General features: G+C 44.4%; 1 protein-coding gene across 1 annotated transcript; it reads left to right on the plus strand.

Annotated features, from left to right (window-relative positions):
- The first annotated feature begins 9,841 nt into the window (after positions 1-9,841).
- Positions 9,842-30,495, plus strand: THOC3 (THO complex subunit 3). The gene is made up of 6 exons (XM_080804461.1): positions 9,842-10,188; positions 11,418-11,574; positions 13,047-13,251; positions 16,907-17,068; positions 17,188-17,288; positions 29,081-30,495. The coding sequence occupies exons 1-6, from the start codon at positions 9,922-9,924 to the stop codon at positions 29,242-29,244; spliced, it is 1,056 nt and encodes a 351-aa protein (XP_080660587.1). The 5' UTR covers positions 9,842-9,921; the 3' UTR covers positions 29,245-30,495.
- Positions 30,496-71,930: the final 41,435 nt, after the last annotated feature.

Here is a 71,930-nt window from a genome sequence, read left to right on the forward strand (position 1 = left end):
TACGGAAAGCGCTCAGGGAACAAAAGCTCCCGAAAGCAAACCCGAGCGGATTCCTTAGCCCGGCCCCTGGCAAGGGCGGTGCAATTCCGCCTGCGGCAAGGACACTTGAGAATCACAACAGGCCCCTCCCCCAGAAGATCAACAAGAAACCGATCCAAAACCAACTTCAGTCACCAAGAACAGCGGAATTCCACAGCAGGAGAAAGCAAATCCTACCTGGACAAAATGACAAGGCGGAAAAACTCACCTCAAAAAAAAGAACAAGAGGCCGTACCGAAGGCTGGAGACCTAATCAATACAGACATAGGTAGCATGACAGATCTAGAGTTCAGAATGACAATTCTCAAGGTTCTAGCCGGGCTCGAAAAAGGCATAGAAGATATTAGAGAAACCCTCTCCGGAGAGATAAAAGCCCTTTCTGGAGAAATAAAAGAACTAAAATCTAACCAAGTTGAAATCAAAAAAGCTATTCATGAGGTGCAATCAAAAATGGAAGCTCTCACTGCCAGGATAAATGAGGCAGAAGAAAGAATTAGTGACATAGAAGACCAAATGACAGAGAATAAAGAAGCTGAGCAAAAGAGAGACAAACAACTACTGGAACATGAGGAGAGGATTCGAGAGATAAGTGACACCATAAGACGACACAACATTAGAATAATTGGGATTCCAGAAGAAGAAGAAAGAGAGAGGGGAGCAGAAGGTATATTGGAGACAATTATTGGAGAGAATTTCCCTAATATGGCAAAGGGAACAAACATCAAAATCCAGGAGATGCTAAGAACGCCCCTCAAAATCAATAAAAATAGGTCCACACCTCGGCACCTGATAGTAAAATTTACAAGTCTTAGCGACAAAGAGAAAATCCTGAAAGCAGCCCGGGAAAAGAAGTCTGTAACATACAAGGGTAAAAACATTAGATTGGCAGCGGACCTCACAGAGACCTGGCAGGCCAGAAAGAACTGGCATGATATATTCAGAGCACTAAACGAGAAAAACATGCAGCCAAGAATACTATATCCGGCTAGGCTATCATTGAAAATAGAAGGAGAGATAAAGAGCTTCCAGGACAAACAAAAGCTGAAAGAATTTGCAAACACCAAACCAGCTCTACAGGAAATATTGAAAGGGGTCCTCTAAGCAAAGAGAGACCCTAAAAGTAGTAGATCAGAAAGAAACAGAAACAATATACAGTAACAATCACCTTACAGGCAATACAATGGCACTAAATTCATATCTCTCAATAGTTACCCTGAATGTTAACGGGCTAAATGCCCCAATCAAAAGACACAGGGTATCAGAATGGATAAAAAAACAAAACCCATCAATATGCTGCCTACAAGAAACTCATTTTAGACCCGAAGACACCTCCAGATTTAAAGTGAGGGGGTGGAAAACAATGTACCATGCTAATGGACATCAGAAGAAAGCTGGGGTGGCAATCCTTCTATCAGATCAATTAGATTTTAAGCCAAAGACTATAATAAGAGATGAGGAAGGACACTATATCATACTCAAAGGGTCTGTCCAACAAGAAGATCTAACAATCTTAAATATCTATGCCCCTAACATGGGAGCAGCCAACTATATAAACCAATTAGTAACAAAATCAAAGAAATACATCGACAGTAATACAATAATAGCAGGGGACTTTAACACTCCCCTCACTGAAATGGACAGATCATCTAAGCAAAAGATCAACAAGGAAATAAAGGCCTTAAATGACACACTGGACCAGATGGACATCACAGATCTATTCAGAACATTCCATCCCAAAGCAACAGAATATACATTCTTCTCTAGTGCACATGGAACATTCTCCAGAATAGACCACATCCTGGGTCATAAATCAGGTCTCAATCGGTACCAAAAGATCGAGATCATTCCCTGCATATTTTCAGACCACAATGCTCTGAAGCTCGAACTCAATCACAAGAGGAAATTTGGAAAGAACGCAAATACATGGAGACTAAACAGCATCCTTCTAAAAAATGAATGGGTCAACCAGGAAATTAAAGAAGAATTGAAAAAATTCATGGAAACAAATGATAATGAAAACACAACAGTTCAAAATCTGTGGGACACAACAAAGGCAGTCCTGAGAGGAAAATATATAGCAGTGCAAGCCTTTCTCAAGAAACAAGAAAGGTCTCAAATACACAACCTAACCCTACACCTAAAGGAGCTGGAGAGAGAACAACAAAGAAAGCCTAAACCCAGCAGGAGAAGAGAAATCATAAAGATCAGAGCAGAAATCAATGAAATAGAAACTAAAAAAACAATAGAACAAATCAACAAAACTAGGAGCTGGTTCTTTGAAAGAATTAATAAGATTGATAAGCCCCTGGCCAGACTTATCAAAAAGAAAAGAGAAAGGACGCAAATAAATAAAATCATGAATGAAAGAGGAGAGATCACAACCAACACCAAAGAAATACAAACAATTATAAGAACATACTACGAGCAACTCTATGGCAACAAATTTGACAACCTGGAAGAAATGGATACATTTCTAGAGATGTATAAACTACCACAACTGAACCAGGAAGAAATAGATAACCTGAACAGACCCATAACCAGTAAGGAGATTGAAACAGTCATCAAAAATCTCCAAACAAACAAAAGTCCAGGACCAGACGGCTTCCCAGGGGAATTCTACCAAACATTTAAAGAAGAATTAATTCCTATTCTCCTGAAACTGTTCCAAAAAATAGAAATGGAAGGAAAACTTCCAAACTCATTCTATGAGGCCAGCATCACCTTGATCCCAAAACCAGACAAGGATCCCACCAAAAAAGAGAATTACAGACCAATATCCTTGATGAACACAGATGCGAAAATTCTCACCAAAATACTGGCCAATAGGATCCAACAGTACGTTAAAAGGATTATTCACCACGACCAAGTGGGATTTATTCCAGGGCTGCAAGGTTGGTTCAACATCCGCAAATCCATCAATGTGATACAATACATTAATAAAAGAAAGAGTAAGAACCATATGATACTCTCAATAGATGCTGAAAAAGCGTTTGACAAAGTGCAGCATCCCTTCCTGATTAAAACTCTTCAAAGTGTAGGGATAGAAGGCACATACCTCAATATTATCAAAGCCATCTATGAAAAACCCACCGCAAATATCATTCTCAATGGAGAAAAACTGAAAGCTTTTCCGCTAAGGTCAGGAACACGGCAGGGATGTCCGTTATCACCACTGCTGTTCAATATAGTACTAGAAGTCCTAGCCTCAGCAATCAGACAACAAAAAGAAATTAAAGGCATCCAAATCGACAAAGAAGAAGTCAAACTATCACTCTTTGCAGATGATATGATACTATATGTGGAAAACCCAAAAGGCTCCACTCCAAAACTGCTAGAACTTATACAGGAATTCAGTAAAGTGTCAGGATATAAAGTCAATGCACAGAAATCAGTCGCATTTCTTTACACTAACAACAAGACAGAAGAAAGAGAAATTGAGGAGTCGGTCCCATTTACAATCGTACCCAAAACCATAAGATACCTAGGAATAAATCTAACCAAAGAGGCAAAGAATCTATACTCAGAAAACTATAAAGTACTCATGAAAGAAATTGAGGAAGACACAAAGAAATGGAAAAATATTCCATGCTCATGGATTGGAAGAACAAATATTGTGAAAATGTCTATTCTACCTAAAGCAATCTACACATTTAATGCAATCCCTATCAAAATCCCATCCATTTTTTTTAAAGAAATAGAACAAATAATCCTAAAATTTATATGGAACCAGAAAAGACCTCGAATAGCCAAAGGAATATTGAAAAAGAAAGCCAAAGTCGGTGGTATCACAATTCCAGACTTCAAGCTCTATTACAAAGCTGTCATCATCAAGACAGTATGGTACTGGCACAAAAACAGACATATAGATCAATGGAACAGAATAGAGAGCCCAGAAATAGACCCTCAACTCTATGGTCAACTAATCTTTGACAAAGCAGGAAAGAATATCCAATGGAAAAAAGACAGCCTCTTCAACAAATGGTGCTGGGAAAATTGGACAGCCACATGCAGAAAAATGAAATTGGACTATTTCCTTACACCACACACGAAAATAGACTCAAAGTGGATGAAGGACCTCAATGTGCGAAAGGAATCTATCAAAATCCTTGAGGACAATGCAGGCAGCAACCTCTTTGACCTCCACCGCAGCAACTTCTTCCTAGGAACATCGCCAAAGGCAACAGAAGCAAGGGCAAAAATGAACTATTGGGATTTCATCAAGATCAAAAGCTTTTGCACAGCAAAAGAAACAGTGAACAAAACCAAAAGACAACTGACAGAATGGGAGAAGATATTTGCAAACGACATATCAGATAAAGGGCTCGTATCCAAAATCTATAAAGAGCTTATCAAACTCAATACCCAAAGAACAAATAATCCAGTCAAGAAATGGGCAGAGGACATGAAAAGACATTTCTGCAAGGAAGACATCCAGATGGCCAACAGACACATGAAAAAATGCTCCACATCACTTGGCATCAGGGAAATACAAATCAAAACCACAATGAGATACCACCTCACACCAGTCAGAATGGCTAAAATTAACAAGTCAAGAAATGACAGATGCTGGCGAGGATGCGGAGAGAGGGGAACCCTCCTACACTGTTGGTGGGAATGCAAGCTGGTGCAACCACTCTGGAAAACAGTGTGGAGGTTCCTCAAAAAACTGAAAATAGAGCTACCCTACGACCCAGCAATTGCACTCCTGGGTATATATCCTAAAGATACAAACGTGGTGCTCCGAAGGGGCACATGCACCCGAATGTTTATAGCAGCAATGTCCACAATAGCCAAACTGTGGAAAGCGCCTAGATGTCCATCAACAGATGAATGGATAAAGAAGATGTGGTATATATACACAATGGAATACTATGCAGCCATCAAAAGACATGAAATCTTGCCATTTGCGACGACGTGGATGGAACTAGAGGGTATCATGCTTAGCGAAATAAGTCAATCGGAGAAATATAACTATCATATGATCTCTTTGATATGAGGAAGTGGAGATGCAAGGTGGGGGGGTTTGGGGGGAGGTAGGAAAAGAAAAAATGAAAAGATGGGATTGGGAGGAAGACAAACCATAAAAGACTCAATCTCAAGAAACAGACTGAGGGTTGCGGGGGGGAAGGGGGACGGGAGAGGGTGGTGGGGAAATGGACATTGGGGAGGGTATGGGCTATGATGAGTGCTGTGAAATGTGTAAACCAGACGATTCACAAACCTGTACCCCTGGGGATAAAAATACATTATATGTTTATTAAAATAAAAAAATTAAAAAAAAATAAACAAATATATAAAAGTGCAAAAAAAAAAAAGTCCATTTTGTTTGATATTAATAAAGCCAACTTCCTCTCTTTTGGTTATTATTTTCACGGAATATCTTTCTCCATCCTTTCAATGTATTTATGTTTTTATATCTAAAGTAAGTTCTTACAGACAGCATATAGTTGATTCATATATATATATATATATATATATTTAAAGATTTTATTTATTTATTTGACAGAGATCACAAGTAGACAGAGAGGCAGGCAGAGAGAGAGGGGAAGCAGACCTCTGCTGAGCAGAGAGCCCGATTCGGGGCTCGATCCCAGGTCCTGGGATCTTGACCCAAGCCAAAGGCAGAGGCTTTAACCCACTGAGCCACCCAGGCACCCTGATTCATATATTTTTATCCATTCTGCCAATCTCTGTCTTTTGATTGGAGAGTTTAATCTACTTTCACTTAAAGTAATTACTTATAAGGAGGAAGGAACATCTGGGTGGCTCAGTTGGTTAAGTGTCCTGACTCTTGATCTCAGCTCAGGTCTTGAACTCAGAGTTGTGAGTTCAAGCCCGGTGTTGGGCTCCATACCCAGTGTGGAGCCTACTTTAAAAAAAAAATTAATTACTTACAAGGAAAGATTGCTTCTGCTATTTTTCTGTTTGTTTTCTACCCACAGTCTTGTTAGCCAATTCCTTGCAGTAAGTCTCTTAATATATATCTTCCACTAGTTTGCTTCTGTGGTTGAACCCTGACTGATACACACCTACACGCTGAGGCTTTGCTTGGAATGACAGGATCCTTCCTTTTCTAACAACAGCTTTCCAAGATCTCCTACTATCAAAGGACTTCTACTTCCAGCCTCCCTCTTTCTTTTCTACTCTTCCTGCACTGCAGGATGTCTCCCTCACCCCCTGAATAGTTCCTCTAAATATCCTGTCATCTCTAGCTTTATTGTTTATGTCCTGATTCTGCCCTGAGTGACCACAAAAATCTAAAGACTCCCATATGTAAAAATATTCTTTGGAGTTTGAGCAAAGATCAGCTCCTGAAAGAGAATTTTGGTGACAAAGGGACTATAATGATAGTCCATCAGCTATATTCTTCAAAAAAATGTGAACATCATAATAATTACAGAAATCCTGGGGGATTTTTATAGATTCAAGGAGACTAAGGAGACAGGTTAACTTAATACAATATCAGATCCTAGACTAGATCCTGAACTGGAGAAATGCTCTAAAGGATATTACTGGCCAAACTGACATCATTGAGATACAGACAGTAGATTAAGGTCTATGTTGCTGTTCAAGTTACCAAGGTTGATAACCATACTAGGGATAGGAAACAGAATATCCTTGTTCTTAGGTAATATTCACTGGAAAATTTCAGGGTAGACTATAATAATATATGCAATTTACTTCCAAACATTTAGGCCAAAGATATGATATGTATATGCTCTCTCTATAGAGAGCGAGTGGAACAAAATGCTAAAATTAGGTGAATCTGGGCTGTAGGACTAGCAGCATTCTTATTATCTTTGCATCTTTTCTGTAAATTTGATTTTTTTTCTGAATACAAGTTTAAAAAAATGGCCCATGCCCCTGTTCCCCTGAATTTTATCTCTCCTTTGAGATTCTCTGGCTTCAATCAAAGAGCCCCCACACATATGCTATTCTAACTTCAAAACAGTTAGGCTCTGTCTCAGTGAAGAGAAGCAGGTTATATTTATCACAAATGAGGTTCCAACATTTGTGTTTACAGAACACAGAAAAAGAACACAAGGGAAAGTGAAATAGAGAACACACATAATGTACAAAAATAAAAATATAGAAATACTAAGAATTATGTTTATAACATGGAGATTTCAAGTACTGAGAATCGGAGTGTAGATTTGGTCATTAACAGCTGAGTTCTAATCTTTGCTCTGTCCAATAGCAGCCATGTGATCTGGAGCAGGACATTTTGCCTCTTTGTTCTTTAGTTTCCTTATCTGGAACCCAGAGATGGAAATCCTCTGTCTTTGTAGGAAAAAAAAATGCTAGCATATGAAGACAATACTTGAAAATAAAAGTTTGAGGGAAAACTAGATACCAAATAGTCTCCTACCCTAAGGTTTTAGTGAGCTTCATTGATATTCCTTGGAGTCTAAAAAGCTTTGAAGTCTGTAACAATTCGTGGTTGCAGTGGGGTAGAGAAGGGAAATGGGGAAAGAGAAGGGCCTCATTTACTAAAGCACATATGCTTTACATGTGGCCTCATTTAGTATTTAGGATATTAAGACACTCTCCTATGTTGCTGATGGAAATGGAGATTGTTAGAATGCTTTCATAGATATTTTGGCAATATCTGTTCGAATAAAAAAGTGCATATGTGCACAATGAAGTTTGTATAGGCATATTTACTGCAGTATTGTTCTAAAAGCAAATTCATAGACACTAAATATCCATTAAGGGGATCAGTTGAATAAATTATTATACATGCATATCATAAAAGACTACATTCATTAAGAAGAATGAGACATTTGCATATACTGATAAATTATTCATGTGCGTTTACCATAGAAAACAAGTTACATAAGGAAGGCTACCATTTTTTTCTGGTGGTGTAGGAAGGATATACACAGAACTATAAGGATATACACCTCCCCAGGGGTGCTGATTTACCCTTAAACTATCTCTGGAAGACCACACAAAAAAGTTAATATTTTTCAGAAGGTAAATTTGGGGGCACAGAAGGTAAACTTACTTCCACTCTATTCCTTTTTTTTTTTTTTTTTGGTAAGAATCTGGCTGCTTTCAGCTCAGAAACTTTTTTTTAAAGATTTTATTTATTTATTTGACAGAGAGAGAGACAGAGAAAGAGTGAGCACAAGTAGGCAGAAAGACAGGCAGAGGAGAGGCAGAAGCAGGCTCTCTGCTGAGCAGGAAGCCTGATGTGCGGCTCGATCCCAGGACCCTGGGATCATGACCTGAGCTGAACGCAGTTGATTAACTGACTGAGCCACCCAGCCGCCCCTTCCTTTTGTATTTTTTACATTTGTTACCCAAGTGCTCATATTACCTTTAATTTTTTTTTTTTTAAAGTAGGCTTCACACCCAGTGTGGAGCCCAGTGAGGGGCTTGAACTCAAGACCCTAAGATCAAGACCTGAGCTGAGATCAAGATCTGGATGCTTAACTGACTGAGTCACCCAGGCCATCCCCCCAAAATTTGTTTCTCTAGCTACCTGCTTACCACCAAAACCCTTTCCCAGCCCACAGTCCTTCTGCAGGGCCTTGGATGGTGCAGACAGCTCATCAGTGGTTTCTTCAGCAAGACTTGTGGTTTAAGGTAGGCATGAGAAGGTTGGGAATAATCTGGGGGGGGGGGGTGGTTTGCGACACAAATGGACATTTACTTTTTATTCTGTATCTTTTACGTTTTTGCATATCAATCATGTGCATGTAGTGTTGTGGGATCATAGAACATGACGGTCAAGAAAGAATTCCTGAGGTGTTTTGCGGTGCAACTTAGTAAGTTTACTTAAGTGGCATGGGTGATAGGGCCTGTGAGCAGAAAGATCTGCTCTTTTGCTGTATGAAGCTGGTGGTTGTATGCTTACTGCTCAAGGGGGTCAGCATGTGCTGGCAGTATTAGATCATAAATATTTTCTTCAAATTTCTACTCATGAAACTATTTTTGAAAGATTTCTCTGGTGCTAATCATTCAACTTGATATTAACTATTGGTGAGATACACAGGCAGTCATGAGACCTTTCAAGAATGTAGTAAGCAGGGGTGTCCAAGTGGCTCAGTCAATTAAGCGTTTGCCTTCTGGTCAGGTCACAATCCCAGAGTCCTGAGATCGTGCCGCACCTCAGGCTCCCTGCTCAGCGAAGAATCTGCTTCTCCCTCTCCCTCTGCCTGCTGCCCAGCCTACTACGCTCTATCTCTCTGTCAAATAAATAAAAACCTTTAAAAAGAGAGAGAAAGAGAGAGAGAATGGAGAGAATGTAGCAGCCACTACGCATTCCATCCATACTGGAACTATGCAGGCTATACATCAGGCTTCCAGACTAAAGGTGAACATTTTTTTCTGCTTCTGTCCCTCATCAATAATACCTTTCAAAGACTGGAGAATTTGTTTATTTAAAGACATCCCAAGAGTCCTTCTCAATCCCTCTCCTCCCCACTCTGGACCCCCGCAAACCTCTGGTTCACCAGCCGGTCCTTCTCCAGCCGGAGAGTCGAGGGCCTTCTGTTCTAAGGAAGGAGGCTGAGTGGTGGGGATCAACCCTTGATAAAAGGTCTTTCGTTGATGGGGATTGGAGGTTTGGAAGGATATTGTTGGTTTTCCTTTTTTAAATTAAACAAGATACAAATATATCTACCAGGCAGTAGGTAAGTGGGAAATAGGCCCTTAAAGCCTCCAGAATCACTAACTGAAGGAAGCCTAATTGCAATCACTCTTAGTTGAAAGGGGAGCGCGCGCGCTGCATGCCGGGATTTGTAGTCCCTGCTCGGATGGCCCGCATTGCGGCTGTGCAGGGAAGCCTCTCTTCCGGGCGCATGCGTGCGGCGGCGGCGGCAGGACTGACTGAGCTAAGGTGGCGGTAGGAACGCGGCCTCCTGGGAGCTCGCCATGGCGGTAGCTGCGGCGGCTATGGGGCCCTCGGCGCTTGGTCAGAGCGGTCCTGGTTCAATGGCTCCCTGGTGTTCAGTGACTAGCGGCCCAACACGCTACGTGCTGGGAATGCAGGAGCTCTTCCGCGGCCACAGCAAGACTCGCGAGTTCCCTGCACATAGCGCCAAGGTGCACTCGGTGGCCTGGAGCTGCGATGGGCGTCGCTTGGCCTCGGGGTCTTTCGACAAGACGGCCAGCGTATTCCTGCTGGAGAAGGACCGGTTGGTAAGCTGTCAGGGACCGGCCCAGGCCAGAGAGAGGGTCTGTGGTAAAGCCAGGTGTGGTGTTGGAGAGAATGCGGGATGGAGGCGAGGAGAAGGAGGGGTGTGGGGAGAAGGGGGTTGTGTAGTGCACGCTGGAGGAGTGCGGGAGTGACAAGGGTAATGATTAGGGATCTGGAGGGAATGTGGTGGAGAGGAAGATGGTGGTTGTTGGGTCAGTGGCTCCGGGAATGCAGGAGGAACAATAGAAATGACCGCCGGGTCCCGCCGTCTTCCAGCCTCCTCCCCCCACCTTTCCTTAACCCTTGACTCTCCCGCCAAAAGGATGTATGCCCAGGTCACGTCTCCATAGGTAACCTGATACCTATGCAGGAAACAGAGGTATCAGGACCCCCCACCACATACCCTCCGATCACCAAATACCCTACCATATATGGATGTGAGCCCACGCCCTGCCTTGGCGGGATAAAAGACCACCGCCACCTCCCTCCCAGTGCGACTTCCCCCACTCCCCTTTCTGGAGTCGAGGAACCTCGCTCGAGGGTGCCCACCTCCTCCCGGTGCAACTTTCCTGGCTCCCCTTCTTCTCCCGAGCCCTGAAACTTCGCCAGAGAGTGCCTTTAATAAATCTTGCCTTGCGCCCACCTTGCCTGGTCTTGTGTTTACCTCGCCTGCGAAACTTTACAGTGGTGGTAAGAGGGAGGTGGGGGTGTGAGGGAGTGTATCAGTAAGGAGGTGTAAAGATGAGCTGGCAGTGGAGGCGAGGAGAGGATGACTGGTGGTGAGGAGGGTAGATGGGATTCGAGTGAGGTGGGGGTGTATGAGAGTGGTAGGAAGGAGTTGTGTAGTGGTGAGGACTGGCTAGGGGCTGTAGTGGTGGTGGCGTCCCTATGGTGGTAAGGAGGCTTCCTGTGGGAGTGAGCAAGAAGATTGGGAACCTTGGTAGAGTAAATGTGGAGAACCAGAAAGAAGGAGGAAGGCCGGGGTGGGGGGGGCAAAAGAGTTAGGGCATTGCTGTGGAATCCAAATCTCAGAACAATTCAGAGTGATTGGAGAGGAAGGGAGGAGGGTATTGGGAAGAGTTTTGGGGAAGGGGTTTAAAAATTTAAAAATTCTTTTAAATTGTCTGGCTTTTTCTTTGCCACAAGGTACCTTGGTTTGAATAAGGTTTAGAAGTTACATGTGGAGGCTGGTACTTATGTGTGAAGTGGCATTTGGATTCTGTTCTTTCAGGTCAAAGAAAACAATTATCGGGGACATGGGGATAGTGTGGACCAGCTTTGTTGGCATCCAAGTAATCCTGACCTCTTTGTCACAGCATCTGGAGACAAAACCATTCGCATCTGGGATGTGAGGACTACAAAATGCATTGCCACTGTGAACACTAAAGGTGACTCTTGAGAGAGAGGGCAGTAGGAAGATGAGCTGCTTATAGTTATTCAACAAGCATTTCCCAAGTATCTTCTTTGTGTGTGGCTTTGTGTTAGGTGTGGGACATCCTGGGCTGAATAAGACAATCTCCAGCTCCCAGGACCTGTACTAGGTTTAGTGCAGGGAGAGAGACATATGTATTAAAGAAAAAACCCAACATGATATGATATGGTTCATCTTACACTGAAGAGTCTACAAGATGGATACCTAGAATGGAAATGCTTAAGTCTGACCCTTGCCTGTGGGGACAGGCAACTCTTAGAATAGTTAATAGGGATTTAGTGGTCAGGGTACAGTGCATGGGTGAGGGGTGGGGGGCAGCTCTAGGAGGGAGCTTCATGTGTAGATAGATGGAGAATTTAGGAAATTGCTGATAGGCCAGAATGACTGATCTTGGGAATGAATGGTCTTGGTGGTCTGGCAGAAGATGACCTGGAAGTTGTACAGTACATTTGTAGAATCACCAGGTATTGTCCTATAAACCTTGAGGTCACTTACTATGTTTTATTGACTAACATGTCATTGATTATAACATGCACCAATATTTTATCCGTTGTTAGGAAGGAAAATAAAGTTTCTTGATAACCATCATACACCAAAAATTTCGAGATGCCTCCTAATGCATTTTAAGATATGTTGTAGAAAATAAAATGTGAAAATATATGCATTATAGAATTGATAAAGTTGGTGAAATTTTTAATTGACATGTTCACTGTGGGCCACTGGACTTTGTTGACAAGACTTGTCCCTGGAGGTGGAATCTTGTAGTACTTTCTCCACGTAGACAATTGATGATGCTTGAGTGAGTTAGGTAGCACGTGGATGAACATTAAAAACAGCTGTGTATGTATTTTAATGCCTACCAGAAAAAAAGAACTAGCCCATAGAATTTATTGCTAAATAGAAACTGAATTTATTTAACTGAAAATTTTTGAGTCAATTTTAAGAAAAGTCTTGAATAAAGAAATATAGCTGTTATTTTTATATATAGCTATATATATTTATATATATACTTATAAATATAGCTAACATGGATAGGACAAAAATTGGAAAAGTGGCATGTGAATGACTGGAGTTTGGGAAATGCTGGTATAAGACTAGGGGGCTTTGTAGTCAAATCTGGTTTAGATCTTGGGTCTGTTACTTCATGGCTTTGACGCTTTGGCTCATCTCTCATATCTTTCATATCTTCATATGTAATATGGGGATAATAAAGTGTTCCTTAGAGAATTATCATGAGCGTGCACAGGGGGAAATTTGTAGACGAAAGTGCTGGACTCATAATTGGTGAGTAAGTAGTCATTCCCTTCTCTTGACTAGGACCTTGGTGAATGAGGTTTAGAGATAGCTCTGGTCTTCGTAGGATTAAAAAAAAGTTAACTGCAGGATTATAGGCAAACAGTATCTTGCTGATTATATCTGGGTTTCCAGGGGAGAACATTAATATCTGCTGGAGTCCTGATGGGCAGACCATTGCTGTAGGCAACAAGGATGATGTGGTGACCTTTATTGATGCCAAGACACACCGTTCAAAAGCGGAGGAGCAGTTCAAGTTTGAAGTCAATGAAATCTCCTGGAATAATGACAACAATATGTTCTTCCTGACAAATGGCAATGGTTGTATCAACATCCTCAGGTGAGAGGGTTCTAGCTTAGGGACTGTCATATCTTTGTGCTGGGTGCTGTATGGATACAGAATGAATTAGATGCAAGCCTGGCCTGAAGGAGTTAAAAAGACAAATGGTAATAAAGAATCCTAACCTCTGTTGAGCACCTTTGAGCCAGGCACCTTATATTTACTGAGTCCTCACAAATTCTCTGGGGTTGTTATTTGAGTCTTATTTGACAGATGAGGATCTGGGATTCAGAGAGTTTAAATTACTAGTCAGCAGGTGAGCACTAGAACTAGATACACCTTGAATTATGGTTAATTTGTACCCGTAAAGTCTCTGCTTAAATATCACTTTCTCTCCAGGGCAGCCATCTTTTCTACTTTCCTACCTCCCCTTTAAAAGCTTATTTTATGTACTTCCTGTTGGCAGCATTTCTCATTCTGTATTATAATTAAATGTTTGTTTGTTTTAAAGATTTTATTTGTTTAGTTGACAGAGAGAGTATACAAGCAGAGGGAGCAGCAGAGGGAGAGGGAAAAGCAGGCTCCCCACTAAGCAGGGAGCATAGTGCGGGGCTTGATCTTAGGACCCAGGATCATGACCTGAGCCGTAGGCAGATGCTTAACTGACTGAGCCACCCAGGCGCCCCTATAATAAATGTTTACTTAATCTATATCTGCCATTAGACTATAAATTCCATGAAGGTAGGGACCATGTGTAACTTGCTTACTGTTGAATCCCTAGTTCCTACCTTAATACTTGCTACACAGAGTTAGGATCTCCATAAATATTTATTCTGTAAATGAATGAAGTGTTGGAATTGAAATTCAGGTCTGTCGACTCTGTTCTTTCTGCTGTTCTGGGTGGGCAATGCAAGGCAATGTGAAATAGGTTCTTTTAGAGAGGCTTGGAGTTTGCTTTGGAATCCCAGGGAAAGAAACTTATATTGACTATGGGAGTTGGGGATTGAAAGAGGCAGCTTCTGAGCTTGACCTTGAAAACTGAGTAGAATTTTAAGAATCAGCAGAAGGGAACCATACAGTGGGCAAAGGTGTGAATGAACATGGCCTATATGGAGAGTAGTTGGTAGATCAGAGTTGCTGGGAATGGTGTCAGATAAGGTATCTGAGGAGAGGGCCTGAAAATGGGAAGATAAAGTTGAAATATAATCTGGGACCAGATTATATTAAAGGCTGGAAACCTGTGTTTAGCAACTTGAATTTTATTCAAGTTGGTGTTCTATAGCCTTTTTTTTTTTTTAAGACTTTCAATTAGGAAATAAAACACATACACGAAAACCACTTAAAACACATATAGCTTAATGAACTATTATCTGTGTAACCCCACCCAGGTCAAGAAATATATGCTGCGTCCCAGAAGTCCCTCTATGTCCTTTGTTCTCGTCCTCAAAAGGGAACACTATTTTGATTCTTACAGTATTTCTTTATAATTTTAGCTACCAAATGTGCATTTCTAGACATTCTAGTTTTGTCTATTTAAAAAAATTTGATGTTTTTTAAATGTGTTAAACTATTAGGTTGCTCTTCATCCTCTTTTACTTATAATATAGCTGTTGGAAAACTAGACTGTTAACCTGCAGAGATTCTCCTAGTCTGGATTTTGCTGATTCTGTATGCTTATTTATTTGTTGGTATATAAGATACTTCCTCTCATTTACTGTTTTGTTATTTAATAATGTAGTTCACTTAGAAAAGGCAGGATAAATGGTTCTTTCCCTTTGTCATCAGATAATGAATTAGTTCTCCATCACCTCCAAAGATGATCAGCTGGGTTTTATTTTTAAGACTTACTGTAGGGGCGCCTGGGCGGCTCAGTGGGTTAAGCCTCTGCCTTCAGGCCAGGTCATGATCTCGGGTCCTGGGATTGAGCCCCGCATTGGGCTCTCTGCTGGGCAGGGAGCCTGCTTCCCCCCCCCCCCCCCCCGCCTCTGCCTGCCTCTCTGCCTACTTGTGATCTCTCTCGCTCTCAAATAAATAAATAAAATTTTTTTAAAAAAAAGACTTACTGTAAACTCTTGTACTTAAGCATGGTAGATGTGTTTCAGTCTATTGGAGTAATTATCTGTATGGAAACTCAAATTATCCCTTCTTCAGCTAATGGGAGCCTCTTCAAGTTGTTCCTGAGTCTTTTTTTTGTTTGTTTTTTGTTAACATAATCTGGGTAGTCTTCAGTTTGTTGCTCTCTGGTAGGACAGGATATCCCAGGGTCATCTTGTATGTTTCCTGGCTCAGACCTTTAATCAGAAAGTTCTCTAAGAATCCCTGGATTCTTTTTCTGAGAAACGGTACTGGAACTACAGATGTCCATATTGCTGGTTTGGTCATTATTTCTAGACCTTTCCTGTGGACAGAGCAAGGACATATAAGTGTTTATTTTTAAAGATTAAAATATGTGAATTGTGAATTTATGTTGATAACATTGAACTAAAATTCAGGACTAGTAGAATCCTACTGGGGGCACCTGGGTGGCTCAGTGGGTTAAAGCCTCTGCCTTCGGCTCAGGTCATGGTCTCAGGGTCCTGGGATCGAGCTCCATGTTGGGCTCCCTGCTCAGCAGGGAGCCTGCTTCCCCCCCTTCTCTCTATCTACCTCTCTGCCTACTTTTGGTCTTTCTCTCTCTCTGTCAAATGAATAAATAAAATCTTAAAAAAAAAAAAAGAATCCTACTAAACATCTTCTATATTATAAATAACTCTTTCCTTCCAAACTGAGTATTTGGGTATTCTGATTCTCAAGGACACTGGGATTATAGAATTAGAATATCCCATGGTTACTTATTACCTTTCTCCATGTTACACATAGAGGTATCTCAGAATAACAGTATTACCACTGCTACCACCAATGTGATTATTTAAAATAGTAAATTTTGCTTTTTGCATTGTTTTCCTCATTTTTCTTCCATTAAAAAAAAAAACAGTTTGTACTATATTATCAGAGTGTAGAGCTACTATGTACTATGCCTTTCTTTTGCATGTATAGTTTCTAGAAGAAGCTCTATATGTAATGCTCATCACCAGTCCCATGCTGATAAGTCTCTAGTCATTTTGATTGTCAAAGTTCATTCTTTAGATTCCTCAGGAAGGGTTCATGGGACAATATTCTTTAAGTTCATACTTATAACTTATATACTTATAAAACTTACAGATATTTAATTGTGTTTAGTATTTGAGCTCTTTGTAATTGATAGTTTTGCTAGATACAAAAATCCTTGATTCCTATTTTCTTGCTTATATATCTTAAATATATTATCCCATTTTCTTTTGGCATAAAGTCTTAACAGTCAGAAAGGTCTGATGATAATCTAATTTTTTTTTAAAGATTTTGTTTATTTATTTGGCAGACAGAGAGATCACAAGTAGGCAGAGAGGCAGGCAGAGAGAGAGGGGGAAGCAGGCTCCCTGCCAAGCAGAGAGCCTGATGTGGGGCTCGATCCCAGGACCCTGAGACCATAACCTGAGCCGAAGGCAGAGGCTTAACACCCTGAGCCACCCAGGCGCCCCATAACTTTTTTTTTTTTTTAAGTCTAGGAAAGTTTGTTTGAATTACAGTCTGATACTTGGTTTGTTGTCTTTGATTTTCTTCTTTAGTATCTCCTGTTGTTGTCTTAGTACCATAGTCCTCTTCCCATAGTTTAATTGCTGTCTGTCTTGTTTCTCAGCTACCCAGAGCTGAAGCCTGTGCAATCTATCAATGCCCATCCTTCCAACTGCATCTGTATCAAGTTTGACCCCATGGGGAAGTACTTTGCCACGGGAAGTGCAGATGCTTTGGTCAGCCTCTGGGATGTGGATGAGTTGGTTTGTGTTCGGTGCTTTTCTAGGTAAGCAGCTCTGCCGGCACTTTCCTTGTTGGATAAATTAATTTGACTTTATTTTGGATGAAATTGTGCCCTACACTTATTGGGTTATTCTAACATGTCCTGTCTCCACTCTGTTATAGGCTGGATTGGCCTGTGAGGACCCTCAGTTTTAGTCACGATGGAAAAATGCTGGCATCAGCCTCGGAAGATCATTTTATTGACATTGCTGAAGTAGAGACAGGTAACTGATACCCTCACTACCATAGTGAGTCTTCTGTCTGTCATCTGTTGGCTATCAAGACTTTTCCTGTCATGTGTTTTCATCTTCACATTACTACTTCACTTGCATTAGCATAAATGAATTTTCTTCTTAAGACAGCTTTGTTTATTAGGACTATTATAGTCAGGTCATAAGGGAGCAAAGAGTTCAGAAAGGAGCAGATCTGAAAAAAAGTGATTTAGGAAAATATTTTGCATTTTATTAACTTTTAATTCTTCTGTTAACAAAATTTTTAAAATATGGAAAATAGGAGGAAGAAAAAAGTGGTACTTGTGGTCTCACCTCTAAATACAATCTCTTTTAGTGTTGTGGTCTACTTTTTTTCCTATATTTTGCCTGTATGTGAACTTAAAATAATCTTAGGAATTAACAAAATACATGTGATTTGCTTTAAAAACAACCGGTAGAATCTGAAAATAGAAAAATGAGAGGAGAGTATTCATTTTACGAAGGAATTTCCTTAGCTCTACTTATTTTTAATTAATAATTTTTTTATTATCAAAGTATGATTGACATATGATATTAGTTTCATGTATGACAGTGATTTGACAGACATACACATTAGTCATTGATCACAATAAATGTAGTCATCATCTGTCACCATATAACATTATTATAATATTATTGACTATATTCCTGTTGCTATACTTTATATCTTCAGGATGTACTTATTTTATAATTGGAAGTTTGTACCTCTTAATATTTCACTCATCACCCCAGCTTTCTCTTCTCTGGCATCCAACAGTTTTCTTTAATTATGAATCTGTTTCTGTTGTCTATTTATTTACTTGTTTCATTTTTTAGATTTCATGTACAAGTAAAATCATATGGTATTTGTCTTTCCTGATTTATTTAACTTAGCTTAATAACCCTTAGGTCCACCCTATGTTCTCATAAATGGCAAGATCTCATTCTTTTTTTATGACTGATTAATATTCCATTTTGTGTGTGTGTATATATATATATATATCAGATCTTCTTTATTCATTTGTCTATCCATGGACACTTAGGTTGCTCCCATATTGTGGCTATTGTAAATAATGCTGCAATAAACATAGGGGTGCACATACCTTTTTGAATTAGTATTTTGTTTTCTTTGGATAATTACCCAGTAGTGGAATTATTGGATCATATATTTCTATTTTAATTTCTCGAGAAAGCTCCATACTGTTTTCTACAGTGGCTGCACCAATTTATATACCCACCAGCAGTGTATGAGGATTCCTTCTTCTTTACATCCTCACCGTTTGTTTTTTATTATCTTTTTGATACTAGCTATTTTGGTAGGTGTGAGGTAGTATTTCATTGTATGTGCATTTCCCTGATGATCATTGATGTGAGCACCTTTTCATGTTTATTGGTCATCTGTGTGTCTCCTTTGGAAAAATGTCTGTCTAGGTTTTTTGTCCCCCTCCCCCCCGCACCTTTTTTTTTTTTTTTTTTAAAGATTCACCCATTTGGGAGACAGAGAACATGAGTGGGCCTGGGGGAAGGGGCAGAGAGAAAGAATCTCAAGCAGACTCCCTGCTGAGTATGGATTCTGACATGGGGCTCAGTCTCAGAACCCTGTGATCATGACCTGAGCCGAAATCTAAGAGTTGGATGCTCAACTGACTAAGCCACCCAGGCACCCCATTTTTTAATCAGCCTACTTTTTTTTTTTTTTTTTTTAGTGTTGAGCATAGAATTATCTTATATATTTTGGATATTAACCTCTTATTGGATTTATTATTTGGAGGTATCTTCTTCCATTCAGTAGGTTGTCTTTTTGTTTTGTTGATGGTTTCCTTTGCTATGCAGAAGCTTTTTATTTTGGTGTAGTCCCAGTATTTTATTTTTGCTTTTGTTTCTCTTTGCTTCAGGAGACATAGCCATAAATACATTGCTAAAGCTGATGTTCAAGAGATTGCTGCCTGTGTTTTCTTTTAGGAGTTTTATCGTTTCATATCTCACATTTAAGTCATTAGTCCATTTTGAGCTTATTTTTGTGTATGGTGTAAGAAAAGTGGTCCAATTTCATTTGTTTGAATGTAGTTGTCTTGTTTTCCCAGCACCATTTGTTGAAGAGACTGTTTTTTCCATTGCATATTCTTGCCTCCTTTGTTGTAGATTAATGATCATATTAAGTGTGGGTTTATTTCTGGGCTCTCTGTCCTGTTCCACTGATCTAGCATATCTCTTTTTGTGCCAGTGCCACACTGTTTTTATTACCATAGCTTTGTAGTATATCTTGAAATCTGGGATTGTGATACCTCCAGCTTTGTTCTTAAGATTACTTTGGTTGCTCAGAGTCTTTTGTGGTTCCATACAAATTTTGGGATTATTTGTTCTAGTTTTGTTAAAAATACTGGTATTTTGGGGACGCCTGGGTGGCTCAGTTGGTTGGGCGGCTGCCTTCGGCTCGGCTCATGATCCCAGCGTCCTGGGATCGAGTCCCACATGGGGCTCCTTGCTCGGCGGGGAGCCTGCTTCTCCCTCTGCCTGCCACTCTGTCTGCTTGTGCTCACTCTCGCTCCTCTCTCTCTCTCTCTGACAAATAAATAAATAAATAAATCTTTAAAAAAAAAAATACTGGTATTTTGATAGGGACTGCATTGAATCTGTGGATTGCTTTGGGTGGTGTGGACATTATAACAATATTAATTCTTCCAGTCCTGGGCATGGTTTATTTTTCTATTTGTGTCACCTTCAATTTCTTTCTTCAGTGTCTGATAGTTTATTTAGAGTATAGGTCTTTCCCCTCTGTGGTTAAATGTATTCCCAGGTGATTTATTCTTTTAGGTGCAGTTGTAAATGGGATTGTTTTCTTAATTTTTCTTCCTACTACATCATTATTAGTGTATAGAAATGCAACAGATTTCTGTATATTAATTTTGTTGCCTGCAACTTTATTGAATTCATTTTTTCTAATACCTTTTGTGAAGTCTTTACAGTTTTCTATATATAGTATCATGTCATGTGCAAATACTACAGGTTTACTTCTTTCTTACCAATTTGGGTTCCTTTTTTTTTTTTTTTCTTGTCTGGTTGCTGTGGCCAGAACTTCCAAGACTGTGTTGAATAAAATGGTGAGAGTAGACATCTTTGTTTTGTTCCTGATCTTAGGGGAAAAGCTTTCAGTTTTTCACCATTGAGTGTGATGTTATCTGTGGGTTTTTCATATTTGGTCTTTATATGTTGAAGTGTGTTTCCTCTAAATCCATTTTGTTGAGAGCTTTTTTTTTTTTTTTTAAGATTTTATTTATTTATTTGACAGACAAAGATCACAAGTAGGCAGAGAGGCAGGCAGGGAGAGAGGGGGAAGCAGGCTCCCCGCCAAGCAGAGAGCCCGATGTGGGGCTCAATCCCAGGACCCTGGGACCATGACCTGAGCTGAAGGCAGAGGCTCCAACCCACTGAGCCACCCAGGCATCCCTTGTTGAGAGCTTTTATCAACAATGGGTGTTTATTTTTGTCAAATGGTTTTTCTGTGTCTTTTGAAATGATCATATGGTTTTTATCCTTCCTCTTATTGATGTGATGTATCACATTGGTTTATTTGCAAATATGGAGCCATCCTGGAATAAATATCACTTGATCATGGTGTATGATCTTTTTAATGTATTGTTGAATTTGGTTTGCTAATATATTTTGTTGAGGATTCTTGCATCTATATTCATCAGGCATGTTGGCCTGCAGTTTTTTGCTTTTTTGTTTTGTTTTGTTTTGGTAGTGTCTTTACCTGGTTGTGGTATCAGGGTAATGCTGGCCTCATAGAATGAATTTGGAAGTTTTTCTTCCTCGCCTATTTTTTGGAATAGTTTGAGAAGAATAGGTATTAACTGTTCTTTAAGTGTTTGATAGAATGCACCTGTGAATCCTTATGATCCTGGAGTTTTGTTTTTTGGGAGTTTTTTGATTACCAGTTAAATTTCATTACTAGTAATTGGTCTGTTCAAATTTTCTCTTTCTTCTTGATTCAGTTTTGGAATATTGTATGTTTATAGGAATTTATCCAGTCTTTTGGGTTGTCCAATTTGTTGGCATGTAATTTTTCATAGTATTCTCATATAACCCTTTGTATTTTTGTGGTGTCAGTTATTTTTTCTTTCATTTCTGAATTCATTTATTTGAGTTCTCTGTCTTCTTGATGCGTCTGGTAAAGGTTTATCAAACTTGTTTATGATTTCAAAGAACCAGCTCTTAGTTTCATGGATCTTTTCCAATGTTTTTTTAGTATCTATTTCATTTATTTCTGCTCTAATCTTTTTTGTTTCCTTCCTTCTACTAACTTTGGGCTTTGTTCTTTTTGTAGCTCCTTTAGATTAAGGTTAATTTGTTTATTTGGGATTTTTCTTGTTTCGTAAGGTAGGCCTGTATTGGCATAAACTTTCCTGTGGAACTGCTTCTGCTGGATCCCAGAGATTTTGGATTGTTGTGTTTCCATTTTTATTTGTCTTCATTAAAAAAAAAAATTTTCCTCTTTGATTTATTCATTGACACTTTGGTTGTTTATGTTGTTTAGCTTCTGTATGTTTGTGTTTTTTTCGAGTTTTTTTTTCTTGTAATTGATTCCTAGTTTCATACCATTGTGGGTCAGAAAAGATGCTTGATAGGGGTACCTGGGTTGCTCAGTCTTTGGGCATCTGCCGTTGGCCTAGTTTGTGGTCCCAGGGTCCCAGAGTCCTGGGATCTAGCCCCACATTGGGCTCCCTGCTCAGCGGGAAGCCTGCTTCTCCCTTTCCCACTCCCCCTGCTTGTATTTTGACTCTTGCTGTCTCTCTCTCTGTGTCAAATAAATAAATAAAATCTTAAAAAAAAAAAGATGCTCGATAAAATTTCAGTCTTCTTAAATTCATTGCAACTTGTTCTGTGGTCTACCGTATATGATCCATACTGGAGCATATTCCATGTGCGCTTGAAAATAATGTATATTCTGTTGTTTTTGAATGGAATGTTCTGTATATACCTGTAAAGTCCATCTGGTCTAACGTGCTTTTTGTTGATTTTCTGTCAGGATGATCTGTCCATTGATGTAAGTATGGTGTTAAAGTCCCCTACTATTGTATTACTGTCAATTGCTCCTTTTATGTTTGTTAATATTCACTCTATGTTTTTAGGTGCTCCTATCTCCTATGTTAGGTACATAGATACTTACAGTTGTTATATCCTCTCATTGGATTGATTCCTTTATCATTATTTAATTCCTCTTTTTGTCTCTTGCTATAGTCTTTGTTGCAAAGTGTATCTTGTCTGATTTTTTTTTTTTTTTTTTTTTTGGTGGACAGCAAGGCAAAGTTTATTGGGCAATAGCAAAGTGATAGTACAAAGGTCCCGAGGAGGAAGGAGACCTGAGAGGCTTGCCTTTGTGTGATAAAAATATCACTACCCCAGCTTTTTTTTCACTTCCGTCTACATGGAATATCTTTTACCGTCCCGTCACTTTCAGTCCATATGTGTCTTTAGGTTTGAAGTGAGTCTTGTAGGCAGCATATAGTTGGGTCTTGTTTTTTCAGCCATCCAGTCACCCTGTATCTCTTGATTGGACCATTTAGTCAATTTACATTTGAGTAATTATTCATAGGTATGTATTTACTGCCATTTTGTTCATTGTTTTCTGTTGTTTTGTGGTTCTTCTTTGTTCCTTTCTTCTCTTGCTCTCTTTCCTTGTGGTTGATGGCTTTCTTTAATGTTATGTTTGGATTACTTTCTCTTTATTTTTTATATATCTATTATAGGTTTTTGATTTGTGGTTACCATGGAGTCATAAATAACATCCTATGTGTGTAGCACTCTATATTGTTAGTTGCTTAAGCTTGGACACATTCCAAAAAGCACTGAATTTGTACTCCTCCTCAACATTTTATGTGTATGTCATATTATATATCTTTTTATTTTGTGTATCCCTTGAGTAATTTTTGTAGATGTAATTGATTTTACTGCTTTGTGTTTTAACCTTCATAATGGCTTTATAAGTGATTAGTCCACTACCTTTAATCATATGTTTACTTTTACTAGTGAAATTTTTTCTCTCATAATTTTCTTCTAATCATGGCCTTTTCACTTAAAGAATTCCCTTAAATATTTCTTGTAAGTGGTGATGGACTCCCTTTTGTTTGGGAAACTCTTTATCTCCTTCAGTTCTGAATGATAGCCTTGCCAGAATGATAGCCTTGCCAGGTAGAGTATTCTTGGTTGTAGGTTCTTTCCTTCTAGCCCTTTGAATGTATCATGGCCACTCCCTTCTGGCCTGCAGAGTTTTTGCTGAGATCAGCCTATAGCCTTATGGGTTTTCTCTTATATGTGACTGCTTTTCTCTTGCTGCTTTGAAGATTCTCTCTTTAATTTTTGCCATTTTAATTATTATGTGTCTTGGTGTGAACCTTTTTGGGTTCATCTTATTTGGAGCTTTCTTTGTTTCCTGGATCTGATGTGTGTTTCCTTTCTCAGATTCAGGAAGCTTTTAGTCGTTACCTCTTCAAATACATTTCCTGCCCCGTTTCCTCTCTCTCCTCCTTTGTGGACTCCTATGAAGCAAATGTTATCATGCTTGATGGTGTTGTGGAGGTTCCTTCACCTGTTCTCACTTTTATTATTCTTTTGTCTTTTTGCTGTTCATCTTAGTTGCTTTCTGTTACCCTGTCCTCAAGATCTCTGACCCGTTCTTCTGCACCACCCAATCTGCTGTTGATTTCCTTTGGTGTTATTTTTCATTTCAGTTACTGTATTACATTTTCTGTCTCTTTGTTGAAGTTCTCACAGAGTTCATCCACTGTTTTCTCAAGTCCAGTTGACTATCTTTAGGAGCATTACTTTGAACTTCCCATCAGGCATATCACGTATCTCCATTTTGTTTAGTCCTTTCTCTGTGATTTTTGTCTTGTCTGTTCATTAGGGACGTATCCCTCAGTCTCCTCATTTTGTCTAACTGTGTGTTTGTTTCTGTATGTTAGATAGGTCAGCTACATCTCCTGACCTTGAAAGTAGTGACTTTACATAGAAGAGGTCCTGTGGTGCCCTGTATGCTATCTGCCCTGGTCACTGGAACCAGGCATACTAGGGTTTTCCCCTCTATGGGTTGTGTGCACCCTCCTGCTGTGGTTGAGCTGTGATTGCTATGGGCATGCTGATGGTGGGGGAAGGGGGCTGGCTCTCAGTCCAGTTGGCTGCGCTGACCTGCCTTGCCTGCTGCAGGCGCACTGGGCAGGGTTTGCTTCCCATACTGTGAAGAGGCCTGGCTGCAGCTGCCATGGGCTCAGTGGTACGTGGGGCTGGCACTCAGTGTGCTGTGTGTAATTTGCCTGTGTGACAGCTGCAGGTACACGCAAGGGCAGGCCTTGTTCTTTGGGGAGCCAGCTAAGAGGCCCAGCTGTAGAAACTGTAGGCAAGCTGGTGCGTAGGGTTATCTCCCCTGTCCCTTGGGTGAGGAGTCACTTTGGTGGGGTCCTGGTCCCATGTGGGCCTGCCTGCTGGATATGGCAGGGGAGGAGCTGCCTTGGAAGAGTGCCTGCGAAGGCCAGTGGGCTGGGTAGGGTGGGTGGTAGGGGAATGCTGGCATGGGGCATGTGTTGCTAAAGAGGAGAGTGTTAGAATTGGCTTCTGCAAGCATCTAGCTATCAAGGTTCACGGTGGGCAAGAAAAATGGCACCCACCAACACTTTTTTATTCCTGGAGAAATCTGCACATGTTTGCCCTTCCCTCACACACTCTAAAATTACTTAGTAAATCTCCTTCAGGTATACTCTAGGCGCTTTTTAAGCTGCGGCTTCAGTGCCATCTCCGGCTGAGATACTTAGTAGTGTGCTGCTGGCTCTTTTGCCTTTCAGTTCAATTGGAGTTAAGCTGCGCTGATTTCTAAAGCTCCTGGAGTTAAGCCCTGCTGATGTTCAAAGCCAGACATGATGGGAACTTGTCTTCCCAGCGTAGGTCCTTACAGCCAGGATTGCCCTGTGTGGGATCTGATCCCTTCACTCCTCCATGCTTGCGATGGCTCTCCTGTTGGTGGTTATTTGCACAGGGGTTTGGTTCCCGGCCATGTCTCCACCCCTTCTACCCTTTCAGTGTGGCCTTGTCTCTACGGTCAGCTGTGGAAGGTCTCTTCTGCTGGTCTTCAGATCATTTTCAGAGTTAATTGCAGTAGATACACTTGTTGCCTCAGTGTGTCTGTGGGAGGAGGTGAGCTCAGGATCCTCCTACTCTGCCATCTTCTGTCATTACTCTCAGATTTGTTTTGTATTGTAGCTTTATTGTTTTTGGAAATACATGCTTTAGTAAAAGCACTTAAACTGTATAGAAGACTTCAAAGAGCAAAGTAAAAAAATTGAAATTCCACCATTTAAAAATGCCACTGTTGATGACATTGTGCTAAGTGTTGTCCAGCCATTCAGATACACAGCTCCTTTGCGTCTGCCTTGTTTGTGTGATGTGTGGATATGTGCATGTGTGGATGTGTGGATCCTCTCCTGCTCCAGGCTCCAGGCCTGCCCCTCCTGAGCATGTTACAGCTTCATAACGTGAGCTCTGCTGCTGCTTGTAATGCAGTCCCGAATCCCACTGAATATGTCAGGATGTTCTCAAACTGCCGGTCTCTACTTATTTATGCCTGTGGGTGCTTCAGTTGCCCTGCTCTTTGGTGGCTTCTTATCTTCGCACCATTATAAATAAAGCTGTGGGAAATATTCCTTATGGACTTCACTTTGGGTCATCCTTTTGGGGAAACCAGTGAAGTGGGATTGCTCCCTGAGTCCAAGGTACTGACATTTTGTGAAGGACCAAACCACGTACAGAAAGGTTATTGCAGTGTATGTTCTTAACAACGCATGCACGTGCATGTTTTTCCCATGTTGTCCTGGCACAAGTTTGTCTACCTCACCTAATACATATAAAACGTGATTTATTTTATTTTTATTTTTAAAAAAGATTTTATTTATTAGAGATTTTATTTAGAGTGAGAGAGCACAAGTGGGCAGGGAGCGGGGGAGGGCGCGGAGAGCAGCAGAGGGAGTTCGGGAGAAGCAGACTTCCTGCTGAGCAGGGAGCCTGATGTGGGGCTTGATTCCAGCACCCCAGGATCATGATCTGAGCCGAAGGGAGATGCTTAACCAACTGAGCCAGCCAGACACCCCTTATTTTTTGTTTTTTAAGATTTGTTTATTTACTTGAGAGAGCACAAATGGGGGCAGGGGCAGAGGGACAGGGGATGAGAGAATCCTCAAGCAGACATCCTGCTGAGCACAGAGCCTGCCACAGGGCTTGATCCCAGGATGCTGAGATCATGACCTGAGTTGAAATCAAGAGCCGGCTGCTTAACCCTCGGAGCTACCCAGGTACCCCTAAAATATGATTTAGTTCACATATAATCTTTCAGGAATATATCAATTTTTCTAAGTAGTTCAGACATATACTTTGAACATTTTTTTTATCTTTTCTATAACCTAGGCTAAAAATTAAAAGTCAGATGATTATCAAAGGGAAGCACAGTTATATTTATAGCATTATTTCATACATAAAAGAGAAATAGTCTCAATTTCATTATGAAGGACTGATTAAATAAGTTGTGATATATCCATATTACAGTGTGCCAGGAGAAAAACATAGCTCCACATGTGCTGAAATGCAAGACTGGCAAGGCATTTTACTGAATGAGCAGAGCAAGTAGCCAATCAATGCATGTGATGTGTTCTCACTTAGGTAAAGAAACTAAAGCTAAATTAGTAGAAAGACTTTTGAAAGAATTTATTTCAGACTTAGAAGATTAGGAGAAGATAAATCTTACTTTAAATTATAATCTTAAGTATTATTACTGAAACCAAGTAACCAAGTAGATAAAATGAAAAATTCAGTTTTTTAGTTACCCTAGGCGCATTTTGAGGACTTAAGTAGCCACATGTGGCTGGTGGTTTCTGTATTGGATAGCACAGATGTAGAATGTTTCCATCACAGAAACATTCTACATTCCTGTTTCCCCATGCTGTTTCCCAGTGCTGCTCTATACCCTGGTACTGTTTGAATTTTATGCAGTAAGCATGTTTTTGTATGTTGGTTTGTAAAATAGTATATATGCTCAGTATAGAATATTTGGAAAATGCTGGCAATTAAAAGGAGAAATTAACAATCACACATAGGTCCTTAATTTGGAGATAGCTAATTCCTAACATATTAGTATATTTCCTTCCAATCTTTTTTCCATATGTAGATATTTATACATCTATATAGATATTTTATATATAGACATCGATTCATCTGTGTGTGTATACATACACTATACTATGTATAGTTGAAGTCATATATTAAGTAAGGTTTAGTGTTTTACATATTTTTAAAGGTTAAATGTAAAAGTAAGAATTAATTTTATTTCTGATAACATGTATTTTAACAGTCCACTTAATTTCGGCTTTTTAGACACACCATACATATTACACCGAGTCTTTTAGAACTTTGGTGATCTGGAGTAGTCATATCAGTCCCAGATAGCACCTTATTTATCATTCAGAGATTAAACTTTCCAATAAAACTGTCAAGATGTTAAAAGTTTATGAAGCCACATCGTCATTTAGGAAACATTTTAGGAGGCCTCTTCATGTCTCCTCTGGTTTTCTTGAACTGTATAAATTTCTTTATTTTAACCAATCCCATATGATGGACAAATGATGGCGTAAAGGCCAGAAGAGAAGTAAAAGGAGGGTAGCAGCCAGTGAAACTATTCTTTATGTTTGTGTAATATAGAAATTTGCCCAGACATATAGCTAGACTGCCAGATACTAGCATCATGAGAAGTGGTTAACTGTCCCTGAAGTAGGATTACTTAACAAAGAGGGTCTCTCTCTCGCTCTCTCCACACACATATGTGTGCATATTATACATATATTTTAAACAGCTTTATTAAAATATAATTTACTGTACAGTTGACCAGTTTGAAGTATATAATTTATGTATCCTGCAACTTCAAAATAACACTACATTGTTAATGTTTTATTACATTAATCTTAAGATTCATTACATGAATCTTAACGTAAAAGCAAAGTGGGACTAAAGGAATAATGGCTTTAGAAAAATCATGTTTAATTTCAAGTAAGAATGACATTTTTGGAGGAAAAAATCTGTTTGCAAAGCATTGTGATTTAGGAGAAAGACCTGTGGCTTTGGAAACAGACTCACTTCATATGCTGACTCCTATGAGGTATGACTTAACTGTTCAGTCACCTGTTCCTTTATAAAATGAGGTTTTAAATCATTACTTGCCTTGATGCATTGTGATTATACTTTATAAAGTATAATGCATCTGATTCCTAAGGGGTGCTCAACAAATACTAACTGCTGGTACGGTTTTCCTAGGGAGTACGGAATAGGTTTTAGCTCATAGGCTCTGCATTCAGATCTTGCTCTGCCACCTACTGGCTTGTGCTCTCTCTCTGCCTCAGTGTTCTGTGTAAAATGGGGTAATGATTGTACCTGTCCTGTAGGGTTAGTAGGTGGATTAAATGAGGGGCACCTGCGTGGCTCAGTTGGTTAAGTGTCTGCTTTCAGCTCAGGTCATGATCTCAGGGTCCTGGGATTGAGCAGCATGTTGGGCTCCCTGCTCAGCAGAAATTCGGCTTCACTCTCTCCCTCCCCCCACCCCCCACTTCCAACCCCCGGCTCCTGCTCTCTCTCTCTCAAATAAATAAAATATCCTAAAAAAAGTGGATTAAATGAGTTAATGTAGGCAAGCACGTAATGAATGTGGTTTCTTATTATTAATGTATTGATTGGTTTCTCTATATTGATTTTTATAGGAGACAAGCTATGGGAGGTGCAGTGTGAGTCCCCGACTTTCACCGTGGCTTGGCACCCCAAAAGGCCTCTGCTGGCATTTGCCTGTGATGACAAAGATGGCAAATATGACAGCAGTCGGGAAGCAGGAACTGTGAAGCTGTTTGGGCTTCCTAATGACTCCTGATAGGAGGCCTTCAGGGAGAGGAGACGCTGGCAGAGGCCTTCCTTTGTGTATTACTTTGGTCTCTTCTCTTGGAGTTGATGGGCTCATGAAGTGTTTGTAAATTGGTATAAATTATACAAGTCTTGTCAGTCTGCCTATTCCAGTTCCCTTCTTGTTATGTGAACTCTTCCCGTTCTTTCCCCTCCACAGGAGGCTTCTGCGCGATAACACCAGCATATGTTGTCCTCTGGGTACTTCCTGTCTTCCCTGCCTTTGCGTGTATGGTAGACTTTGTTGGGTTTGCTTCTGCTTGGACAGTACCTACCTTGGGGGGTGGGGTGAGTGAAGAAGGTGAGATGGGGATGGAGAATTTTTACAGTAAAAAGAAATGTATATAATTTTGAAATTTGAGCATTTAATAAAACTGACTTTAATTATGGGACTTCTACGACTTGAAAAGTTATGGTATGTTTGTTATTATTGTTGCAGATATTGGGAGATGTTGCAGTTTTGCATTTTAAAAAAAATCTCAGATTGGATTAAAGGTTGACATTCTATCATTTAATGTCCTAACCAAGAATTCTGTGAAATGCAGGGATCCGGCATGAAGTGTAAGTGCAATAGCAAACCTTAAATTCTTCAGCTTAAGTGTACCCTGCCTTAATCTACAAAGGATTTGAGGACAATAAATTTATGGTAAACATTGAGAAAAGCAGTAAAATATAAACAAATCCAAAATCAGGAGAAGACATACAGATAAGAATAGAAAGTTGAAATTGGGGAAATTAAAATAGAAATATGCAAAGAATGAGGACCTGACTGAACTAAAATTTTGGCTGTGCCCCTTGGTGGCAAAGTGAAGAATGGAGAAGTCAGTTAATTCTTTTTTTTTTTAAGATTTTATTTATTTATTTGACAGATCACAAGTAGGCAGAGAGAGGGGGGAAGCAGGCTCCCCACCGAGCAGAGAGGCCGATGTGGGGCTCGATCCCAGGACCCTGAGATCCTGACCTGAGCCGAAGGCAGAGGCTTATCCCACTGAGCCAGCCAGGGTTCCCAGAAGTCAGTTTATTCTTAATGAAAAGCAGAGCACAATGCCAGTTCCTCAGGGAAAGCAGAACTTTGTTAGCTCTTACTTCCAAAAGTAGTTGGCTCAGGTAGGATATTACCTGTGAGCAATGTCTTGATTTTCATTGTATTTTAATGTATTTTGGCATTAAAAATACAGAAATAATGATGTTTGAAGAAAATTCTGGAAAAAGCAAGTAAGTGAAAAGAAAAAAAAATCATTATTTCTCCTCCCAGGAGATAGTCATTATTAGCATTTTTGTGTGCATCCTTTTAGGAGTTTTCCTATGTTGTATTTATGTTAGAAACATGTTTATACAAATCTTGCAGAGTAGACAAATCAAGTATGACAACATAAAGCATGTAAAGTGCTCAATACCATGTTAGGCAGTATTAAAAACACTCAGTAAGTCTTAATAGAAATTTTTAGTAATTAGACCTTCCTTAGGCTTGGTACTATAATGAGCACTTTACTCAATTTTTGCAACAGCCTTCTGCAGTTGGATGTTATCATCATTTTACTACTTCAGTGAGTTTTTTAACTCAGTGTTACTCATTAACTGACAGTGTTCAGATCTAGATGTGCTTAGAGGTCCATATGCCTTCTATTTGCAGTGGCCATTCTGTCTCCACTTGCCATTCCCATTTTACAGATGAGTAAACCTTGACTCTGAGAAGTTGACTCTTGGCCCAAGTTAATGAGTGATCGGTTGAGTCCAGTCTTCAGGCTCAGTAGTGTTTCCTTCAGCCTCTAGAATAGCCTCTGCCTGCATCCTTCCCTGAAGATGGTCTTTTTAGTTGCAGACCAGCATGCCACCTCATTATGTCAGAAGTTCAGTGTTGCTCATGTCACTGGGAGTAAACGTGGCACACTGTTTTTATTTTTATGGTTATCTGTCATTCCTGGAGTTGCTGCTTTCTTTTTCTATATAACCTCCTTAGCATTGGAATCAGATACGAAGTTTTAGTCTAGCTCTTAGTATTTGATCAGTTCCCTCCTCTGTGATCTATGTGGATTTTTTCCCTCTGGGTTTGTGTAAGGTAATGATCCGCTCAACTTTTCACTAAGAGATTTATTGCTTTCAGCTAGCTTTCACTTTTAGTGACAGAAAAACCCTTACTGGAAAGAGCTCGAGCTTGTGGCAGCTTTTGCTTACTGTCAGGGCCTTGCTGACAACATTTCTGTGCCTTGACTTCAGAGTCCTGGGGAGGCTTAGAAGTTGGGTCTGTCTTGGAGAGATGTATAATTTGTCCTAGACCTGATGCCCTTATGGCTTGAGTGAGTTGTCTGATTCAGAGCAAGAAGGGAGCCATTCATAGTCACCCAGCAATTGATGGATTCAGTCAGTCTAGCCATGTTATATAGTTACTGGTCCAAACACTAGCAAGTAAAAAGAGGGTGGTGAGTTCTGTTCTGAGCTAGGCTGTAGTTGGTAAAGAAGGTTTGGGATTTACTGTACCAATGACCCATTGCTGTGTAGACTTGAGTTACAAGTCAGGCTAAGAAACAGGTAGTGAAGGCTATAGTGTGTTTTGTGCTAGGATTCTGGTTTCTCTGTGGCATGAGATACAGGGAAGGACGAAACCTGCCAAACGTTAAGCTTGTGTAAGGTGTATGTGTGTACCTTGAGGATTATCCCCCTGCCCTAAGCTGTGGGGGGCAGCGTCCTGATAGAGGGGGCCGGGAGGCTAGTGCAGGGAGTTTTGATGAGAGGCACTTAGATCCAAAAAAGGAATCAGGAAGAGGCCAATTCTGTGAGGTCCAGAACAAAGACGCTGTGTGTGTGTATGTGTGTGCGTGTGTGTGTGTGTGTGTTATGAGCTGCTTGGGGTGTGATGTGTCAGTGGCCTTTTATTTTAGAATGACCAGGAATGGGGTATATAAACCCTTCCTCCCGTTCCTGTTTCAAAGATGTGTATCACTCCCTAAGGGTTTTTTAAATCACAAAAGGGACCACGAAATGGCTTCCTTCTTTGGAAGGGAAAAAGCCCATGAACAGGGTTAAAAGGTAAGTCCTCTCTTTCAGAAGGGGAGCAGAGATCGTACACCTGGAAGAGCCTTGCACGCTCAGAAACACCTGTGTGTGGGTAAGTGCTGCCTTCTCCGCTCCCTGTGACCCTGTGGTGCAGTGAAAAGAAGGCTGGTTTCCTAGGCGAACGGAATGGGCTTTGAGTCCCGGCTCCAGCAGTGATGGACCTGAGCCCACTTCCGTCGCCCATAAAGTGCGGGTGATACAGCCTCCTGTCCTTGGGTTGTTTGGAGACTCAAAGGACGTACTGTGTTTGTAAAGGGTCCAGCACAGCACCTGGCGTGCGGGAGATGCTTAGCGCATCCCTTCTCCTCGAGGAGGAGCCGCTTCTCAGGAGAACACGGAGGCTGGCTGCAGAGACATGTCGGCACTCTGTCGGCTTTCTTGGCTCTCAACGCCGGAGCTGAGCGAGCCCCGTCCATCATCGACTCTGCAATGACGAGAACGAAGAGAGGAGGCTCATCTGTCCCACTCGGGCGGGGTGGGGGGGTTCAGAGGAGAAACACAGCGTCTGCTTTGTGTTGCGGTCTGTTTGGGGCCGTGATGGAGCTGTGTGCGTGTGGACAAGCAGAGCCTCAGAGTTGTGCACTTGAGCGGGGCAAGTGAGAGGAGGAGGAGGAGGGTAAAGCTCCCTAAGGAGGGGAGAAGGCTGGGCAAGGATTGGAGGCAGAGGAGGAGGACTCAGTGCCAGTCCTGAATAGGGGGGGTGTGTGACCAGCTGGGGGGAGGACATGTGAGAAGGTACTGCAGCTTGGAGGAAAGCGGAGGGGGCGGTTGAGTTCTGGGCTGTGGAGAAGGTGGTCAGGTGGAATGTGAGGTGGGGTTGAAGAGAAAAGGAGAGAGGGTCTCGGGCTCCAGTGATGTCTGCCTGTGCTGGTTGGTAGTGCGGCCTGCTGAGTAGGGCAGACTTGGATGGAGCTGGGTTCAAATCCTTGTTGTGTTGTCACTAACGGGGAGACTTGGGCCCAGTTACTTCCCTTCCACAAGCTGCAGTTTGATTATAATGTCTATAGTAATGAAAACCTTATGAGGGTTAAATGACTTGCCACATGTCAAATGCCTGGTGCATCATGGATGTTGAAGAAATAGCTATTATGTAGGTGTTAACGCCAAATCTGTGTGCAATATAAACCTCCTTACCTTATGAAGCTTCACTGTCTCTCAAGCGCGTCACATTCTGTGCATTAAAAGGTGGGGAGTAGGATGGGGTGGAGTTTAGAGAAGATGAATATTTAACAGTTATTTTTTATTGTTACCTTTTTTAAGCAGGCTCCACACCCAGTGTGGAGCCCAGTGTGGGCCTTGAACTCAACCCTGAGATCAAATCCTGAGCTGAGATCAAGAGTTGGATGCTAAACCAACTGAGCCACCCAGACACCCCTTAAGAGTTACTTTTAAATACCCACTTATAGAGCTAAGGACCTGTGGTAGTTAGGGATATTAAACTGAGAACTATTAAGCCAATAGCTGCAAATTTACTAGAGTTTACGTGTTTAAAATTGTTGCTACATGGCTCCACGAGCTGATGAACTTAAAGGCATCCAGGATCTCCCTTTGGCAGAGCAGGCAGAATATGCTAACATGCCTATCCAACCAGCAGTGTCATAGCACACTGGGTGTAACTTGCCATGGCTGCAATGCCATTGGGGACCACTGGGGCCACCATGGATTTGCCAAGAACAAGATGCTAAACTCACGTTGCTTCCTTTTACCTCCTTGTTGAGGCTGCTAGGATACAGGTCAGGCAATGGTGCAGGTAGGGCAAGGAATCTGACAGAACATCTCAGGATGTCCTTGAGGACCAAAGGAGATTGGGGCTAGGCACAAGCCCGTTTGTACCTGGTCTTCAACTATACCCAGAAGGGGGATTAAAGTTAACTTGGAGAAAAGTTTCTCTCCTAAATGAGGTAGGCACCATGGAGTTCAAGTTGAAGATGATCAGGCGTGTGCTTATTTATTGAACATTTGAACATTGAACATTGAACATTTATGATGGACTGCTTCTCCATGATGGTGGTGAAGTGCTTTGTTCAATGCATGGTAGAGTTCCTGCCCTCTTACCCTGTTTGTAGAAAGCAATCTTTTGTTGGATTGACTACATGTCTGAGCTTCCTGTGAGTGTTGGGCATTGTATGAGAAAGGGGGAAATCAGACTAGCTTACCTTGGACCCATTTTACAGATGATAGTTGAGACTCAGGGTTGGGGAACTTGCCTGGGTTCCCCTGGTCAGTTCATTCATTTGAAGCTCTGCACATGGGTCCAGAATTCCAGCTGTTTAAATTCAGTCCAATCTAGATGTTGCTTGCCAACCACACAGAAAGCCTTGGGAGTCTTAGAATGATTGTCCACCATCAACATTTTGGTTCTTTGTGGCAAAGCTGCCATGATTCTGATAGGTAGAAACTAGATGAAAGGTTTGGCTTGCTAAACCAAAGGGAAATAACATATGAGGGGCAAGGAGGTTCATTCAGCCAGCCACTTAGCACCTACCCTGTGGCAGGCCTGGGCTGAGTGCTGAGGGTGCAGATGTGAAGATCAGCCAGTCTCTGCCCCTGGGAACCCACAGCGTGGTGTGGAGATGGTGATAATTCAGTGTGACAGTGGTTTTGTAGAAGAGTCAGATCGTGCCTCTCCCTTGCTGAAAACACTGCAGCAACTTCCATTTGAATTTTACCCAGATCCAGTCATTTCAGGCTGTGTTCCTTTCTGTGTCTAGGTCATAATTTACCTCCTCTTTAAGGTAGCCTTGCTTTGTCCCATTGCCCAATCTTTCCTCACTTGTTATATTGAGAGTACTTCTTATCATCAGAAGTCACTCATTTGCTTGTTTTGTGACTCTCCTCAGCTAACCTGTCAGTGTCTTGGGACCTTTTCTGACACATTCATTGCTGTATCCTCAGTCTCTAGCATGGTGCCAAGTACTACCAAGCAGGTGCTCAGTACATTTTTTTATTAAATAAATGACTGATGGGAAAGTGGTTTGGGCAGAATGCCAACCAGGCTGTTAATACTTGCTTTTGTGAAGGGTGGGGACTGTGGGGAGAGCAGAGGAGGGAAGGGAGCGGGGTCATGGGGGCCTAAGAAGGTTAAGTCCTCATTTAACCCTCACAGTGACCTGGAGAGGTGGGTGGTATAATCCCCAATTCACAGCATATGAAACAGGTTTGGGAGGGTTGGTTCTTTTACTCAAATGGTACGGCTCTCTGGTGGAGGAGCAGGATTAAAACCTCTGTGAGACTCAGAAGCTCAGGTCCTGCCCAGTAGGTCAGTTTTTCTGGTCCCTGGCTATACACTAGAACCCCTTGATGGTCAGGCCACACCCCCAACCAGACTCCCCAGGGAACTCTAACAGCCTGCGTGGTTGAGAACCGCTGCCTTGGGTCCTGCTGCCCTAGGCCCTGTGGTTTCTTCAGACTACAGAAAGGTGGGTGGTGGCACAGGAGTGGCACAGGAGTGCCTGGAAGTGTGGAGGAAGAAGGCTTCCTGAAAAAGTTACACGAGTTTGGTCCTAGAGGAGTGGGTAGCATTGGCCAGGCAGTTCTTGGACAGGGTTTGAGGCAGCAGGGCTGTATTGGCAAAGGCATGGAGACATGGACCATTCTGGCCTGGTGTGGCTGACAAGGAGCCTGGGCAGCAGTGGGGAACCGTGGTGGAATAGGCTTTCCTTTAACAGTCCTTGTGCCAAGGAGAAACGGTTCACCTAACCTTTGGACTATTGTGCTTTGTCTGTCATCATCTAACTCATCGGCTCTGGGTCTGGTCACGGGTGGGTCCTATCAGGGTTTTGGCCACTCCAGGCTCCTGTCTTCCTATTACTAGAGTCACAGAGAAGGTGGTTAAGACTGGGATTTGCTCATGAAGGGCTTTTTGGGTAGAATGAGGTGGACTGGTACTCCATTAAATAAAGACCAGAACCTCTTTGGGAAGCCTCTACCCATTGAGACATCAGAGCCTCCAGCATGGGGCCGCAGCCCAGCTTCCTAACCACTTTGGTTCTGTCCAGCTTGGAAGTGCTGGGTCTATGGTGTCAGATAGTCCCAGGCTCTTATCTGGGCCTTGTCACTTGCTGGCTACATGAACAAAGGCACGTCTTGACACTGCTCTGAGCTTTAGGTTCCCCGTTTTGGGCACTTTGATTTTAATGCTGGTGAGAAGTGAGTATCGTCCTGCAGACTCAGTGCTAGGGGTGAGCTTGCACATAGCAGAGGGTGCTTGATCGGAGTTAACTCTCCACCCTGCTCTCCTTCTCTGTATTTAAGGAGAGGGTGTCAAGAATGGGGCTAGAGAGGCAGACTGGGGACAACTCTGAAGGGGCATAACTACTAAAGAGAGACTCAAGGCCTGCCAGTGTGGTTTTAAGGGCTTTAGGCAGCTGAGAGTTGTATTTTAGGAAGACCTCCTGGGGTGGCGTGGTGACCTGATCGAGGGAGAGTTCCTTGAAGCAGCATGGTGGAATGCAGACTAATCCCTGGTAGGGCCTGTTAAAGCAAATGTTGCTAGACCCCACCTCCAGAGTTTTAGTTCCCTGCAGTGGGGTTGGGAGCCTGAGAACTTGAAGCTCTAACATTCCTGGGGCCTGCTGCTACTGCTGGTGAAGCTGTATGTTACCTGTTTCCAGCCCAGGGAAACAGGGCTGCTGGGTTTGAGGCCCGGATCTCCCCCTTTGTAGTTAGCCAAAGGGCCTGGGCCAAGTCCTCAAACTCGTGTGAGCCTCTGTGTGTTTCCTCATCTCTAGGTGGGACACTGCCCACTTCCAAAGGGTGTTGGAAGAATTCAGTGAGATAATGGCATGTAAGGGCTCAGGACAGTGCCTGCAGTCAGCATTCACGAGGCTGTTTATTATTTTTATTAAAACCAACAAGCAGGTTGTCACAGAGGTGCTAGGGAGAGGTGAGGGAGAGGCTGGACGAGGCCAGTGGCTGAGGGATGGAGAGGAAGGGATCTGGTTTCTCTGAGAGGCTCCAAGCCCTGTGATCCCGCTTTACCTCCTTCCAGCCCTGGGAACTGGGTTTAAACCCACGGGTGTGTCCTTGTCTGGCCACTAGAGGGCAGTGGAGGCAAGGCCGCAGGGAGGGAGGTGGGCGTCCAGAAGGTTGGCGCTGGTCTGTGTGTTCAGCCTTTATTCGTGCTCTGAAGCCTAATTGTGTGTTCGCATTGTGCTCTCCCCTCCCTCCTGCTCTGTGTATTTGCTGATGTTTTTGGAAAACACTTGGTTCTCATCGCAGGGCCCCTCCGAGTTCCTGCTTGTCTTGTGGCTGAGGATTAGCCCTAGCTGAAGCGTCCTGTTTTCTGGCAGCTGTGTTTATTTCTCAAGGGCACGGGCAGAGCAGAACATGGGGGCCTGGGCCCTGCAGTTCAGGAGAGCCTAGCATGAACCACAGTTGTTCTTCTGCCAGCTCAAAACTTGGCTTTTCCATCTTGCATTCCTCCCCCGCTCCCCAGCCCTTGCCTGCACCCTTTGATCCCGTGGGTGGAGAAATAAAGGGAATTCCAAATTCTTAATCCATTTTGAAGCCTGGCTGGAAGCAGGGCTTTCTAGGGGCCTGGTAAACAGCACTGGTTGAATCATTTCAGAGAAGTGTGGGTGCTCTTTCAAGGTCATAGAGTGTGGTGAGGGAGGGGAAAAAAAACAAAACAAAACTAGAAGCACATTTATAGTATTTGATGATATACCTTGTGCCAAGCCCTGTATATTGATGAGTTGCTTTATTCTCTGAGAATAATAAAAGATACCAGTGACAGCTGGTATGTGATATTCACATATTTGCTCTTTTAACCCTCAGACCTGTCCATGAAGTATTATTAATCCTGAAGAAGATGAGACTTAGAGACTTTACACCAGGATATACTGGGCCAAAGAATGGTACTATTAGAAGTTCAGACCAGTGTGTCTAACTTCAGAATCCCAGTCTTTCTGTCAGCAGCTTTGGTTATGGTCAGTTCTACTTTTAGCTCTTTCCAGAAGTGGGGTATGTAGGCATTAGGAAGGCAAAGGCCAGGCGTATGACAAACAGCCTACTAAATACTCATGATCCCCCAGCATAGCGAAAGTAGGGTTTTGGAACCAAATTACCTGGGTTCAAATCCTGGCTCTGCCACTTACTATCTTTGTGAACTTGGACAAGTTCTTTGACATCTGAGCCTTACTTTCCTCACTTATAAAATGGGGGATAATAATAGTAACTAACTCACTAGTGTGCTCTGAGGGTTAAATGAATTAGTACATGCAAAATGCTTAGATTAGTACCTGGCACAAAGTAATAAATAACTCAGTAAATGTTAGCTCTTACTATTGTCATTATTTTTAACCCTCATGCTGTACTCACCTCTATTCTCAGTGCTTGGCATGTACTAGAGGTTGGTATATGCTTATGGAATGAGATGAGCCCCTGGATTCGGGAAGCATTTTCTGAGCTCTGGAGGGTGCCAAGTTCCAGCTTGTTGTATAAATGATTCCCTTTTTTTTTTTTTTTTTAAGATTTTATTTATTTTTTTGACAGAGATCACAAGTAGGCAGAGAGGCAGGCAGAGAGAGAGAGAGAGAGGGAAGCAGGCTCCCCACCAAGCAGAGAGCCCGATGCGGGGCTCGATCCCAGGACGCTGGGATCATGACCTGAGCCGAAGGCAGCGGCTTAACCCACTGAGTCACCCAGGCGCCCCAAATGATTCCATTTTAGACTCTGTACTTAGTATTCCTCAGTCGAGTGGAGAGGTCAGTTCATGGGCACTCATTACTGCATAAGGTAGAAACATTCCATGGAAGACCCTATGCAGGTAAGAGCACTTTTGGAGTTGGATAGGGCTGTGGGCCAGTTTCAGTGGAGACAGCCTTTGAATTGACTTTAAAAGATGGGTAGAGGAGGATGGAAGATTGGGCCAGGCCAGAGAAGTCAGTCTTCTTGGGCCTGAGTGCCTCCAGCTTCACAAAGGATCATTGAGTCAAGCTGGGTTTTTATTCATTCTACAGATACTCATCAGGCATGCTTGGAGTCAGGCACTGAGACCCAGTGGTGGCCTTGACAACTTCTGCCCTCAAGTGACCTGGGTCTAACCGGTCAACAGCCAAGGACACAAGTGATAGTTCAGTGTGATGAAGGGCTGTATTGACTCAGGGCCTCTTAGGTGCATGTGAGAGACACTTGACTCCAACTGGTTCAAGTAGAAAGGTGATTCATTGGCTCATGTACCTCGAATATATTAAGGTGTGGCTGGATCTAGGTTTCAGAATAGGTCCTTAGAAAATTGTATCTCCCCATCTCTTGTCTGTTTTTCTCTGTGTTGTCTTTACCCTCTGGTGGGCTGTCTCTTTGCGATGTCTCAGGTGGCTCTTGGCAGCTTCTGGCTTCCCTTTTACCAGTTCAGAAACCCTAGCAGGAAGAGCGTGCCACTTTCTCAATGGTTTGCTCCGATGTCATGGGACTTAGTCTCATTGGACGTCTTTGGTCCCATGCATTCATTGGGACCAAGGGGTCATCTGCCCACCCTGCATGGGGTTAGGAAAGTATAGGGCATATAGTTCTGCCCAAATCACATGGACTGAGTTGGTAGCTGGTGGGGTGTGGGTGTGAATCCTCAAAGAAATCTACATGCAGTTACCGGAGGCAGGTAGAATGGATGTTTAGGCAAATTCACAGATGTCCATTCCAGCTACCACATGGTAATGGATTAATTCACCAGTTAGGAGCCCTGGTCCGCGACTCCGGTTCCCGGAGAGGAAATCCCAGGTTCAACCTTTACAAGTTGTGTGACTGGCTCACTCACTGGTTGGTCTGAGTCTCAGTGTCCCTGCCTCCACAAGGGGAGCAGTGGATCACACTGTAAGCTGGGATCCATGTGAAAGCACCCCTCAGAGGGTCAGGTGAGCTCCAGCAGGTGTCACTCCAATCGGCTGCTGCACGAAGTCTGCAGTCTCCGCATCGCTAGTTCTGGGTTGGCTGTCCGCAGACAGGCAGCCATCAGCTTTGGGGTTTAGGTTCTCCATCTGCCACTCACTGGCCTCGTTGTCCTCCTCCCCGAAGTGAGGACCATTGCTCTTGCCCCCTGGATTGTTGGGAGAGGTGATGAGGGGACACGTAGACAGTGCCCAGCACATGCCCGTCTGTAACTAATGATGCCCGTGCTCTGAGCAGTTAGTTCTCCAGAGCACGTTGGGAGTGCAGGTATGACTCTGGCAGGACAGACCACGTGCTCTGGGAACAAACCACCATCCTTTTGCTTAGAGTACATTTGGCCATCAGCCAGGGGCCTTGGGAGGCGTGGTGAGGCCTGGCCCTTTAGTCCTTCCTTTCAACTGGGGGGGGGGGGCAGGGTACACCCCTCCCGGGAGAGGTTCATGTTTCCCTGTTAATTATCCCTCAGGCTCTACACTCAGCCTGTCTTTCGTTTCCCCCACAAGGCTCTGAGCCAGACAGTTTGCACGGAATCTAATCTGGAGTGTGTTAACTTTTCTCCCCCATCGTTGACAGGGATCTGGAACGGCTCTGCATCAGGACAAGTTGTAAATAAACACAGGTTTGCTTAACTGAAGCTCGTCCTCCTATCCCATAGCCTGGTCTTCGATTTGGGCAGCTTCAAGTCAGGGAACACAGAGTGTTTGGAAAAGACCCTGGAAATCATTGAATCCAGTCTACCCATTTTACAGAAGAGTAGATTGAAGGTGTTTAGTTAAGTTGCTCGTGTTTACATAGACAACTAGAGGCTACAGACAGAGATAGAAATCAGATTTTCTGACTCTTAGTCCAAAACTTTACCACAATAACCTAGTGCTTCAATCATTCACTCCGTCCTTCAGCAACATAAGTTGAACATCTGGCCCTATTCTAGGCACTGCAAATGAGTTGAATAAGAAGCAATCTCTGCCCTTGAAGTGCTTATGATCTCATCTGTCCATCCGTCTAGCCATACATTATCTGTTCATCTTTTTGTCAGTCTCCTTTTCTGTCCACCCATCCATGAATAATACATCTGCTTATCTCTATCCAGTTGTGTGGCCATCAGTGTGTCTGTATGGTCCCCAGTCCTGTGCTGGTGCTAGGGATCAAGATAAGAAATCAGATAAATAAAATTCTGTGGGGTTCACATATTGTGGAGGAGGACACAGGAAGCCGCCTCTGAAGTATGTGTGATGGATTCTGGTTGTATATGGAAGGGGACTTGCAGTTCTTCCTGTAACTTCAGAGAAGGCTCAGGAGGGTAAAAATAGAGCTGCACCTTGGGTAGGAGTTTCCTAGTGGGGAAGATAGGAAAAAAACCTTCTAGGCTGAGGGAACAACAGGGCAAAAGCGTGAGGGATACCTGGTGGGCTTCGGATGGGGAGGACTTCCATTTCATATCATGGCTTCTTCGAGGAATGAACTGGCTGGCTGATAGTTGAGACCGGATGTTGAAGGCTGCTTCAAAAGGACCTTGAATATCCTACCTGAAGCCACGGTGTTACCCTGTGGGTATTTGGGAACCACTGTAGTTTTTAGGAAGGAGGAAGTAACTTAGGGCACTGGGCAGTTTAGAAAGATCATCTTAGGCAATAGGGTCAGGAGGAGAGACTCGAAGTACAGGAATGTTTAAGGCCTGTTCTGACAGCCCTAAGAGAATTGACATCAGGGCCTGAGTAAAGATGTGGCAGTTGAGATGGGGCCTAAGGGGTGAGGTTTGAATGACAGGAGGAGAAGAGTTAGCAAAATTTGATTGGTCTCTTACTGTTGGTGGACCCTAAGAGAGAGAGGAGACCAAGAAGACTCTGAGATGTCTGATGTGTGATGGGTTTGACAATACCTTTGCTAAGTTCAAGACCGTAGGAAGATTTTTTGGGGGTGCAGGGACAGTTATGGATTCATTTTTTAGTCATGCTGCTTTTAAGGCATCTGTGAGATAGCTGGGGAGACATGGCGGATACAGTTAGCTGTAGGATCTGGAGCTAATGAGAGATGGGGCTGGGGGAGGACATGGTGAGCTGTCCGGAATGTGGAGTGTTGATTGCATACAGAGCAGCATAAAGCTGGAGGCCAAGGCCTAGACCTTCTTACTGGGAGGACTGGTCTGTTGGACTGCAGCAGGCTTCCCAGAGAGGAAGACAGAGTGGTGAAATTGTGTGCATTTTGATAACTGTACCATGCTTATGTAAGTTGTTAACATCAGGGGGCTGGGTGAATGATATTTGGAAACGATCTGTACCATCTTTGCAACTCTTCTGTAAGTGTAAAATTATTTAAAAATAAAAATTAAAAAAGACCTGATGTGAATTGTACTGGATGTAGCAGTAATCCTTTATATATGCATATCTTTTTTTTTCTTACAGCTTTTTTGATGTACATATTGCCATACAATAAGCTACACATATTTGAAGTGTGTAGTTTGCTAAATTTTGGCATATGCATTCTCTCATGAAACCCATCACCACAATCAAAGTAGTGAACATACTCCTCACCTACAAACAGTTCCTCATGTCTCTTTATCTCTATCTCCAACTTCCTGCCACGTAACCACTGATCAACTTTGTGGCATTACAGATTAGTTTGCATTTTCTTTCTTTCTTTTTTTTAAAGATTTTATTTATTTGACAGAGAGAGAAACAGTGAGAGAGGGAACACAAGCAGGGGGAGTGGGAGAGGGAGAGCAGGCTTCCCACTGAGCAGGGAGCTTGATTCAGGGCTTGATCCCGGGACCCTGGGATCATGACCTGAGCCAAAGGCAGATGCTTAACCGACTGAGCCACACAGGCGTCCCTCTTTTCTTTTCTTTCCTTCCTTCCTTCCTTCTTTTTTTTTTTTTTTTTAAGATTTTTATTTATTTGCGAAAGAGAGACAGAGAGAGAGAAAGAGAATATGCACACCAGCAGCGAGGAGGGGCAGAAGAGAGTCAGAAGCAGACTCCCAAGGAGCCTGACACTGGACTCCATCCCAGGATCCTGGGATCATGACCCGAGCTGAAGTCAGACATTGAACTGACTGGAGCCACCCAGGTGCCCCATAGTTTGAATTTTCTAAAGTTGTAGGTAAATAGCATTATGTAGCTCTTGTTTTGCTTCATTCAAACAGCATAGTTACTTTGAGATTGAGCCATGGTGATCTTTGTATAAACAACATTCCTTTTTGTTACTAAATAGTAGTCCGTTGGATAGATGTAGCACACTTTGTTTATCCATTCACTTATTGATGGTCATTTGCTTTGTTTCTAGTTTTTGGCTATTACAAGCAAAGCTGCTATGAATATTTGTGTATAACTCTTTGTATGGTTATTTATTTCCTTTTCTCTTGGGTAAACTCTTAAGAGTGGAATGACTGGATCATATGATCAGTATATGTTTAATTTCACCAGCATGAGAGTTCTGGTTCTTCCACCTCTCCACCAACACTTGCTGTGGTCAGTCTTTTTAATTTAAGCCTTTCTAATGGACATGTAATAATATCTCACTGTGATTGTAATTAGCATTTCTGTAATGACTAATGATATAGAGCATCTCTTCGAGTACTTATTTGCCATCTTCTTTCGTTAAGAGTCTGTTCAAATGTTTTGCTCATATTTTTAAAGATTGGGTTGTTTGTTTTCTTACTGCTGAGTTTTGAGAGTTCTTTATTTATTCTGGATAACAGACATATGCTTCACAAGTATTTTCTCCCGGTGTGTAGCCTGTTTTATTTTCTTAAAAGTGTCTTTCAAAGAACAGAAGTGCTTAATTTTGATGGAGTCCAATTTATGTATTTGATCTTAATGGTCATGCTTCTGGTGTTAGATCTAAGAACTCTTTGATATGCTGTGTTACCCAGATCCATGAAGACTTTTTCCTATGTTTTCTTCTAGATGCTGTGTAGTTTTAGGTTTTACCTTTAGATCTATGATCCATTTTTTAAAAATTGAGATATAACTGACATACAGCATTACATTGGCCCCATGTAAACATACTTGATATCTGTATGTGTTATGACATGTTCACTACAGTAAGTCTGGTTAACATCCCTCACCAGACATAGTTACAACAACATTTTTTTTGTGTTGAAAACTTTTAAGATTTACTCTCTTAGCAACTTTCACATATGCAATACAAAATTATTAACTCTGGTCATCATGCTATACATTACATTCCAATGACATAGGTATCTTATAACCGGAAGTTTTTATCTTTTGACTCCCTTTGCCCGCTTAGTCCACCCCGCCCTGTCTCTGGCAACCACCAATCTTTTCTCTGTATCTCTGAGCTTGTGTGTCTGTGTATTTTTAATTTTTTTTAGATTTTTAATTATGAGGGAGAGAGAGAGCATGCACATGTTGGGGAGGGGTAGAGGAAGAGGGAGAAACAGATTGCCCGCTGAGCAAGGAGCCTGATGTGGGGCTCAATCCCAGGACTCCGGGATCATGACCTGAGCTGAAGGTAGACGCTCAACTGACTGAGTCACCCAGGCTCAGTATTTTTGTTTGTTTGTTTGTTTTTTAGATTGCACATACCAGGGAGATCATATAGTATTTGTTTTTCTCTGTGTGATCCATTTATGAGTTATTTTTGTAGATGGTAACAAGTATGGATCGACAATTTTTTTGTATATGGATATCCAGTTGTTCCTGTATCATTTGTCGAGAAGCTATCTTTACTGCATTCCCTTTGCACCTTTGCCAAAAACCCGTATATGTGTGGGTGTATTTCTTGACTCTTTTCTCTTCTACTCATCTATGTGGCTACTTTGATGCCAATACCATGCTGTCTTGATTAAGGCAATAATTCTTGAAATCAGGTGGTCTTAGCCCTTCAACATTCTTTTTCAGAGTTGTGTGTGTGCGTGCATGTGTGTGTGAGAATTCTAGCTCCTTTGCAGTTCTGTATGAATTTTGGAATTAGCTTGTCAATTTATACAAAATCTTCCTGACATTTTTGATTTGGGCTGTGTTGACTATATGCATCCATTTGGGGAGAATTGACCATTAATAATATTGAGTAGTCCAACCCAGTAACACGGTGGTATATCCCTAGGTTTACAGTTTTTCCTTTAGTACTTTAAATATGTTGTCCATTGTCTGTCTTCTTGATTGCATTGTTTCTGATGAGAAGTCTGTTCTTCTTATCTTTGGTTTCCTAGAGGTGATGTGCTTTTTTTCTCTGTATTCAGATTTTCTCACTGGTTTTGAGCAATTTTATTACGATGTGTCCTGGTATAGTTTTCTTGATGTTTCTTGTTCTTGGAGTTTGTTGAGTTTCTTGAATCTGTGTGTTTTCTTCAAATTTAGAATATTTTGGTTGTTGTTTCTTCAAATAGTTTTCTGTCCATCCCTGTCTTCTTTAGGAATTCCAGTTGCACATATAAATACGTATATATGCCTATATGTGTATATATATCATCATTTAAAGTTGTTCCATAGTTTACCGACACTATTTCATTATTTAAAATTAGTTTCTTGGGGCACCTGGCTGGCTCAGTCGGAGGAGCATGTGACTCTTGATCTTGATGTTGTGGGTTCAAGCCTCATGTTGGGTGTAGAGATTACTTAAGATCCAAATCTTCCAAAAAATGATTTTTTCTTTGTATTTTTTATTTTTGGATAGTTTCTATTGCTGTATCCTTAAGTTCACTGATATTTGCTTCTATAATGACTGATTTGCTCTTAATCTCATACAGTATATTTTTCATTAGATATTATAGTTTCCATTTTTAAAAATTAGGGCCTTTTAAAAATATATTTTAGGGGCACCTGGGTGGCTCAGTGGGTTAAAGCCTCTGCCTTCAGCTCAGGTCATGATCCCAGGGTCCTGGGATCGAGCCCCGCATCGGGCTCTCTGCTCAGCGGGGAGCCTGCTTCCTCCTCTCTCTGCCTGCCTCTCTGCCTACTTGTGATCTCTGTCTGTCAAATAAATAAATAAAAATCTTTAAAAAAAAATAAATAAAAATATATTTTAAAAATATGTTTTCCATGTCCCTAGTTAACTTTGTGAAAATGTGGAATATTAAGAAAGTAATTATACTATATCAAATATAATGTTATATTTTGTGTTTATTATATTACATATAAATGTATAAGTGTAAATTATATGTATTTTAACACAATATTGACTATTATAAAGTACTAATGTATATAATATATATTAAAATACAATAATTGTTTTAATGTCCTTCTTTGCTTATTCTAACATTTGTGTCAGTTCTAGATTGATTTTGATTAATTTTTCTCCTCATTGTGGGTCATATTTTCCTGCTTCTTTCCATGCCTATAAATCTTTTATTGGATGCCAAACATTGTGAATTTTACTTTGTTGGTTGCTGGCTATTTTAATATTTCTACAAAAAGTCTCGAGCTTTACTTTAGAAAGCAGTTTAATCACTTGAAAACAGTTTATTGTTTGTATCTTGCTTTCAAGATTACTACAGAGGACCAGAGTGCGTGTTAGTGAAGGGCTAATCGTTCCTCATTATGAAGGCAGGACTGTGAGTGTTCTACCCAGACTCTGAAGCTTGAGGCTTTACAGACCGGATGGTAGGAGCAGGCACTGTTCCCAGCCTATGCAAGGACCCACAGCTGTCCCTCTAGCGCTGTCAGAGAGCCAGTGCTTCCTGGCCTCAGCAGGACTCCTCACACACTCACATGCACGGCTCAGTGCTCTGCCACAGGCTCCAGGGGCCTCCAGAGTTTTCCTCATGGGCTCACTCCTCCCTGGCATCTGTGCTTCGTCCTGTGGACCCTAAGTGTCTCCCAGCTGTCTGCTTTTTCTCCTCAGTGCAGTTGTCTGCCAACCGGTGTCTCCCTGCTCCCTGAGTCACAGCTTAGACTCGCCCTCCAGGCAGTGAGGTAAGGCAACTGGAGGGCTCACTTCATTCATTTGCTCTCACAAGGGTCATTATCCTTTGTTACTTTATATCCACTGTCTTGAAAATGGTTGTTTCGTATTTTCACCGTTTTGTTGTTGTTGCTGTCAGATGGGAGGTTAAATCTGTTCCGTTATTCCAACTTGCTGGAAACAGAAATGTTCATTACCTTTTTATTCCATTATTTTGTTTTCAAAATCCATCTTCGAAGAAACCTTCCTCTGTGACAACCGACAGCTTGACAAAGTATGTTCCTATCTTCCTGTGATTGTCTTGCTTCTCAGAGCAAGCCTGTGAGGCGGGTGTCAGATCATTCCATTTGACAGATGAAGGCACCTAGCCACAGAGAGGCAAAGGGGCTTGTCCAACATCACACAGTTTAAGAAGGATTAAGTCTCATCCCTACTCACTGTGCTGCCCTTGTAGTTCCCAGGAGGGGAAACAGAGTCACATGAAGTAAGGGTTGGTGTTATTGTATTTTTAGAAGTATTTATTGGGAGAGGCTAAATAGGTGGGCTCAGAGAGCACAATTTCAAGGTCATAGAGCTAGTGAGCCTGGAGCTTGCAGAGGGTCAGGAATCTCAGTGAATGGTCTTCCTACTACACTGCCCCTCAACCCACTTCAGAGTATCTTCTAGCTAACGACTGTTGCCAGGCAGGAGAATTGGGCTTTTTGCCAGAGCTGTGGACCTGCAGGTCTGGAAATTGGCCTGGCTTTGTGAGCCTTCTTGGGCAGAGGGGGAGGGGAAAGTAGTGGGGACTGGAAAGCACCGACTGCTCAGTGTGGGAGTGATGGGAGGGGGTGGGGAGGCAAAGGGGACACCAGAAGGCCAGAGGTGAGCTAGTGGGAGCTGTGGGTAGGGGCAAGGCACCAGGGGACAGGGGCTGCGTCCATCTGGTTCTCAGGGTCTCCTGCCTTATGTGATTCTCCCTGCTCCCACCCTTCTCTGAGTGAGGAAAGTGGGGAAATAAAATAATAAGGAAGATGAGGTGTTAGAGAGACAGACAGGTTGCGGGGCTGGGCAGCACAGATAACTGGAGGGTGGGGAGGGCGGTCCGGGAGGGGAACGTGCAGATCTGAACTCTCAGAAACTGGGGTGGAGGGGACTTAGCCTGGGTGTGCAGAATTGCAGGTGAGGGTACTGGAGGGTGATATCAAGGAACAGGTGCTCCCTGGGAAGAGGGTGATGTGGTCTTTTCTTGGCTATTGGGGAGGTTTTACATGTTCTTGAACAATTATTTTTAGTGAGATTGCCTTTTGACTGGGCTTTTAAAATTATAGATGGACACTTACTAAGCGGCTACTGTATGTTCCGAGCCCATTTCACATGTGTCAGTTCAGTTCATATCACAAGGACTTTCTGAGGTAGGGGCGGTTACTGACTCCACCTGACAGCTGACGAATCCAAGTCTCAGGGACATGGTGGCTCACTCAAGTGCCTTCTGCTTTGATTTACTTGTTTCAAACAAGAGAGATGTGCACAGGGGAGCCAGAGCCTGCTTAGAACTCACCTGTGGGTTTTTTGTTTTGTTTTGTTTTCCTAGGACCTCCTCTTCAGCTTGGTAAATTTGGAGCTGGAGGGCTGGGTGAGGGTGGGAATGGCTTGGGGGGAAAAAAAAAAGGAACTGAAGACACACTGGATGCCAGAGGAAAAAAGGAAACTTCAGGTATATTCTTGCAACGACCCTGCCTTATAGATATGATGGAGGTTTCCTGTTATTTTGTCTACACACCCTAGCACCTGCTGCTGTCCAAGGTGGGGTCCATGTCTGGCCCTAGCTGTGGCAGGCAGGTGTGCCCTCTACTTGGCCACAGTTATTGGGTCATGGGGGAGCATGTGACCTAAACCAGGCCAATCACATCCTTTCATAGGACTTTTATTATTATTATTATTTTTTTAAGATTTTATTTTTTTATTTGACAGACAGAGATCACAAGTAGGCAGAGAGACAGGCAGAGAGAGAGAGGGAAGCAGGTTCCCCGCTGAGCAGAGAGCCCGATATGGGGCTCGATCCCAGTACCCTGAGACCATGACCTGAGCTGAAGGCAGAGGCTTAACCCACTGAGCCACCCAGGTGCCCCAGGATTTTTATTTTTTTAAATGGAGCTGACAACCATGTTGTTTACCCCCTTAGCATAGCATAGCACAGCACAGCTATCATTTTTTTTTTTTTAAGATTTTACTTATTTATTTGAGAGAGAGAGAGAGAGAGAGAGAATGAGAGTGACAGAGAGAGAGAGCATGAGAAGGGGAAGGGCCAGAGGAAGAAGCAGACTCCCTGCCAAGCAGGAATCCTGATATGAGACTCGATCCCAGGACTCCAGGATCATGACCTGAGCCGAAGGCAGTCGCTTAACCAACTGAGCCACCCAGGTGCCCCGCACAGCTATCATTTGACAGACACATTCTTTACCCCGTGGAGACACTGACTTGAAAGAATGAAGCAGACATGCAGATAGACACAAAGGGAAATAGGAAGTTCTAATGACATTTCGCTTTCCCCCTTCTGAAGGCCTGACTTCTGTTTAGAGGGCTGTGTAGCTCTGAACACACTGACTCCACTGAGCCCTCTGACTCCAGAAGGGCCACTTGATCTGGGCGAGGCTGCGTAGCACATTTCCCTCCCCTACCACAGAAATTGCCAGAGATGGGCAGTACCAAAGCTGTCCAGTCATTTTACCTTACTCACCTCTTTAAAGGCCCTGTCTCCAAATACAGTCCCGTTTCAAGGTTCTTGGGGTTAAGGCTTCAACATATGAATTTTGGGAGACCACACAGTTCAGCACAAAGCACTCTCCCAGATGGAATTTTTTTTTTAAAGATTTTATTTTTTATTTATTTTTTTGACAGACAGAGATCACAAGTAGACAGAGAGGCAGGCAGAGAGAGAGGGGGAAGCAGGCTCCCTGCTGAGCAGAGAGCCCAATGTGGGGCTCGATCCCAGTACCCTGGGATCATGACCTGAGCTAAAGGCAGAGGCTTTAACCCACTGAGCTTCACTTCCTCCAAATTTTATTAACTTTGATCTACTAAAAGGTCTTATTGCTAGACACAGTAAGACTGGGTGGAAGGAAAGAGAAGGTCTTGGGGAGGACTACTGGCTGTGGAGTCAGGCAGAGATCCAATCTTGACATCACTCCCAATGCCAGCAATGCGACTTTGGGCATATATATTGGGTCTCAGATTCTTTATCTGCCAAGGATGATAATAGTTGTATTGGTCACAACTCTAGTTACAAATCACAAAACTCGAGCTTGAGCAAAGGTGAACTTTTGGTCTGACATTGTGGGTCGAGCAGGGGCACGTTCCTTTGCTCCCTCACCACAGGCCTCTGCAGTGACAAAGAAAGCTTTAAGAGCTATTCACTCACAATGACTAGAGAATGGGAGAGGATATGACAGCATCAAAATTATGGGTCCTGGAAAGAAACTGGCTGGATGATGACTGTCTTAGCAGACCAGAAGGAACAGAAAGCTAGGCCATCTGTAGGGGGAACCCAGAAGCTGGCCAGTTAGCACCGTACATCTCCAGCAAGGCTCTGGGATTAAGGGCACCAAGTACCTCCGCGCCTCCGTCTTGTCTGCCAGCTCTGCAGTTCGCAGAGTAGAGGACACTGCGTGCCTTTCCGGAATCCAGCTCTTCTTCCTACTTTCTAACTGGGGCTTCAGCCTCTAGCTGGGCATCCGTGGCCAGCCGAACAGCCTGTGGCAGGGGCCACTGCACTGCAGTGGTCCTGTTTCCCCTCTTTGTCACCGTGTGCTCTGCGCAGTTCCTCGGACAAGCACATTACAGCGGCTAGACTTTTGGGGCGTCCCGGTCCGCACACGGCAGTCTTCGGGTATCTGACATACGGGCCACCCCTCCGCACATGCAGGCTGATAACCAGCTCAGGACCTCCCTTGTGGACACCTCTTTCTCCAAACCTTTTTCTTGGGATTGTGGATGGAAGTTTTTGGTAAGGAGTGCCTGCAGTGTGCCAGGCTCTGTGCTAGGCCAGTAGGAGGCAGAGGCGAGTCCACCTGGCTGTAATCCCACGGTGAGGGGAGCTTTCTACATGGGAAAGTGGCACTGTGAGAGGATTTGGCATAATGGGATTTGGCCCGAATTATCCTTGAACTCCTTAGGCCTGGGTCTGTAGAATGCTTTCTGTAGCTGAAATTGAAACAGTAAAACAATTTGTGGCACTCGCTGGGGATGTCTTGGGAAATGTTTCCAGGACTTTAGCGTTTCCTGAGGGCTTTCACTATTTCATTTGATCCAGTCTGTTAAATGAGCAATAATCTCATTTTCCTGGTGGGCACAGCCAAGACTCATGGAAAATAAGGACCTCAGAGTTGCATAGAATGGGACAAGGTCTCTTGAGTCCAGTCCATCTCCCCTGCTTGTCACACAGCAGCTCGATTAGGTTAGGATCAGTGCACATGGACAGTACTTGATCAACAGATGATCGTGCTGATGTCCTCGAATCCACCGTCAACCCTGTGAGGTCAGCCTCACCATCCCCACCTCAGTACGGTGACTGGGGCTCAGAGGGCTGAGAGGACTTGTCCAGAGACACAAGCTAGGAAGCTCAGGAAGGCTACTGCAGAGGATGCAAGAGCTCCTTGCAGTCATCTGCAAAGTGGTTACATTTGCACTTCTGTCCCTTCTTCAAAGTGAAGGGCCTAAAACTTTCAACAGATCCTCAAAGATCAGTGATCCAAAATGATAAAGAAGCACTAACTTAACCTGAGGTCTTTCTGATTCCAAAGCGTGTGCTCTGAGGCCTCCTTCATTTGATCCTGGTGAAAATAACATCCTTTAAAGTCAAAGTGATGAGCTTTGGGACTATATCCTGGCTCTGCCACTGACTCTTTGTGGGACTTCATTTCCTTATTTGTAAAATTGGGATTCATTTATTTAACAAATATTTTTTAAAACTATTTATTTATTTGAGAGAGAGACAGTGAGAGAGAGTATGAACGAGGAGAAGGTCAGAGGGAGAAGCAGACTCCCTGCCAAGCAGGGAGCCCAATGCGGGACTCAATCCCAGGACTCCAGGATCATGACCTGAGCTGAAGGCAGTTGCCCAACCAACTGAGCCACCCAGGCGCCCTTCAACAAGTATTTTATGAAGCCTTTACTTTGACTCAGATATTGTTGTGGGCACCAGGGACACAATAGTGAATAAGACACAGTGTCCCTGCTGTCACTGATCTATTGTAGTGAACAAATAAATATTTGGGGGGGATGTGGTAAGTGCTATGGAGAAAAATGAAGTTGGAGACGGGGCAGGTGTACTGGGGCGGGGGGTGATGGAGCTACTATTTTATATGGGAGCTTCAGGGAAGCTCCTCTGATGGCCATTAAGCCGAGACCTGAATGAAGGGGACCATCACATGGCCATCAGGAGGGAGAGCATTCCGGGAAAAGGGGGAAGAAGGGTATGCCATAAATTCACACATTTAAAGTATACAATTCAGCGATTTTTAGTATATCCGAAGAATATGCAACCATCTCCACAGTCAATTTTAAAACATTTTCATCACCTCAAACTATATATACCTTTTAGCTATCACCCCACAGCTCCCCATAATATCCCCCTTCCCCCTGGCCTAAGCAACCACAAATTTACTTTCTGTCTCTATGGACTCGCCTCTTCTGGACATTTCATATAAATGGAATCATATAATATGTGGCCTTAAAGACTTGAGGGTTCTCTCTATGGTCTGGATACAGATTGTTCTAAGTCAATTACGAGATTTGCAAACAATCTCTCCCAAGTATGTGGTCTTTATATTCTTTTAAGTGTCTTTTGAAGAGCAGAAATTCTTTTCATGATGTCCAATTTACCAACTTTACTCGAGTCATTGTTTTAGTGTTCTAGCTAAGAAATCTTTGCCTAGCGCATGATCGTAAAGATTTTCTCCTGTGTTTGCTCAGCGAGACATTTTCTTCTAAAGAGAGACCAGAAATATGTTTCTCATGTGAAAAATCTCAGTTTGTGTGTGTTTTTTTTTTAAAGATTTTCATTTATTTGACAGACAGAGATCACAAGCAGGCAGAGAGGCCAGCAGAGAAGGGGGGGAGGAAGCAGGCTCCCCGCTGAGCAGAAAGCCCAATGTGGGGCTCGATCCCAGGACCCTGGGATCACAACCTGAGCTGAAGGCAGACGCTTGGGGTCCTGGGATCGAGCCCCGCGTCGGGCTCTCTGTTCAGCAGAAAGCGTGGTCCTCCTCTCTCTCTGCCTGCCTCTCTGCCTACTTGTGATCTCTGTCTGTCAAATAAATAAATAAATCTTAAAAAAAAAAACAACAGGAATTTCATATGCTTCAACTGAATGCTCTTTGTGCATTGCTAAATTATAGGCAACCAACCGAGTCCCAGATGTCTGTGTGTTACAGTCCCTCCTCCCTCCCTTCCTACCTACCTTCCTTCCTTCCTTCCTTTCTAAGATTTTATTTACTTATTTGAGAGAGAGAGAGTGAGTGAGAGAGAGAGCATCAGCTAGGGAGAGAGGCAGAGGGAGAGGGGGAAGCAGACTCCCTGCTGAGCAGGGAGCCCAATGTGGGACTTGATCCCAGGATCCCGGGCTCATGACCTGAGCCAAAAGCAGATGCTTAACCAACTGAGCCACCCGGGCGCCCTTGTCCTTTGTTTTGTTTTGTTTTTTTTTTAATTTCTATTTCTCTGGTCAGGTCCATTGAGTTTGCTAAGCCATCCCTCCGACAGATGAAAAAACCAACACCTAGTGAAGTAAAATGCCTTGCCTGAGGACACCCAGCAGGGCACCCCCCGAGCAGACTGATTGTAACCCTCAGAAGTCATCCATCACTGTGCTCTCCAAAGCAGAGGCCTCCGCAAACACACTTGAACTTCACATTTTAAATATGTTTAACTGTTTAAACATTGTAATAAATGCAGCAAGAGCCTCAGATATGAGGCATGCTTAATATTAACATTTTGGAGATGACCAGTATAGTTTCTTAAGTTATCTGTTAACTGAGGTATGTGTAGGCTTGACCCTAAAGTTTCTCCTTTTATTTCTGTTTGTAATTGAAAAGAATACTGAAATTACAAAGCAAATTTTTAAATACCACTGCCATGTCCAACTCCTTTTCATTGTAACCAGGGATTATCTTCATATTTACCATTTAAAAAAGAGTAGGGCTTTAAAAAGTCATTGCTGAGGTTGAAACATGACTGCGTCTGTCATCGTAATACCTAATTTCCTACTCTTTTTTTAAAAAAACTTCCTTTTCTTTTTGATCCATTAAAAAAAATCTTATTGTTCTCAGTGACTGACCTTATAATAAGTAAATGGTGTAGAGTTTGTGGCAGCAGTACCAAAACTTGTGCCTTTTACTGGCAGAGGAAGATTATATTTCTGAGAGTCCCTTGCATTTGAATGGAGGCACATGACTGGGTGCTAAGGGTCCAGGATGTGGGCAGAAGTGGTGTATGCTCTTTTTTCCTTCTGTAGAGGTGTAAGGACTTTATCACTGCAGAATCACAAGATAGTGGGATAGTGGGTCACTGACTGGGGGAGCTAGGGATCTGCCATGAAGAGCTTCCTGAACTTCATGGAATGGTTACATGAATAAGAAGCAAGACTTTGTGTGTTAAGCCAGTGAGGTGTTGGGGGTTGATATTACAACAAATCCTGGCCTACCCTAATATAGGATTAAACAAAGTTTCTAAGAAAACATAGCTCTTATCTCTTCTATATTGAGTTCCGTATATTATTAATTGAAAAGTAAAAATTGCTGCTACTAGAACAGATACAAAAGTTGGTGATTGAGTTTGATGTCTAAATCTTACAGATGAGTCAGAGAGGAGCAGTGACTTGTCCAACAGCACATAGATGAAGTAGGGCTAGAATCCAGTGTAGGGATATCTGTAATTTTAGCCTGCCTTGTTAATAATGGCTGTTGAATTTCCCCATCATACTCAGGCCATATGCTTCATGTGGGATTCATCCTCATCTCTCATCAGGGCTAATCTATGTAATCTGCTCAGGCCTCATTGATTAGCTTGATGATGGAAATATGACCCAGTCAGGATCAATCAAAACTAATCCCTGGATTTTTGCTGGAACTACTGGAAAATAGTCACTCTTCACGGGTTGTTGAATGACTAGGGTATGTTTCAGGTTGCTGAGGCCATCTTAGTACATCTAGCTTGAGAATTAACACAGGGGAAAACAGAGTTGAAAGATATAGAGATACAGATGATATTTGATAATGTTGTTTGAGCACCTGGATCCAACCATGCCTGAAACCTGAGCTTTTAGTCACATGAGCCACTACATTTCCTTTTTTCTGTTTAGGCCAATTTTGATTGATTTTCTGTCACTTGCATCTGAAATTACTCTATCTTATACAAACTAAAGTTTTGTGCTTTTTTTTTCATTAACAGACAGGAATTACTATATATTTTTTTCTATTTTACTGGTAAGGAAGATTCAAGGCTTGGTGACTGTCTTTTCTCTTGGGAATACCCCATAGGGGAACTCTTCATTGCCTCCAGTGCCCACTCAAGTATGGACAGACTTTATTCTAAGTTTCACGAGAGGTTATTTTTTTTTTTTAAGATTTTATTTATTTGCCAGAGAGAGAGAGAGAGAAAGTACACACAAGCAGGCAGAGAGGCAGGCAGAGGCAGCGAGAGAAGCAGGCTCCCTGCCGAGCAAGGAGCCCGATGTGGGACTCGATCCCAGGACACTGGGATCATGACCTGAGCCGAAGGCAGCGGCTCAACCAACTGAGCCACCCAGGCGTCCCTAAAGATTTTATTTATTTATTTGACAGACAGAGATCACAAGTAGGCAGAGGGACAGGCAGAGAGAGAGGAGAAAGCAGGCTCTCCATGGAGAAGAGAGCCCGATGTGGGGCTTGATCCCAGGACTCTGGGATCATGACTTGAGCCGAAGGCAGAGGCTTTAACCCACTGAGCCACCCAGGCGCCCCACACGAGAGGTTATTGAACACAATATCCACCACAGAGTAGGTGCTCAAACATTGTTGAAATGAAGCAAAGACAGAACACCCCCACAAAAAAGTGTACAAAGTATATTTTCACAGGAAAGGAAATACAACAAACGCACACCTGAAAGACGTCCAACCTCACTAGTAATTAAGAAACACAAGTAGAAATGAGATCTGTTTCTCTCTCATGAGTTTGTCAAAGAGCTAAATGTTGCCTAACCCCTGGGGATGGGGAAACAGACACTTTAATGAGCTGGCACATATCTCTTTGGAGGGTAAGTTGACAATGTCTGTTGAATAAGAAAATGCACACGCTTCCTACTTGGAATTTATTCTACAGGTAAATACCAACAAATATGCTAAGATGCAAGTAAGAGACTTGCTCAGTGCAGTATTGTAATATCAAAAACTGAAAACAAATGCCCATTGAAAAGGGGACTGTCTAGGGGTGCCTGGATGGCTCAGTCAATTAAGTGTCTGACTCTTGGTTTCCATCTCAGTGTTGTGGGATTGAGACCCACATCAGGGTCTGTGCTAAGCACAGAGTGTGCTTAAGATCCTCTCCCTCTCCTTCTGCCCCTCCCCCACTAGCACACACTTGCTCTCTACATAAATAAATACTCTTTTAAAAAGGGGGACTGTCTAAATGAATCACAGTACATCCAAACTATGGAATAAATTTCAGCTGCTGCTAAGAAGAATGAGGCGGCCCTGGACATGTGGGTGTGGAAAGGTGTCTGGGGTATACCATATTGGTAGGGGAGAACAGGATGTGTGGCACGATGCTGTTTGTGTTGAAACAAAAATGAAATCTTACCAAAATTAAAACGAAGTTCAGTTGGAAAGTAGGAATAAAGAATCAAGGGACTTTTACTGTCAATGTAGTAACTCTTCTTTACAATTAGATTTTTAAAAATTCTGAACATACATTACAATTTTGTTTCCTTATTTGACTGCCTTTAATTTGACTACCATTAATAATAATGCATGAGGCAAAAACATTCAAAAGGCACAAAGGGAGAGTTACCCTCTCCAGCTACCTGATAGAGAAATAATGTATTCTTAGCATGTATTTTTTATATTTGGACAAAGGAGGGGGAAGAGAATGAGTAAGAAGGGTGGAGGGCCTTGGATGCTACTCTGTGGCCAGGTCTTGGGCTGCCCTTCTCGGGGTCATTCACTTTCTTTGGCTTCCAGGCCTCAGACCCCCTGGAAATCCCACTGACAAGCTGGTGAAGACCTTCAGGGATGCCTTGGCTGTGGGCCTTCTGGGTCTGGGTCCTGCACTGCAGGGCCCAAGGGAGTGAGGTGCTGGGGTCCTGCAGGGCTGGCCCCCTCCCTGCCAGGCCCTCTTGGGCCAGGCTGCCTGGCGGATGCCCAAACACTCATTAGGCGAGATGGGGCTGTTGGCAAATATTTATCCCTGTGCAGCTGCGGGCTGAGTGGAGGCTGCAGGTGCTGGGCAGAGTCCTGTTTACCCAGCACTGAGCCAGGCAGGCACTGCCTGTTTGCCGAGCTCTATTCCCGGCCGGCTCAGGTGCCCCAGAGGAAGCTGGGGCAGCAGAGGATATGGTAGATGGGAAGTCGGGAGTGCGTCCTTGGCAGCCAAGCCCTGTACAGGCCTCAGTATAAAGTCCTGAGCGGGCCCCTAGGGTGGTGTGAGACCTGCCTTTTTCCTCTCTCCTCTTGTGGACGTCCTATGTGCTGCTCCCTGGGGGAGGTCGGGGGGTGGGTCATTCTTTTCCACACCTCTGCCTTGGGCTGACTCCTAGTCATTATTGGGTCTCCCTGACCACCTCCTCCTCTACGCTGGGTAGAGCCTAGGGGAGCTAGCTAACTGCCCTGTTAGCTGTAGCACGGCTCCAGAGCTCATGGAAATCACCTACTCATGTCCCCGTTAGTGTTTGTCTTCTCTGCTAGATGCTGGAAGAGCGGAGACAGAGACAGTTTTGTTCCCGATAGTTTGCCCAGCACCTCCATAGTGCCTGGCACCTGGTGGGTACTCACCGAGTATTTAAGTGTTGGCCTGAGTGAAGCCGGGTAGTGGGGGAACTCCATGGGCAAAGGCACAGGGGTTCAGTGATGGAGGGTTGAGAGGTGGGGCAGGGAGCAGAGAGACTGGAGGCTGGAAAGTTATATGGGGGCTGGGACTCTGGAAGGCCTTGAATGCCATGCCAAGGAGTTTGGTTTTATCTAGTCAGAAACGGGACATTGTTGGAAAGTAAAGGGCATGCAAATAATACAAGTGAGAAAGTGATATGCTAGATTCTTCTAGTTGAAAGGTATAAATTTTGAAGTTCTTATGATGGCCTGCAAGGCCCCAATCATCTGCTGTCTCAACTGTACTGCTTTCCTTTGTCACCTTCCTCTCACCCCAGCCACACTGGCCTTACTGTTTCTTGAACACCAAAGGACTGCTCCAGCCCCAGGGCCACTGCACTTGCTGTTTTCTTTGTCTGGAAAGTTTCCCCTCGGAATCATGATCTACCTCCTTACTTTGTTTAAATCTCAGCCCCCAATGCCTCCTCACCAGAGAGACCTTCCTTGATACTGTAGGCAAAAGAGCCTCATTCCCCAGTGTCCTTATCCTGCTTTGTTTTCTTCTGTAATGCTTGTTTCTGCTTGCCTACTCTCTGTTTCCTCCACGGTGATGTCAGCTGCAGAAAGGAAGGGTATTACCTCTTCCGTTCACCGCTGTGTCTTCTAAGCCTGGAACTTGTACCTTTAGGCTTTAGGAATGTTGAGTGAATGAATGAATGAATGAATGAATCAATGACTATTTAATGTTAAGCCAAGCCACGCATGTCCCAGAATGCCCACACGCGCCAGCACTTTCCTGTTCCCAAAGCCCTCACGCAGCCATTAGTTCCTTTGATCTGCCCATCAACCATGTGGGAAGCACAGGACAGGCATTAATATCTGCCTTAAAAGTGATTATCTGCAGCAGTAGAACATCATGATCACATGGACAGAAATCAGTGAAATGCCTGCAGGCTCAAGACTTTAATAAATTAATTTTTTAAATTCGATGTGCAGGAATTGTAGCAAAGAGGAAAGCGTCTGCATTCTGAGGCAGGTCTTCGTTGCCTCCAATTCCCAGCATGGTTGTTTACTTCCTCTGTGACCTGGGACAAAGCCAGCCCCTTCTCTGAGGCTTGGCCGCCCCTTCCGCAAATGGGAGATAAGAATCCGTCAAGGATGTATGGTGCAGAGGCATTTTGACACAGGCATACCCTGGGCCACGTGTGCATCCTTTTCGGAGGCTGTGTGGTATCCCGCATGCTTGACCAGTTGACTGTTGCTGGACACGGTGATAGTATCTACCATTATTGAGGGTTTGGTCCTGCTGGGTCCCAGGCCAAGCAGCCCATCTTCATTAGCTCATTCAGTCCTTATTGCTACTCAGGTAGAAGTGTGTTCACTCTTGGGACCCCTGGATGGCTCAGTTGTTAAGTGTCTGCCTTCGGCTCAGGTCATGATCCCCGGGTCCTGGGATCGGGTCCCGCATTGGGCTCCTTGCTCAGCGGGGAGCCTGCTTCTCCCTCTGCCTTCCAGTTCCCCTGCTTGTGCTCTCTCTCGCTCTGTCAAGAGCTCTGTACCAATTAATCAGCAGACATCCGAGGCTCCAGCTGGGACCAAGTGGGCTGGACTCATTAGTGCAGAATGACATTAATATCCAAAAAGTTTTAAGGCAAACGCAATGATTCAGGGCAGGGGCCTGTGTAGGGGTGGCTCAGAAGTTGCTGTGGGCAAGGGAACCGTGCTAAGGGGAAGAGAGGGAACAGTGCCGATGTGGGGGTGGGGAGGAGAGCTAGGCCAGGTCCCCAAGATCCCTTGTGGGAAGGGAGGAGCAAAGCAACTCTAACTTGGGCAGGGTCTGTCCTCTTGTGCTGTCCGACTCCTCTTGCCCTGGACCGTCCAACAAAGAATTCAGTGGGACTATAATGCCTCTTCCCCAATGGGCCATTGTAACCACAGGCCAGTTGGAGAGGCAGCACTGTGTGGCGGCCGGGCCCCAGCTGTGTCTCTCATCTCTCATGGTGTGGCCTTCTGTAAATCACTCCATCTCCTTGGGCCTGTCTCCTCTTCCGGACCAGGAGGTAGTAACAGCAATCGTTCAGGGCTGGTGAGAGGCTCGTGGATGTGCTTCGTGGACTGTGAACCAGAGGGAAGGGATGCCATATTCATCATCTCCTTTTGCTTCTTTTTCAAGATTGTTCATTAGTGATGCTAAACAGCAATGCTCTGTGCCTTTGGGGACAATGGGAGTCAAACCAGTCCCCACTGGGAGCCTTAGAAATAGAACTGTTTTCTAAGTTGTTCATTTCTTCACTTAAATATTCACTCCATTCATTCATTCACTCATACATTTACCCAGTGTTTCTTCTGGGCTGCTGTTGACTCGGTGCTGGGAATAAAATGGTGAATGGGACATGATTCCCACTTTGGCGGGACCCCCAGTTGAGTGGGGGTGCCAGTAAAGGGAGAGACCATGGCCATGAATTTGGGTAAGGAGGGCTGTTGATTTCAGGGATCCTGCAGCCTGGATTTTGTCCAGACATTCTGATTTCAAACCTCCTGTCTTATGGTCCTCCTTAACACATTGCTAATCTCCATCACTGTGTTATTGTTGTTGTTTTTAAGATTTTCTTTGTTTATATGACAGACAGAGATCACAAGTGGGCAGAGAGGCAGGCAGAGAGAGAGGAGGAAGCAGGCTCCCCGCTGAGCAGAGAGCCCGATGAGGGGCTCTATCCCAGGACCCTGAGACCACGACCTGAGCCGAAGGCAAAGGCTTTAACCCACTGAGCCACCCAGGCGCCCTTGTGTTTTTGTATTAAAAACGTTCTTTTTATTTAGGAAATGTGGCCACACACCTACAGTTCTTTGGTGCTGTGGGGGTGGTACCAGCCGGGATGGGCTAGGTTATACCGTGGCCATGGGCAGCCCAACCCCTGGGAGTTTGGTGAGGGGCAACATCCTCTGCCTGGGAGCACATGTGTGTCATCAAGGAGAGTCTTTCAGAGGAGGGCATGTGGAGCTGTCCCTTCAGTTAGAGATGTTGCCACGTAGCCTGGGGGTGGGACAGCGGGGACATCATTAATGAAAAACATTTTATTGACACCTAGTACATGCCAGGCAGTGTTCTAAGTGTGGGGATACAGTTGTGAACAAAACAGACACACCTCTGCTTTCAAGGGAATGACTTTCTGGTGGGGGGTGACAGTGCTGGGGGAAAAGGCGAAGCAGAGCAGGGACAGTGCTTGCTGTTTGGTATCCAGTGCTCAGGCTAGGGATTGGTGACGGGTGTCACTTGAGTAGAAGCCTGGAGGAGGCAAGGGAGAGAGCAGATGGAGGTTTGGGGGAAACTGTAGGCAGAGGGAACACGGCGCACAGTCCCCGAGGTGGAAGAACCTTGCCGGGCCCTGCGAGAAGCCAGGAGACCAGAACTGCAGGGAGGGTGGTGGGCGTGCAGGTAGGGGGGGAGCAGGGGCGGGCCTGTGCATTTGGCTGCTGGACAAATACAGAACGCCCAGTTAAATTTGAATTTCACATCAACAAATAATTTTTTTAGTAGAAATATGAACCATGCAAAACTGCCTTTCTCTGAAATTCATGTTTAACTGGGTGTCCTGTATTTTCATTTGCTAAATTTAGCCACCCTAGTGTTGGGCTCTCTCTGTAAGACTTTGGCTTGACTTTGAGATAGAAGGCGCTGGAGGATTTGGAGCAGAGCAGGGACAGAATGTGACCAGTTTTAAAGGGATCCTTTGGGTGCTGTGCTGTGATGCAGTAGGCAGGGTCAGAAGCTGGGGGGCTCATGGGAGGTGAGAGATGGGGGCCAGTATGGAAGTGCTGAGGGGGCGCCAGACATGTTTGGAAGATGGAGGGGACCCCATTTGCTAGTAGGTTGGCCGCAGGGTGGCAGAGAAAGAGAGGAGTCAAAGAAGACTCATTGGCTTTTGACCTGAGCAAATGGAAATACTGAGACCGCGGCAGGAGATGTGTGCATGTGCGTGAGTGCGCACGTTTATGTCTGGACATGTTAAGATACCAACTCTGCAACCAGGAGGGGTCATCCAGTGGGTGGTTGGACACGTGGTCCTGGGCTTCTGGGAGAAGACTCTTGTTTGTCGCCAATATTGATGTCATGGAAAGGGGTATGCCTGGCTGAGAGTGCCAAGGTGAAGTGTAGTGGGAGCAGCCCTAAACCAGCCACCTGCAAAGGCCCGAGGCTTGAGATTTTGGGGTGTGCTCAGGGTGCCAGGATGGTTGAGTGCCAATGGCATGGCCAAATTGGTGTGGAAAATGAGGTTGGCCCAGCCTGGAGGACCAGGGGCCAGGGAGGGTTCTAAGCAGGGGAGTTCTGTGCCAGGTCTGTGAGTTAAGTCTGGAGCAGGGTGGAGCTGGGAGGGCAGTGAGAACACTGGGGTGCCAGTCTTGCCAAGAAGTAGTCCTGACCCCAGGATGGCAGTTGGGGGCTGGAGCCGGGGCCCCAGAAGAGAGGGGGACTGATGGGACTGGGTGCCAGGCCGGATATGGGGAGTCAGAAGATGCTTGTCCAGAGCCTTCGGGCTCTCATGGGGCTGTGGGGCAGGGAAAGGAGAGTAGAGCTTGCGTCCCCCACCCCCCAGCACCCCACCACTGCTGCGCTTGTTAGCAAGGAACACTCCTTAGAGGGAACATATGTGCTGTTATTTTTAGGTGATTAGCCACATGTCGTGGAGCGTTTGTTTGCCAGTCGTGGATAAACAAAAGCCATTTGTCAAAATGAGATGTTCCAGCCTCATCCTCCCCTCACAGGCCAGTTGCCGGCTGTGAATTCCTGTTGCATCAGCAGCGAGGCTAATTAGCTCCGCCGCTCCTGAATACTAATGGCTGTGTTCCCGCAGAGGTGTCTGCGCACCAGGAGCCTTGCAGAGGTGCACGCTGTGAAGCTGCGCGGCAGGTAGACAGAGCCCTGTCATCCAGCACTGGTGTACTGGCACAGGTGCATCCTTATTGGTCCCATTTCAGAGTTGGGGAAACTGAGGCTGAACATCCCCATCCCAGGAGTGGGGACTGGGCTATGCCACCAGTCCCTCTAGAGCAGCTTAGGTAATAGGACCAGAGCAGGGAATTCCATCAGGAGGCTTGCTCTGTGTCTCCCCTTCTGGGGCTGACTTTCGGGACCTCTCGGTAAAGGGGCCAATGAAGCTGTAGAGGAAGGAGCATGGCTGGCCTTTGGATGAGGACAGCAGTGGGTTCTCAGCTTGTCTTTGCCACTCAAGGGCAATGTATGGTCTGGGGCTAGTCTCTACGACACAATATGTAGGGGGTTACTAGGAAATGATCTTGAGGTGAATATCTATGATATTGGGGACAGATACAGGATTGGGCAGAGGAGATAGCTGACCTCTGATGCTGTCTTCACAGAAGCTTGGCTGGCCCTGCATGGAGTTCTGAGGATAGGATGGCCCTTTGGGGCTGTTCTGAGTTGAGGCAAAATGGCTGGACCTCTGCACCCCCTGTTGATCTGTCATTGTATGTAGGCCACTCTGAGAATGGAGCATGAGGGGCTGGTGACCATCTGCCAGCAGCACACCCAGCAGCAGGGGGAGTAAGTCCTTTGTGCCTGCGGGAGCACCTGGGTGGAGCCTCACGGAGCCCACCACAGGCTACTCCTTGGGCTTCTCCTGGGAGAGGCTGCTCTTGGAGGGAATTTGAGAAGGAAGGCTAGTGAATGAACTATAGCACCCCTTCCCCTTCCCACTGCAGCTTTTGCGGTATCAGGGTGGCGACCAGCGTCCTTCAGCTTCCTCCTCCATTAGCCACGAGAGATCCCTGTCAGTCTCAGGTGACATCTCTGTGGGGACTGAGTCCCTGGTCACCATGCCCATTTCAGGCCCAGTGGCTGCATTTGTCAATTTATCATCAAAATGAGCAAGGGAGTGCCAAGAGGCACCCAAGGGGATCACCTACGTGTCACCATATTCTTCCCTGTCAGACCCAAGTGTGACTTCCTCCTGATGATCATCAGGTTCAATTGCTCTGACCAAGATGGCGACTCTCCTTGTTTGCCAGTTCCCTGACACAAGGAGCCCGAAGTGCCAAGGAGGCACCTGTACCCTAGAGTTTAAGGGACTTTTCCTGTGTCCACTGGTAAAAGTACCCTTCCTTTGGGAACAAGGCACCCACAGAACTCAGAGTTGAGGGATGGAGAGACTACATGGGTCACTGGGAATGACGGTAAGGTAGGCCCCTTCGGCTTCCTCCCCTTGTTTCTTAGGCCTGTGTTTCCCACCCACTGGGGACACGGTGACAGAATGTATTTGATTTAAAGTGATACTACATCTTGGAGGATGATACCGAAACCTCATGATGTATTGTTTCTGAGGTGGCTTTTCAGCTTGTCTCAGCAGGCTGTTACACTGCTCCATCCAGCCAGCAGCTTCTGGGTAATGGGGTGCACGATGGCAGCCCACTCTCCTACCTCCTGGGTTATTGCCATAAGATGGGTGGTTTGGTCTGACGTGATGTTATACGGAATCAAGTGCTTGTGGATCCAACTCTTCGTATGCCCTCGAGTTGGAAGCTGTGGGCATGGAAGGGCAAGCTCTGTCTGGAACATGTCTCTATTCCTGGTATTTCCAGGGTGGAAGGCTCCAATGTAGTCCTCTGCCACATAATGGCCCAAACCAATTTAAGGTTTTGTCCTCCTCTGCAGCTAATGGCCCAGGCTCCCTGGTGGGGCCATTTGTGTGAGCTGGGGAGGTCAGGTCAGCAATGGTGGATGACACGGGTCTTTCTCCCTGCTGTAAAACTTGTTGGTGAACCTAAGTCCTGCTTGTGTTCAACTCAGGACGTACCCACTTTCTGACTTCGTGGGCCTGCCAGACCCAACTCATGATATGGGCAGTTCTGGCACATGATCCCCCGGTGTCTCCTGATTGGGCACTCTGTCTCAGGCAGAGCCAGGAGCATGCTACAACCTGTTTTCAACAGGTTGGCTGCCCATCTGTGTTGCTCCTAGGGATGCCATGTTCTCGTAACTCCATGACCCTCCACAGGTCAGGCTCTCCTGACTGTTCCTCCACCTGATTGCTCATCATGAAGTTAGACCTTCCTGCCTTCAGGTGGCTCCCATGTTTTCAAGGCCCTATCCTCCCCATTGCTATGAGTGAGCTGGTGTGTGATGACACCTTCTACTGCCAGCCCCAGCCTAGAGAGAAGAGCCATCCTTGAACCCCCAAGTGATGCTGGGACCATTCACCAGTTGCCCCCCTGACAGCCTGGTAAGCCATATGTCCTCTGGGCCCCTATGTGCACCACAGACCTCTGGAGGGAGCTCTGGCCTTACATAGTATAGGACATCTCCTCTGTAGGGAGAGGCCTGTGCAGTCCCAGGTGAGGAGGGAGTGCCAGCTCCCTTGGCAGGGCAGACCTGTCTTGGCTGGAGTTGAGCCTAGGATGAGTTTTCACGTTTTCTGCCCTTCCGTGGCAGGAGGTGACAACCTCTCTAAACTCCAGCAGAAGGGCTTTCCCATTAAACTTTAAATTGCTGATTAATCACACTCAGCTCTTGGTTATATTTTTCTGGTTCAATGAGGTTTAGTGATAGCTACGCAGTTTGATTGTCCTCATAGTTACCGATTCCTCCATGTTTCTTAAATATATCAACCAGTTAATGGATCCCCTGTCACCAGTCTTCCCTCCTAGTTCATCACTCAGCCAGCTGGGCGGCAGGTGATTCAGCTGCACACTCCCATCCTGGTGTCTGCTTTCCTGAGCTACTTTTGGTACCAACTGTATATAACAGGTTGGGTTCTCAGAAAGCAGACACTGTGACAGAACTCAGCTTGTGGGGGTATTTATTAAGAATTATTCTTAGAATCAACACTTGTGGAGGGGAAGAGACAGAAACAGGATTGAGCAGAGAGAGAGAAGTCAGGTTGCCACATCCACCGATTGAGGCCTCAGCTTCCGCCCTACAGCGAGTCCCTGAAAGTGAGTATGATCTTTTAGAGTTGTTCTGGGTTGGGGCTGAAGGTCCTGGAAGCCCTGGAGACAGGGTGTCACCTCGGGTGAGGTGGTCTTCTGCTGCTGAGGCAGTCGCTGAAGGTACTGATGGCTGAGGGCTGGTTGGCTAATGCTGTGCTTTCTGCCATGGGGGTGATAGGGCCTTTATTCCTATCACAGTGTCTATCCCAAAACCTGTGAGTCCACTTCTCTGGAAGACAGGGATAAAAAAAGTCCTAGCTACTGCCTGGCTGATTAATAAGGACTTCATAAATGGTAGCTCTTGCATACTTTACAGGTAGTTATTTGAGGATATTTGTAAGTGATAAAACTTCGACTCAAGATAATTCAAGTAATGACAGGAATTTACATGTTCACATAATTGGCAACATGCACTTGACTTCAGGAGTGGCTGGATGCAGGGACTCAAAGAATTTCATCAGGATGGGTCTCAGTCTCTTTATACACACACACACACACACACACACACACACACACACACACACATTGGTCTTTCCATCTCTAAGTCCTGAATTCCTCTGTGTTGGCTTCATTCTCAGGCAGTCTGTCCTTGTGGAGGTAAGATCATCCCCAACAGCTCTGGGCCCACATCCTGCCAGCTCAGGAACACAGGCAGAAAGAGTGGGCCACCCTCACCACCCCCTCCTCCCCCCACAGTGATGACTAGTTAGGGTAAATCCCAGGGCTGACACTTACTGACCAGGCCTGGATTGTGTGGCCATCTCAAGAACTGGGAGGATGAGGTCTGCTCCTCTTGATGGGAAGTTGGGGATAGGAGGTGTCTCAAAGGAAAACTGAGATGCTGTGAGCAAAAGACAAAGCAGTAGATACTGGCCAAAAAAAAAAAAAAAAAAAAGAGAGAGAGAGATCCACACCCTGTCCACCTTGGAAGACCTTTTTTATTCCATCTAGAGGATGGAAGGGCATCATCCCTTAGCACCTGTGGGGGCAGGTGCTAAGCTCAAGAATATGTCTCACATGTCTACATGTGGCTGCATGGAAACGCTGTATGGCCCACTAGCCATGATTTTCAGGTGCATCTGCTGGGTCCAGGGACTGAGACTGAGTCCAGGTGGATTGAGAGGCAAATTCTAACTCAATTTGTCTTCTAGATCATTCCACGTGCCACTCTTGCATCCATTCAATACACTGTTATTGGCATCTACTTTGCTGGCCCCAGCACTGGGGTAATGTCTGACAGCCTCTCCTGAGTGAGGTCCCAGGGTGGCTGAGGACCTGGCCATGTTGTGTGCTATGGGACACGGCAGCAGGAAGCTAGATGGCCAAGAGGGGCCAGGCCTAGCAGCCCCAAAACCTATCAGGCTCTCAACTATGTCCTCTTTGGCTGAAAAATGTTTAAAAACATTTATTTATGTTACCATTACTGTATTGTCTCATCATCTCTGAGACTTATTGCAAAGTATGCCTCCATTTTAGGTACCATTAAGAGGAAAACATTGACAAACTCTGATATGCCAGTGATTGTAAGATGAACCCCCAAAACTTTAATGATGTTAACATATGAAAAAATGTGCTGCTGAGTAATGATGAAATATGGTAATTGCCAACATTTAAAAATGGGACTGTTTCACATTAGACTTCTGTAGTCTGGTTTCTTCTGAATAATTGCAAATTCCCGCAACCCAGGGCCTGCACCTATGCATGGTAACAGTCAGCTGGAGATGAGTGGGACTTACCCTTTTTGTGATTTAATTTTTTATCTGTTTTAAATAGACAATAATACATTCTTAGGGTTCAAAATCAAACAATACGAAACAGTATAGAATGAAAAGTCTGACCCCCACACCTTTTGTCATCCACTCTGTTCTCAGCCCCTCACCACAGGTAAAGCCCTGCATTAGATTCTCCTGTATCCTTGCATTTAAAAAAAAAAATACAGATACAAACAAATATGAATAGGTATACCCTCAACTCTCTTTCATTTATAATAGGTTCTGCCTTTGTTTTGATCACTTAATGATGTGTCTAGCAGATATTTCCAAATCTGCAAAGAGATGCTGGTGCTCCAGAGGGGACAGGTTCCCCATTAACTGAAGTCTCCCTATACCTGCTTTCTTTCTTGCATGCGCAGTGGGCCCCTGGAGGCATTAGACTTCAGTCTTCCTTGTCTATCCTGCAGACACTCAGCAAATGCCAATGTCTAAGACGAGGGGCAAGCAGGTTGGGGGTTAGAGGGGGCGAGATGAATAGGAGATAGTACTTGTGGGCTTGGTTTCCAGCACATGCATGGATGCTTTGGTCTGGCTTAAAAGCTCTCAGGTGAGTAGATAGGGATGCAGGGATGAACGAGGTCCAAGACTTCAGAGTCTTGTTGGTGGCAGCAAGAGAGCAAAATGAAGCAAATGGATAATTCTAAGACCAGAGTGGAGGGTATGATCTTTGTTGTCGGGCAGATTAATTAATCTCTTCGGGTTTCTGATATCGCATATGCAAAAACAGGGCTATTTTAGTTTCTGTCTTTTAGGACTATTGTGCAGGTTAAATGCAACAGCTTTGCCTGGCATATAGGAAACACCCAATATGTGTTATCTCTGTGGAGGCATAGTGGAAGGAATAAGGTTGCTTGGAGGTGACTGTGAGTGGGGCTTTGAAGACTAAGTAGGAGTTCCCAGGATAGAAAGTGGGAATAGCACATTTTAACACAGGAAATAGTGTGGGGTCTCCCAGCTTGCCTTCAGGTGTGCACTCCATTTCAAAGAGAATGTAACCGAATCTCATACAGAAGATGTAGCCTGCCCAAAACCAAGCATGCAGGAATACAGAGCGCCACAAACAGTTCTGTCTGACTCTGAGCCCAGTGGTTAACGCTCACCTCAGAATGTGAGTGCCAGCATACTCAAGACCCCTTTGTGTTGTAGCTCAGGGCTGATGAGCTGGGTTGCTGTGGCTTGAGGGGCAGCATTGGCATCTGAAGGAAGAAAAACTGCCTGGTGATCAGGGGCACAAACCAGGGTACCATCACTCAGCTCTGTTTCCCTCTGTGAGCTCCCCTCCCAGGTGGGTTTTCCCCATGACGTGGTAAGATAACTCCTAGCAGTTCCATGTCCTCACTGGGCCAGGAGAACCTTGCAAAGGAAAGAGAGAGTATCTCTTTCCCAGTGGTTCCAGCTAAAGTCCTAGGGAGGGTTCTCACTGGTCAGGCTTGGGTCACGAGGCCATCACCAGGCCAGACAATGGTTAGGAGAATGTGGTCTTCTCAATCATCACACCTAGGTTATGTGACCATCCCTGAACCAGTCAAGTAGCTAAGAGGATGTGACCCTCTTTTTGGTCACACCTGGGTCATGTGACTATCCCTGAACCAGTGTCTAGGAGGACCTGGCCCTCTCCTTGGTCACACCTGGGTCCACCCACTAACAATCCAGTGGCTGGGGGAATGTGGTCCTCTCACTGATCAGGCGTCTCACATGACCACACCTGCAGCCAGGGGAGCTGAGCTACAGGGGCCTAGAGTGGAGGAAGGGTGGTCCCTCAAAGTGATATTGGGGTCCTGTACCCAGAAAAAGGGGAGATGGCTGGCTGGTGGACTCCATGGGTGTTCCTCACAGAGCCTGAGAGGATCCCTACAACCTGGGGTTTGGAGACAGACCCGCCCCTTGGTCTCTTATGAATTGGGGTTGAGGGAAGCCTGGGGCACCTGAGCTTAGGGTCAGGAAAGCCTTTCTGGAGGCCTCAGGGAAAGGCATCTGGCCCCAGGCAGCAGCACTTATGGCAGTGCTATAGTCTCTGACAGTGGAGGAGCTATGCCAGTGAACCTGGTTTGGTCACGGTCAACTCCTTGGGTGGGGCGGGCAGCGTCCTGTGCCCTCCTCACACTGTCCTGATTGCTCTTTGGAGTAAGGAGTTGTGATGGAAGAATCTGAGCCTCCATGCTTCATGGGGCAGCCATCAACTCCACCTGATGGGGCCCTCCAGGGATTCTCAGTGGTTAAGCAAGAGGAGGAAACGAGTTTTACAAATTAGTACCAACCAACACCTGGAGGGATAGAACCAGTCCAGGGAAACCCAGAGAGGGGAATCCAGTCCCCACAATGGCCACTGACCCTTTGTACAGAGAAACCTCAGCTTCCTGGGGCAACCACCACATCCTGATGGGACACCTCACCTTGCCAAGGAGGGCAATTTGAAACATTCTGGCATATAATTTATTGCAAATATTCTGTGGCCCAGGCCCTATGTCAAGGGCTTTACATATATGATTTCATTTCTTCTTCCCTGTGAGAGGCAGTATCATTGTTCCCATTTTACAGACAAAGGAACCAAGGCGCTAGGAAGTTAGGAAACTTGTCCCAAAGTCACATACTAGGAGGGAATGATGCCCTTTTGGCGTCCAAGCCCTGGTTCTTCTGAGCTGGGGCTCCTTTGATGCTGGGGGCCAGAGACCTAGTTGCAGCCCGACACCCCCAGAAACACGGCGGGTGGGCTGAGCTGCTTGTCTCCCACAGCCGTGCAGCAGATGTTCAGAGGATGCTCAAAAATTAGGCACAGAAAGGGGCTTCTCTTTCTGGCCCCGGGGTCTCCTGCCCTAGACAGTTCCCTTGTGGCCTCTCCCAGAGCCCAGAGCTCCCTTTCTCATCTAAAGCCTGACCGTTTGCGGCCCAGATGGAGACCCTTAGGTCTGAGTGCTTCAGTGGGGAGGATGGGAGGCTTCAGAGAAGGACACAAGGGGTGGGAGTAGGTGGGGAAGGGTGGGGCTCAGAGCCAAGGCCTCAGAGGAGGCGGGAGGCAGGGAGGCAGCTTCATTAGTCTGTCCCCAGGGGACTTGGCAGCCAGTTATTAGGCGCTCCCTAGGATGGTGAGCTTGGCGGGCAAGGGAAGAAAACAACCGTGGGAGTCATGGGGGGGTGAGCTGGGGTTGGTTCTGCCTCTTCTGGACCAGAGGACCCCTTCCTTTCATCATATGAGAGGAGGGCTGAGGTTGGGGGTTCTCCGGGGCCTAAACCTGTCACCAGGGTGTAAGCCCCTCTTTGGCAGCAGGGATAGTGTCATGGGCACCTTTGGGTGTAGGCTGGGAGCTGGATTGACCCTAGGGCCTCTCCAAGCCCCCAACCTGGGGGCTTCTTGGCTACTATGGCTGGGCTGGGGCTGTGGTGTCTATTGGACCCTCATGCCCGTCCTGTTTCTGAGAAGGCCACCAGTTCATCCTCAGACTTGTAGTCTTGAGGACACATACTGTTGTTCCCATACTATAGACCCATCTCCTATATCATTTTCCCTTTTCTCATGCAGAGAGTAATGTGTTAAGCTCCCCCCAGACTTCTCCTCTCCTTTCCCACCAGCCCCTTGGGCCGTCAGCTTGTAGAGCCTTGAAGGTCAGCAGGGAGGACCCAAGCCCTCCCTCCGTCTCAGACTCCCCGCTGTGCAGCTGCCTCCTGGACATCTCCCAGAGCAGGGCAGGGTCTGGGGGACTCCCAGGCTCCAACAGACTCCGCCGTTTCTCATCCCCCTACCCTGCTCTGCCACTGTGGCACCCCATCTTGGAGAAGGGCTCTGCTACCTGCCCGCTGGTGCAGACCAGAGCACAGAGTCATTCCCAACCTCATTCCTCCCTGACTTAGCACAGGCAAGCCAAACCCTTGCTAGCGTTCCATGGTTTCCTTCCACTCCCTTCTCATGTCTGTGCTCTGGCTCACACAGCTTTCCTTCTTTCCTGGAGTTTCCTCGTTTGCCTCTGAGCCCTTGGTTGACCCTCCATGCTGCCTGTCCATATCTCTTTCAGCTAAAAATTCTCAGCAGCTCCCCAGCACCCGTGCATGAAATCTGTATTCCTTGTCTTGGCATTCTGGGCTCCACGTGGCCTGGCCCCTACTGCAGCC

Source organism: Martes martes (assembly GCF_963455335.1).
Source record: "Martes martes genome assembly, chromosome: 5".
In the NCBI taxonomy this organism is placed as follows: domain Eukaryota; kingdom Metazoa; phylum Chordata; class Mammalia; order Carnivora; family Mustelidae; genus Martes; species Martes martes.

What these genes read in the sequence shown, in the direction of transcription:
- THOC3 (XM_080804461.1), top strand. Translation starts at nt 9,922, where the DNA reads ATGGCGGTAGCTGCGGCGGCTATGGGGCCCTCGGCGCTTGGTCAGAGC. An exon ending in TGTGTTCGGTGCTTTTCTAG is followed by an intron (nt 17,069 to 17,187) that starts GTAAGCAGCTCT and finishes ACTCTGTTATAG; the next exon opens with GCTGGATTGGCCTGTGAGGA. An exon ending in CATTGCTGAAGTAGAGACAG is followed by an intron (nt 17,289 to 29,080) that starts GTAACTGATACC and finishes TGATTTTTATAG; the next exon opens with GAGACAAGCTATGGGAGGTG.